General features: G+C 28.9%; 3 protein-coding genes across 6 annotated transcripts in view; 2 read left to right on the top strand and 1 right to left on the bottom strand.

The window, feature by feature from the left end:
- LOC129958814 (E3 ubiquitin-protein ligase MARCHF3-like) overlaps nucleotides 1-25,594 on the top strand; it is a 28,696-nt gene extending 3,102 nt beyond the window's left edge. For 3 of the 4 annotated variants that reach the window (XM_056071510.1, XM_056071509.1, XM_056071508.1), the window contains 5 exons: nucleotides 3,365-3,725; nucleotides 14,786-14,913; nucleotides 16,417-16,640; nucleotides 18,733-18,970; nucleotides 25,250-25,594. In XM_056071510.1, the coding sequence (XP_055927485.1) occupies nucleotides 3,368-3,725; nucleotides 14,786-14,913; nucleotides 16,417-16,640; nucleotides 18,733-18,916 (894 nt within the window). In that variant the 5' untranslated portion in view covers nucleotides 3,365-3,367 and the 3' untranslated portion in view covers nucleotides 18,917-18,970; nucleotides 25,250-25,594. Of the gene's footprint in view, nucleotides 1-1,142; nucleotides 1,273-3,364; nucleotides 3,726-14,785; nucleotides 14,914-16,416; nucleotides 16,641-18,732; nucleotides 18,971-25,249 lie in introns of those variants that run through there. The other variant, XM_056071511.1, reaches the window with a different exon arrangement.
- A 7,611-nt stretch (nucleotides 25,595-33,205) lies between these two features.
- Nucleotides 33,206-58,689, top strand: LOC129958382 (receptor expression-enhancing protein 1-like). The gene is made up of 9 exons (XM_056070842.1): nucleotides 33,206-33,360; nucleotides 36,982-37,054; nucleotides 40,622-40,701; nucleotides 44,060-44,180; nucleotides 45,603-45,716; nucleotides 48,200-48,314; nucleotides 51,060-51,174; nucleotides 52,156-52,258; nucleotides 55,013-58,689. Exons 1-9 carry the CDS (start codon nucleotides 33,329-33,331, stop codon nucleotides 55,073-55,075), a joined length of 816 nt encoding a protein of 271 aa, XP_055926817.1. The 5' UTR covers nucleotides 33,206-33,328; the 3' UTR covers nucleotides 55,076-58,689.
- Nucleotides 58,690-69,907: 11,218 nt separating this feature from the next.
- LOC129959058 (uncharacterized) overlaps nucleotides 69,908-72,089 on the bottom strand; it is a 5,941-nt gene continuing 3,759 nt past the window's right edge. Inside the window, exon 2 of the mRNA XM_056071853.1 lies at nucleotides 69,908-70,606. Within this exon, the coding sequence (XP_055927828.1) occupies nucleotides 70,049-70,606 (558 nt within the window). The 3' untranslated portion in view covers nucleotides 69,908-70,048. The remainder of the gene's footprint in view (nucleotides 70,607-72,089) is intronic.

Below are 72,089 nucleotides of genomic sequence, written 5' to 3'. Positions count from 1 at the left end.
TTCAATATTTGAAAGGGTGGGTGGGACATATCCTATTTCGAGAATCAAAATGTCCCTGTTCGAAGAAATCGAAAGTAGAGCCTTCTTGCAAAAGGAATATCTTAAATTTTTGTTTTGAGAAGATTTTTGTAGTAGTCTTCTTATGAACTTCGTAACGGGAAGAGTATAGGATGCAAATTATTGTGGATAGTAAAATCATAGTAGCAGTGCTAATTTTTTCAAGTATCTATTAAGCCAACTATGGGTCCCATCTGGCCATATCAGGTATATGAACTTGTATACTGAATATCAATAATAAATTTTGTAATCAATGTAATTTCCGCGTTTTTTAAATTTATTGCAATTAATAAAATTAAAACTATGCTTTAAAGCTATTTTTGTTGAATTTCAGAAACTTCATAATCAAGAAGCATTTAAACGAAGCGAATAATTCTGATCTGCAAAATTGAAGTTCTTGTTTCAAATTATTCTGAATTTACACTTCTAAGCACATTATGTTTATGTAAAAACCAGTTCCAATTTTCATTCATTTGGATTTTTATTACAGCGAAAAAATTTCCTTAAATCCAATTCTTTAAGAAAATGTGCAATCTAAGATTTGTATATAAATTGCAATATGAGAATACCAATAATTGCTTGAAATGCATTTATACTTATAAAAAGTAAGATAAGTTCCAACAAAGAATACTGAATATGAATGCATTTAAAAAAAAACAATGCATTTTAGGCCACTTTAACTTCTAAAAATATTTCTGTTTGTTCTTACTGAAAGAAATTCACATCATTTGGGTATTTTGTTTTAGTACTTAAAAATATACAGAAATTTATATTTTTTGTTTTGGTATTCCAGATATTTTTTTCATAAATATAGCGTGTTCTGGTAAAATCCAGTACAGTTCGATACTTTTCTCAGCAAACTAATGCAAATGAGACAAAATGAATGGAAACTGTTCTTGCATACTAGAACATGTCTTAACATTCAATACAGCTATTCAGCTGTTAATTTAGCCAAATACGCAAAGCAGCCCACTTCATTAGAGTTCTATTGAAATAAACATTATCAATGGCCAATGCGGTGATTGGCTATATCAACCAATCTTGTATCAGTTCAAGTACTCTTACAAGGGAAAGCCTTTTGATGTCTAAATTACAGGAGAGCAAGTCGAATACGTCAGTTAAGAACTTATGATCTTTGATATTTCGAATGAGGATATCTCCTATAGTTATCAAAGGACATAAAACGTTTCGCCTTTTAGCAAAAAGGTGCTGCTCGTAAGTAAAAATGAAAAACATCGTTTCATTTTTTTTTTTTAAATTTAAAAATATTATTTACAACATTAACATTTTTCGTAATATCTACTATATTTTTGCATATCGTATTTTAGTATATGCAGATACAATGCCCCTTTTTTGAAGCAAGATAATATCGCATTAGAAGCAGTTTCAGTTCAATACTGCTTGGTTTCTTACGGATAATCACAAGTGCTCAATTTGTTCTCATTATGAAAATAATTGCTTTTTCTCATGAATTCTTTTAATGTAAATTCTAAGCCAAATTACTGATGTCAGCTTAAAGAAATCCATTAAATTAAAAAGCATTAGATAAATTACAAGACAATTTCTCGAGAAATGCATGCTCATTGCTCATTTTGAAACCAAAGGCAGTCTTTTGTAGTATTTTTTTTATTTTTATAAATTATAATAATTTTAATATTTTTAATTTCTTTCTTCCTTTCTTTTTTGTAGAAAATATATTTATGGTTTTTGGACAGTATTAAAATTGTTTTGAGGAACAAACTTGTTTCTTTTATCTCAAGTTTAACCTCCCGGTTTAAAACAAGTATTTGAAAACTGCACGTCATTGTCTGTAGTTTTACCAAGGATACTTTAGACTATTCTTCGACATCCAGCAATGGCTCGAAAATAAGAGTTTCGACCCAGAATAATTCTAGAATAACTTTAAACCTGTCTACTCTCAATGAGTGACTATAAGATTTGGTTGATGTCTGCATTTCGAAATATAATTGAATTTTTAAGCACTTTTAAGAAAATAAAGCTATGGAAAATTTGCTCATGGCGAAAATCTTCGTAAAGAGTATTGTAACTTGCTCATTTTGGAGTTCCTTGTTCAACGCTATGCACGATGAATCTTCAATCCTTCCTTAATTGAAAGTACTGTCATTCATTATCTTCACATATTCCGCTCTGCTGTAATCTAATAGCCCTCGTGTAGTCTGAAATCGGGACGTTTATTCAGTTCCTTAGGCTTCAAATATTGCAAGCCCCATTTTTCTGATTTTGTTGTTTTTATACTTACATTATACCGATAGAATCTTTGAATGAACAAACTACCTTAGTTGTAGGCTGGAAAGAACAAAAGATTAACCATTATCAAAAAATAAATTCCTATATTGCAATATATTACTCAAAAACTACTCTTGATTCTTCTGAAAAAAAAACTTTAAATGGTTTTTAAGATAGTTTACCTCTGAAGTATAGAACATTGTGGATTGTATCGGATCAATCGGTTTCTTGCGTGCAATTTGTAACTTGAAGAATGTAGCAGTGAAACGCTTCTAGTCACGGCACAGATATGCAGCAATAAGTTTATATTTTGATTAATTTTTGGAAATATTTTCAATACTTCTTGAAAGGTATGTTTGAAAGCTAGAGAAAACCTACGAAACCATAATGACCATTGCATATGGATCTGTCTTGTACGAACTCCTCGTTTGATGCTCTTACATTGCCCTAGCCAACAATGAAAGGTCAAATATATTCCATTCCTCATTATTATATATGAACCGCCCCCCTTTTATAAATTTTAAATAACGTATCTATTAGAAGTTTAATGCAGTAAACTTAAGAAAAGTTGGGATAAATTTTGCAGCAAACAAATCAAAATTGGGAATAGGGTAAAGTCAGCACTTCCAAAAACTGACATTTAATTCTTGAATAAAACCATTTTCTTTTCGTGGGCATCAAAACCATTTCCATTAATGTTTGCATAAGCATGTCGGAACTTCTTAGCTTCTATCATTTTTTGCCATTTTGTATGATTGAAATTACTCAGTATAGACCTCCTAGTTTAAGTAAATCGCTTAAAACTGTCATAAAACTTACAAAGTAATCTCTATAGAAATTCTTATTAATTTAAAAATAGTTTATCATAAAAAATGTTTAAAAAATGTGCATCTCATTAAAGTAACTTCTATGCTGCATAGATTTTTTTTTATTCTTACTGAATAAAATTCATACGCGGAAATCCAAATTCAATACTTCTATTCTTAAAAAAACATTTAATATATAATTTGCATAAAATCAAACTTTTCTTGAAGAGATAAACAATCCTTTTCTTTTTCAGAAAATGAGTGATATCAGCAAAGATGCCCATATTAGTTGCCATCCTGTGGACAAGAGTGCTCCCTCTATAGACTGTAATCCAAATCTATTCGATAAGCATCTCAAAAGCAACTCTCCACAAACTGAATCTACTTCTGTGGAACCCACTGCTTGCCTAATCACGCCTCCTGCTAGCATCCACATTAGTCACATGTATGTGTATAACTTCTCACCAGATCAGTCGGGAAGAAATTCTTCAGCTTTTGATACTCCAATTAAAACTAGGAAGTACCAGTCCCCTGCTGCGAGTAGTGGGCCGATTTGTCGAATTTGCCATGAAGGAGACGGTAAAGAGGATCTCGTATCCCCCTGCAAATGTACAGGTAATCAGTTTTTCTTGTTTGTTGAATCACTAACAACAATAATTACATAAATTTGTATTATAATTCATCATATTTTGCAACAACCGAATTACCAACACTGACGGTTGCTTAATATTTCAAATACAACACATTCGGGCCTGGTGATAAGATATGAGGTGGTTATGACGATGAAAAGGTGGTTATTATATAAATGAATAACTTAAATGTATGGCCACTGCTAAGATGTGTAGCTGAAGAAGATAAGAATAGACCTGATTCATAATTAAGGAGAGACGTCTGTTCACAATTGATTCCTCCTCTGATTGAATTATTTTTTTTTTAAATTTCGTTCCAGGAAACGCTTTATATGCGCGTTACCTTTCAATATTAGATTCATGTAGGAAGTCTACCTATTGAATGGCTCTCATGACAAGACTGCGGAAAAATCTCTTCAAATCTTCACCCATCATAGTCCCTAGAACCCAAAACCACCCTTCTTTCAAAAGTTTATAATATGCATGTTATTAGCCATGTTTTCTTGTGAACAGGATAATTAGAGTAATTTTGTTTGGATTTTAACTGACTTGGAATATATTAGAAATGTAAAAATCTCGGATGCTTTGTAAATGGCCCATCTAGCTCAAAGGGAAGGGGGTTGAAATTTTCATTTCTCTAACTTTCTTAATATTGAAGATAGAAAATTAAATCCTATTAGCGAAATTAGCGCCTCATTAAGACGAACAACTTTTGTATTTATAAATTTTTGATAACTGCAATATCTTAGAAGTTTGAGGCTGAAAAGGGATTTTCATGCCCTAATTTTGACTGTTTCTAACGTCAATATATGTTGCCAGATAGTAACTCAGATGTAATGGAATCTACCTTTGCCTTCCAGTTTGCTAAGAGGAATTTTTAGTTAAGTTTACATTTGTTATAATATTAGATTAGAAATTAGGTGCATCTGTTACTTTAAGATAGTAACCAAATTGAGTATATCTGTTATTCAAACCTGTTATATGCAGCATAGCTGGGCACGGTGTTCAACGTACTTATATACATACCCTCGGTACCAGTCTTATTCCCAATTTGGTTATCTTGAAGTAACATAGATGTACCCATTTCTTCATATATTCTCATTTAGAGCTTGGTAAAATAAGTTTGCATTTCGGAGTAAATGTTAAAAGCAGTCTTTGCATAGTAGTGTAGAGACAGGAGGAGAAATGATAGATGCCCCTGGCACCAATCTTGGAGAACGCTTTGGAAATGAAATACTAATGTGTATGCGTCTTTGTTTATGCTAAATATAAGATGTCCAAGGGCCATTTACTCTTAGAATGGAATGGATGACTGATGAAGGGGAAGGAATTATACTGTGCCCCGTGGATATTTACCCTAGCTGCATCATTACTTTTGTATAATTAAAAGTACAGATTTCAATTCTTCTGTCAAGCATTCAATGGGTTCCTGAAAATCAAAAAATTTAAATGCATTCTTTGAAAAGAATTTCATAAATGGATTAAAGAATTTTTATTATCAAGTAATGAGAATGCTAATCAACTATTTAATTCGAGAGTTAAAAAGTAAATTGAGACATTAAATTATCGTAAAATGATTTCTGGAAAAAATTGTCAAGATAGGCGAATCTAACAATGCAAACAGAACAAATATGCTGATCATACAGAAATCTAGAGTTGTTTTCAAACGATCTATATGAATCTTGATGTTCCTTTTAAATCTGTATCGCAATTTCCTCATCTTGTTTTGGTCTGTGCTCGATATGGAAACATCTAAGTTCTTTATTACGCCACTGAATGCCTGCTTATAACTTTTTATAATATAAAAAGCCTTTCCTGATGTTGGTTAAATCCCTAGAGAATTTTGCAAGACCATTATAGAAATGCAACACTTTTTAAAACACATTGGACCAAATGAGATTTTATTAAATACATTGATTAGTTAAAAAAGTTAACTCATTTTTCAAAAGCAAAGCATTTAAATATTTTGAATTTTATACTTTTTATATTTATATTTAAATATTTTAAATTTTATACTTTTGATATTTAAATATTTTAAATTTATACAAATAATACGCCTAAGTTTATGGATTTGATTCAAGGTTAAAATCGATAGATTCTTATGATATCAGCAGTATATATGATTAAAGACTTACAAAAATTCTTCACCCTCATTATCTACTTCTGGATTAAAATTCGTTAAACAGTTTCAGCATTCTCTAATTCAGATGCACAAAATTAGCGGTTTTGATGGCTAATTTTATGCATCGGAATTAGTGAAATTCATCGATAGGAGAATCAACAAATGAATGTCGGTAACGAGGGAATGTCACGTATTAAGAATGAACTCCAGAAATCAGGTGCTGTTACACAAATACTCCTCGGAAATTTCGGATACTTTTTAAAATTATTTTCGAATAATCGAGGAGAATTAAAGAACCAAATATATTCTTTCTGCACTGAACAGAAACTTGAATTTAAAATAAAAAGGAACTTAAACTTGAATTTAAATCACTTAAATGTTAAGACGATTAATTTATCGATATTTTTTGTTTATATAATTTGAATTTTAATAGCAAAATTCGGTTGATTTTAAAGATAAATCAAATATTTTATTAAAATAAACTTAAGTACTCCGTTAATTTAAATATTAAAGAATACTTGATTTTAAACTAGCCATCTAAAGAAGTAATGAAAGAAACACTCAATTTTCAGATTTCTAAAATTTCTCCAACTCACACAATACTCTCTTGTGTGCGACTGATCATGACAATGTAAAATCAAGATAACATTCAGAGCGTGTTTCATTTATGGCAGTCTGATTCAAAATTATGTAAATGATAAATTTCATGAATCTCCTCCTATTCTTGAGCTGGTTTGGAAATCTTCAATTTTTTTTAAAACGAAGTGTCAGATAAAAATGATTCCATTTTAAAGAAATAGCAAAATTGCAAATTGAAATAGATAATGCTTCAATTAAGAAGAAAAAGTATTCTGTAGAAACATCTAAAACATTCAATATTTGAATTTCAGTCTCAAATAACGAAATATGCGCTGTTTATATATACATATATATAATATATATGCAGCAACTACAATGTCATTAAAAAACTCTATTTTTATCTATCTTCTGTGCAGTCTTTGGCCAATCGTTATCAGGAAACGAAGCGTTAATAATCACGGTCTTTTACAAGAGAGACGCTATTTCCAGTCCTTTAAGTTCTGGCTCTGGAGAAATTACGCGGAACTAGTTCATCGTCCGATCGCTAACCCCCTTTATCAAACCCACACTTTAGTAGGACTGGTTTTGAAATTACATCGACAGAAACAGCGAATTCAGAATTGCACGAATCCTGTCTGAAAGAATAATCTTCTCTCGCTTTAAATTTCAATTTTTGTAATGTCGATTAAATTCCAACATACTCGGGAATTGAATTAGGAAAGAAGCAATATTCGTCTTCGCAACTGTATAGCATTCAAGGTCGATGATGACTAATTTCTGCTGACGAACTCGAAATATTTTGATTTTATTTTCCTTTTGTTTATTAAACAGCAGCTGCTTCTTAACACGACAGACTAAATTAATCGTTTGGTGAATGCCAACGTTGGCATTTTTTTCTGTCACGATGTGGTTAACTTATAATACTGAAATAGAGAAATCTGAAGAATATTGGAATAAATGAGGCTTGATCTTTTTGTCTATATTCTTAATTTTTTCAGGGAAATTGATTTCGTTTCCCTTTTGAAAATTGATTTAATTTGATTATGTTTAATTCCTTCTTTATTTAATAAGATCAACATGTGGAATGAATATCAAATGCGCTGCTTTAAGTTTACAATCAATCCTGCATGAGAAAAAAAGGACAAATAGCCACTATACAGCATAAAACAATGCGCAGTTTAATATACGATTGATATTATTCCATGAAATTTCCTCTAAAAAAACTTATTTCTTTTCTAAATTTTTATGTAATGGATTTAATTTTTTTCACAAAAAATAAAATTTGATATTTACAATGTATCGGATTCCTTACAGAAATTAATTGCATGAAATTTATCTTATGCATTCTCTATAATCGATACTTGCAATTTAAACTCATTATAAATTCTAATTTCCTTTTTGCTTTTATTGTAAGAATTCCGATTCTCATTAAACTAATTCTTATTTTTAAATTATAAGTAACATTGAATTCTACTGGTAAAGTTTTGTGCAGTTTAAAAATCTAAAATTAGCTGGTTGCCTTAAGGAATAATTCAGTGTGTGTGTGTGGTGATTTTAAGTAATAGAATTTCGGGTTCAAAATTTCCATTTATAAAAAAAGTAAATTTTTTTTTCCTTCGACAAAAAAAATTAATGCCATCGAAGTAGCTGAATATAAGTACTGATCATTGTTACATTTTCCATTAGCATTTTGTTTTGAGTGAAATAAATATGCTACTTTTTAATTTTTATTCTTTTGCAAATATTCATTTGTAGGTTCTTTTTTCATATCTTGAATATTACTTCTATTCGACACTGGAACAATTGTATCGAATGGTTCAAGCCTATTTTAATTTACTCAATTATAGCACTACACTCCATTATTAAAAGTTAAATTCATTAATTTTGAAAATAATACTTGATCTTCAAATTTAGAAGTACTTTTGACTCTCCGATAGCTTACAAATAGTCGTCCATATACAGTAGATTTATAAAATGTGGAGGATATCTTTGATCTAATGAACAATCGCATTAAACTATATAGCAAATACATAATTAGACGAATTTTCTCACTCACCAAAATGTCTTCTTGCTCACATTGCCTGCACACATTTAACATTTAGCTTTATTTTTCATATAAACAAAACATTTGATCTCTTTGCACCAAAAATTCAAGCTATGAATATGCTTAATTTATATGCTATACAGGAATTTTTTTCATGCAGGTTGAGAGCTAGTCACAATTTTCCCCCTCGTTATACAAATTCAAGTTATTCGTTTTATAAAAGTTTACCATACTTTTATAAGGAAGCAGTTTGCTGTTTACTTAGACTTTATAATAGTAATAAGATATCCATAAGTTACGAGTTGTTACAAAAAAATTAAGTGATAAAAAAATGTTGCTGGATTTTATAGAACAACTTGATTTTTTAAGAAATGTTATACAACCCGAGAAATGTTGAATCAATTATAGCATAAACTCTTAGTTCTTCCGACTAATATATATATTTTATAAATACCATCATCTACAGTTGAACTCCATTTATCTAAATTAACTGAAAGCTGGTTTTATCCAGGTAACTAGATAATAAACGGAAAAAATTTATTAAAAATAGAATTTGCTTATAACGTATTAATTCAATGACTATAAAAACAATGTTGCTTACTTTTTAATACTTATATATATAAAATTAGACTTTTGTTTTGTCATCTTCACTTATTTTTCTAGGGACAAATTTAATTTCCCTACCCTCAAAGCTATTCAGGTAACTATAATTAGGATTGCTTAACTTATGGGCGCTCAGTAAATTATTCATTTAAATAAATATAATAATGAACTTTCGAAATTATATGGCATAAATGAAAAATGGTTTCTACTTTGAAAGAGAATTAAATTCCTACCAATAAAATAATTTATAAGAAATACAAATTTTCGTAAAATGATGGGTTATTTCATGTTTCATTTGATCATTTATTAATTTTACGGACCCTAAGAAATCTTGAAATCTGGCTTATAAAATATTATCTCAGTATTTGCACAAAAAACGAACAAAAGAAGCCAAAAAGATTCGAAAAATCTAATGAATCATCAGAAATGTTTTGATTTATTTCATAAATAAAAACGAAGTGTATACGAAATAAATTGTGAAAATTTCCTCAGTCAGTATTCGGATAATACAACTTTTAAAAAAATGTTTCACTTTTAAGTATAAATTAAGGAATCTGCTCCAATTTATTTGAAAATATCTGAGCATAATTATAGAATGCAAATGAGGTTAGCTTCTACACTGCGCAACCATACTCAACCGGGCATTAAAATTACGAACTATAATTACTGAAAAGCATTACACAAGCGAAATATCATTATCTACGCGCATTTATCACTCAACTTGCTACAAGGTTACACTTCCCGGAACTTAAATGAGAATTACTTTTGCTTTCTTCAAGCTTGGAAAGCTCTTTGAAAGTAGAAAACAATTCTGTGTCGACTTTCTGCCTAATCATTTTCTCTTTTGTTCTTTTCAATTCCTAAAGTTTTAAAAATAATTTAAATTTAATTTTTGAAGCTTAGTGCCTTAGTTTCGTTTCAACCGTGATTTGCAAAATTCGTATTTTTATGTTAATTGTTTTTATTTTTTAATGAAAATTTCTGATCGTTAACAATGAGATGTGGTGAGAATGTATAATACTGAGTTATGATTGTTATTTTATTCGATTAGTATTAAATATTATACTTTCAATTGCCTGAAAAGTATTCTGGCATCTTTTATTTATCAAAATAGGCATCCTGTTCATATTCTAAAATAGCCAACATTTTTATATTTTCATATGCAAAAGATACGAACAGAAAGTACAATGGTAAAAAATACCCTTTTAGATTTTGATAAATTTCTACATACCTCGCTGTGTCCAATAACAAATATTTTTGTAATTTTACCTGTGAACGCGATTCAAAAGCATTACGAACTAAGAAAAAAAATTGGTGTACGGGTTTTAACTCTATAATTACAGACTTCGATCAGTTATTGGACTAATATATATATAATCGAAAATTTGTATGTTTGCCCTTATGCATTTAAACACAATAACTCAAATAACAAAACTAAAAACAATGAGCAAGATGATCGAAATTTAGCATATCCCTTGATCTTCAAAATTGCTGATTTGTATCAAAGCAATAAGTTAAAGGGTTGACCTGTGTAAACGTATGCATAGGAATATGAGATTTTGAGAATATAATGACCTAGATAAGTGAAGCCTAGTATCTGGACTCGTCGCCAAATGTGTAGATCTAATATCAAATTTTGGACTTGCCGTCAAGAGAAAGATGTGTTCAGAATTCTTATTGGGTTTTCATTGTACTATAAAATATAATATCTTGTTAGTACAAGAAATTTAGCCAAAGCTATATCGTTGATTTGCATTTCCAAGTTGTTTGATACAAAATCTCGAATGAAGCGTGTTTTAAAATATACGATGTTCATTTTACATTTAACTCCAAATGAAATATTTTTTTTATATTCTTTCATCAAGAGAATTTTCAGCATCCCTTAATGAAGACTATTCTTTTAGGATGAAATAATTACTAACTAATAAATCCTTTAAATAAATCAACTAAACTAAAGCTCAGCTCAACTAAATAAATCCTTTTAATGTTTAAGAAAAATTCAAATAATTATGTGCTTAAAGAACTCTGCATGTTTGATATCGCAGAAATTATAACATGGTTAAGAACTAATGGCATTTTAAAAAAACAAAAATCAAGTTTCAATAATATACAAAATTCGTATAATATTTGAAGTGGTGCAGTATTTTCATAAATTTTGCTATAAATTATTCTGTGCTTCTGCAAGATTCTCAGTAAAATTCTCGAAGTAGTTGAAATTCTGGGAGAAAATTTCCAAGCTACTCGATTACAGAAAAAAAGTGTAAATTCAAATTTTTTTTTTCTATTCCTGATCATTAAAATATAGTGAGGATATTAAACTAAAATGGTTAGATTTCCTCAAACGCGGAAAAATAATCTTTCCACCAGCGTTCTTTTAGCAGACACGTCGGCAGCTGGGAGGTACTAACAACACAGCCGTGAAAACCCCCAAATCGATTTCCGTTTTTCCTTTCCAGTTCTTTGTGCTCGTGATATAAACAAGTGTCTAAAGATAATCAGCAGCTGGCTGGTGTCAGAGGTTGGCTGGCAACTGAAGAAATAACATGGTTTTTGGCAGTATAAACTCGACGAAAAAATCTATACAGAATCTTCTTTTTCATGAAAACTTGACCAAAAATATTTATAAAATTGCTTTATAAACTGTTTACATTCTGAATATACAAAATTAACTATCTCTGCACAATTATATGACATGCTGTTTCCATAATGGATTTAACTATATTCCTTATCAATTTAACTATTAAAAACTGACACTCTTGGAACATAGAAATTGATGTTCCTGCAACGATTTAAATATATATAGGTATATTGTGTGAACTCCATCTAGAAATTCACTTTTCTCAATCCCATCCATTTCTGAAATATTTTTACTTTTATACAAAGTATACTTAGAGAAAATAATGCAATCAAAGATTTTAGTCCGGGTATTTTGATTCCCCCCATGTTTTTAAATACCCCTGACTGAATTTTTTTTTTATTCTACTGTGCCTGTTTCTGCAAATATCTCCAGATTTGGTTGGTAGCTTTTATATCAATATGGTAGATTTCTGTCAAATTTTGGTCGAAATTGAACTACATGAACACCAAATTTGTATGTTTGTTGTACATGTGAACACACAAACTCAAAAGCGTAATAAACTAGTTACATCAAATTTTGAGTGATTTTGCCACCAAAGTTGTAGAAGTATATTAAACTTTATTTCAAATCCATCAATGGATTGATTCTCGGTTTGCTTGCTCATGTGTAAATAAACGTCTAACTCAAACACAGCAACCTAGATAAACATACATTTGTATTTGGAATTGCGTAAATCTATCACAGTTTGAACTCAGCTACCATATGCCCACCTCTCTTTTTTTAGGAATTTATTCCGCTACAATGAATAATTTACAAGAGTAAATATTCCCTCTGGTGTTTCAGTTCAGTAACTAGTAATTTTACAATACGCTTCAAATTATAACTATTTACTGCATAGTGATTTGTGACTTAATTTTTGCATTTTCATTATTTTTATTAAGCAATATACTGATTCTTCCAACTTCAGTAAAAAAAATTTTAAATAAAATATTTTAATAAAAATTCAGCTAAACTGATTTAATTTAAATCAAATGTAAATTGAAATTTAATTATTTTTTTCTTGACACTGATTCGTGTATATTTAAGCAACTACAGCTGAAAAATGAAAAGGGATAACAATGTAGGGTTAAAATTTTCCAGAGCACTCAAAATTTATTATGTTACAGATTTAAACCAAAAAACAATTTAATGTATGATGAAATAAAATTCTGTAGTAGTTAATCATAACTCCTATGCTTAACATCTTTTGAAATAATTTTGCCGGTCTCAAAATTCAAACAGGCATATTCGGAAATTTCCTGTCTTTGAAATCATATTAGTTATCGACTTCTGATCATAACAGGGCACCTTTGCGCAAATAAGATGTTAACAAAAATACTTAGACTCCTTTTAGAATAAATATGTCTGCGTCCTAGATATCTGTATAGGTGAGAGCCAACATACGATATATGCTATTGAATCAGTATTTTAACTGAAATTTGTTTTCTATTTTAATAAAATGCTGTAATTTTTATTTAACTATCATACCTATATTGTAACATGCATATCACTCAAACGTGTTTTCTCATCCGCTACAGAACTGTGTCAAGGTATAAGCATGTTTAAATTTCTTGTTAATTGTAAAGTTTGTTTTAATCTTAATTATGAGTGTTCATCTTTTATGATTTACTCATAGTCAGCAACTCGGATAAAGGAAAACCTGCAGATTCAATGCAGAATTATTTCTTCCCTGATGGGTACAAAACGCTGTCGTTGCTCTTCCACGCCCACCACCGATGGTGGGATTATATCTTTGTACGAGAGATTCTTTTCCCTTCGATCATAGAACCTAAAATTTATTTTTGGCGGCGGCTCAGTCATTCAGTCCCTCCCGCATAGTAATGTGGTTTGCGGTTAAAACCCTTGGATTTTGTCTTACCTTTGAAATGTCATGTTCACGACAATCTTCGATCCTTTGGCTGCACACTGTTTAAAAATCTGTCGCAATCTAAAGATAATTTATTCAGAAATCTGAATAAATTGTTTTATAAAGTATGCTTCATAATGAAGATACCAAATGCACAATAAAAAAAACTGTGTTACTTGAGGCACTTTGATTAGTCATGAACAATACAGCGTATCTGGAAACTCTTATTGCAAGAAACATGGCGAGAGTACATGGAAAGGCGGGCATTCTTGGTCATAAAGTCGGAGGTTACAGTTTATCAGAAACATAAAAAAAGCAAGTCGTATTCCAAACTAGAGTGACGATTATTTATCCGAAGCATCAATGCAGGGGCAAATATTCTTCCTTTCTGTATTCTACGTGTTTCTGTAACAACAGCTCATCTGCCTGTTAAGGTCATTCTGCTCATGGCATATCATGACAGCTTGTTTATTGCATGACGACATCTCTCGCACTTCTTAACTATCAAGGCATATTTAAAGAAGCCTTTTTTTTCATTACCAGATAAACGAAGTGGATCTGCAATTACATCTTCATTGATCCGGACCAAGAAGTCCAATGGCCCCGGGAACGCCTGAAACAGTTGTCATAAAAACTTGTTAATTTTATTAAAAATCGCTTCCTGAAAAATTCTCTATCCCTGCAGACAAGATCAAAACCATAATATACATTTTTCAAAGAGCAACAATTCTTTGTTCGTCCATGTGTGCTAAAAAACAAAGCCACAAATATCATTCTCGGCAACTTGATTCAAAAAATTTTGTGATATTAATATTAAAGTTGAATAACTGTACGATTCACCTTCCCTCTCTAATAAAGGATGAATATGGACGACATTTCCTTTTTATGCCACTATGAATGGATTGTGACAGTAGGTTCTTTGGGAAATTTTAATCATCATGCTCTACACTAATTGACGCTATGTCTTGCAAGATTCCAGAAATTCTTAGTTTTCCTTATTTCTCAAACGAATGTACTTCATCGTTGTAATAAATTGAACTATATTCAAAACTTTAATTCGCTCTCTGTCAAGGAAGCTCATATGCACGAAGCGTATTTCTCAAAAACAATTTTTCTTCGGACATTGGCTTCGAAAGTGATATTATAACTAATATAATTGGAAAATATTGGTAAAAATGGAACATATTAAGTAAAAAGTATTGTCTTTATTGCAGGAACCGTCGGAGTAGTCCACAAATCCTGCATGGAAAGATGGTTAAGTACGAGACCTAATACTAATGATAAATGTGAAATATGCAATTATACGTTTGTTACAGCACGTTATCCAAAGTCCATTATGGAGGTAAGTCTAAATGATTCATTAATTACCGAAAAAAGCACATTTTGTATCCATGAGGCGAAAAGATTTATAAAGTGAACTTATGAAAAATCATATTCAACCAAACGAACGAAAAATATGATTTCCGAGCAGACTTGAATGTCAAATGAGAATATTTGTCCAGCCTGTAAAGTCACTTAAAATGGTTCATTTTTTATAAAAATATTTTATAAATGACTTGAGTTTTTCTAGCTCAGTTTGTACGAGGGAGGACATTAAAATTATTTACGTCTTTATTTAACGTTCGTTCTTGGATGTCAAGATGAAATTCTTGAACCGATTTTTCATTCGGTTCTTTATTCATTATAGTTCTTAAATTTTGTATAATTGTGTGTGCTTGAAATCTTTACAACATCTATATATTTTTAGAACTTAATTATCAATAAATGTCTCAAATATCGCTTCTATATGCAACGCTTTCTAATGCGACGTAGTAAATGCAATAAAGTTTTACAAGGTCCCATATTATGATAATTATGAAATACATTGAAGAATTGTAGATATTTATTATAAATCAAGGACAGTGGCCTCCGCCAAAACTCTCGCATAGTCTTTAATTGAGATATTATCCCCTTTCTTCTCCTACATAAAAATTCTGGACTTGAGCAAGGCCGTGAGCGCCACGAGCTCTCACATTTTTATTTTCAGAGTTCCACACATGAGCGTTCTGTGCTTGGTAATATAATAAAGAAAATAGAAGACGCATTTTGGACATTTTTTTTTGTAGACAGATTTTAAAAAATCGGATTTTTTTTGTTGTTGTTGTAGACAGATTAAAAAAGAAATCGGACATTTTTTTTCATTTACCTATGTTTTTGTGTTTTTGAGTTCTCACATTTACTTGTACGCAGATGTGCAGACAGTAAGGTGGTTAAACCTTTTGACGGATAGGGATCAATACTTTATACTAAGAATGCGTACCTTTATTTATAGAGAACTATATATTTTGTAGTTAACAAATTCACTTGGATTCAAACATTCACGAATTAATAAAACCGTAGATTTTTCTTAATAAATATGTTAATTAACATTCTTTATTAATTTATTTTATTTCAAAATGCTTTCTTGAAAATCGTACTTAAAATAAAAATATCCCTATTTACTACACGTCTTCAATCATTCATTGCATATTCAACAATATCGAAATAGGAACTTATCTTAAAATATAAAAAATAATCAGCTATGGAGCGTGTTTGAGACAACCTCTGTGACTGTACCAAATTACTTTCAGGTGCATCTAAGCTGTTTCGTTACTCTATCAAATTATTCGCCAGTAATGATACATAAATGACTTTTACAAAGCATGTCATCTTTTTGTCACTTGCTATATTGATTTAAATATTTGAAAACGGTTTCCTGACGTAGTATATGCACATTTTTTCTTGCATTTGTTTCTTATTATTTTTTCTTTTACAAATTTTTTATGTATCAGTAAAATGTTTGTATATTAAGTTTACTTCTTTTCAGTGGATTCGAAGTGATGAAAATAATGGCCATCATCGGCGAAGTTTAATGGGTGATGTGACATGTTTTATGCTTCTGACTCCTTTGGCTATTGTTAGCAGTTTCTTATGTGTTGAAGGAGCCAAGAGACAAGTGGTATGGGGTAATAGCTTAGAAGCTGGATGCCTCATGGCCTTAGCCACATTTCTCATTACAATATATTTCGTTTGGAATATATTAACCTTAAGGTTTGGTAACAATTTCATTTTTATAATTTACAATTCATTCAAGAAAATTTATTGTTCAAAAAGTCTCATTCTATGTCCTAACAAAGATAGGTATCTCTAATATTTCTGACTCTAATAGCAAGTAATGCTCTATGCAAAAGAAAGATCGAATTTCAAATTGCCATTAAAGATTCAGATTTTTACACAGCTGTATGAAACAAAGTATATTTTAAATTTGTGAATTCTCAGAATTAAGATAAACGTATGTGTAACGGCACAAAATGCTTTGTACTTGAAAATGGAACTGTTGCAGAAAGAAAAGCCTTTTATCTTCTAGCGTGAACTTTTTTCAACATTATCTCTCACTAATTATCCTTTACATAAGTTTTACTGTCCATACATATCACTTTTTTTACTTTATATAGAGAGAAAATGTATGAATTGACAAATTTGAATATTTTCTTAAGAAGATAAACTCGAAATTCGATTAATAAAAAAAATTGCTCAAAGTGTTGCATAAAGTTTGATTATACAGACAATGAAAGAATTCCAAACACTTACTTCTGGAAAATTCATAACTTAACCACTTTACATAGTTTTTAAATAAATTTGCAGAAGTTGAAACTTCTCAAAACATTCGTAAAAAACGTTCAGGATATCAGAAAAACTAAGCCGACTAAACAAGAAAAACCTATGATGCGAATTGAACAAAGGAGTTTATACATTCTGCTATCCTATTGCTCATTCTTGGCATACAGTTGTTCCAAGGGCAATATTTAAATATGATGGATATTTCATTTTGAAATTTCTACTTCACTGAACTTTTGTTGCACAAGTTTTCTTCTAATTCTAATATTTCAATTTCATTAAGCTTTCTTTTGTGAAACTCGTCTTTACTCGAGATTCTCTCGAAACTCTTGCGAATGTTCCGGACAGTTCCATCTAATTCAAATTTTCTTATTGAAGCTTATGATAACTTATTGGTTTAAATATTATCATAAAATATTTCGATGACAAGCATTCTGTTTTAAAAGATTCCTAAATATAAAAAACTGCTTAACACCAATTAATATATCAAACTGGGAAATTGAAAAGAAATACATTAACAAATAGTAGAAAATGAAATAATATAACGTTTTAATTTTATATAAAATGGTCTATTGAAGCTATCTATTTTTGAAAATACGTCAACAAAAGGCAATTTAAACTTTAAGAAGCATTTTATATCACGTAACAATACGATGTTAACAGAAAGTTATTTAAATAAAAAAAAAAAACTAAGAGGTCGCGTTTTTAAAGAGGGTTAAAGTATAAAATAATTACTCCTAGCGTCATACAGATTCCTAACACCATATAAATTTTTTTGAAAATCAGCAATTTTGAATTTTCAGAATTCAAGGTCGCAAATTTTCTGCTTTATAGACTTGCTTATGTAAAATTGCAATGATTTTAAGCTAACTTCCCAATGAGATAAAGAATTGGTATGTTCTGCCATCTGTCAATAATGGAAGTTTTTAATCAATTACGATATTTGTATCAGCTCACTGGACAATAAAGCGAGTTATTACATTGCCATCCCGTTCTGAACTATATTTAAAGTTTCAACACTCCACCTCATCGGGAGGTTGGTTTAAAATCGATTGCAACGACATACAATCGACTCAACAAAGACACAACATAACGTCATCCTGTGCCCACTATGCCTATAACCCTGAGTTATCTAACTAATTGAATGAGCACAAGATGGAAGGGAGAAAAAGAGGTGTTTAATACACTTTTTTGTCATGACTCACACCTGTCATTCACACTTGATAGCCAATTAAATAATTTATTTTTCAACTATTGTAAAAAGGGTTCATCTAATTAGCTTTTAGGTATGAATCAAAGGACAACGGTAAACGAGTAAATTTCAAGCAAATTAGTTGAATCTATCTCCATATTTTGAAACGATGCTTTTCTAAATTTTTATTCTTCCAGAGAATTACTGAGATTTTTTTGCATTGTGTATATTTTTTTCGGGAGAATTTATTTTAATGGAAAAATAAGTAACTATTTGTAAACACTAATATTCTAAATACTGAATTATCTCATTCTTACATTTGCACCTGTTTAGATATCACTTGAAAGGTTACCTGAGATGGCGAGCAATGAACCACAATGTAAAACTTCTAAGAGTCCAGAGAGTCTCCACTGCTACCAATGGTAGCACAAGCAACTCTCAAGGCGAATCAACAGTTTCTCAGGTTTTGGAAAATGCTGGATCTCCAACAGTTTCCATTGCGATACCTGATCCCTAAAGAATGTGATCTAGACATGATTTTTGACTCGTTTCTAAATACATCGTGCATTTGGTAAGAATATTTTGCTATCGGAAAAAAATGTGATCTATGCTGAACTAGGTCCGCAGTGCTTCCATATATAATTGCATACAAAAGCCACTAATTTGAACGGACATCAAATGGTAAAGGAAAATATCTTTAAAGCGTTAAAAATTAACTGAGAAATGTTTAACATACCTGCTGATAAAATAAAATCAAAAGTTCTTAATTTACGATAAATAAAACTCAATTTAAAAATTCAACGGGTTCAAATGGAGTATTTTTTTCACTTCATTTCCTTAGCTACGTTTTTAAAAAATACTGAAGTCAAAAGACGTTTGCGTAACATTTTATGACAAAATATTGCACTACATGAGCCCGTATGGAGTCATTTAAAAGTACTGCAATATTTCAGATTTAGCGATCCATTACTTTGAGTATCTCCCAATGGCTTCAGGCTTTCCTCAAAAGCATCTCCTTCTCTTTTGACTCCGCATGTAAGGTTCTCACGGGGAGAAAAAAAAAATTCTATCTTTAGAATTATATCGCTGCTTTTCTAGTATTACTCACTCCTCTATTATTAGCCGAACCTCTTTCACCTTCTTATCAACCAGCTCGATTTACACCGCTATCTCTTTCTCCACGTGGAAATTATTCCACATAAAAATTATAACTACATAGTGAAGTACTCTATACTTTGTAAGAGTATGAAAGGTAGCTATAAGTCATCACCATCATTTAAGGACAATGTTCTCTGCTTAGCTCTTTTAAATGGATTTCCCTCTGTTTATTATTTCCATTAAAATTACCATCATTATTAAGGAAAATATATATTGCTTCTACAGCATATATTAATATTATGTAATAAATGGAGTTTATATTTTCAAAAAATATTTAAAACTATTACAATATTAAGACCATAGTAATAATATAAAATGAATTTTGTTTCAGATCACTTCTCATTTGAATATATAAGCTTACTACCGAAAAATAGAAGCTGCTTGTTTAAATAAGCTGCTTGTTGCGTATCTCTTAAATTCACCTTATTTTTATATTACACTAGCCGCCTTTGGCGACCAGCCGGTTCGCCAATCTTAATGTTCGTTAAAGTTTTCATAATTAAATATTTTATGCAATTCCTACTTTAATAGCTTCTTCATCAAAATATTTTTAAACTTCAAATTTTGATAGGCATATAATTCACTCATAATATTATAAACGCCTTCAGTCATAACGTAATATGTATCTCTCTCATTTTCTGTTGGCTCCCATAGAATTTATACTTTAAATTAAAGTGGAAAGGATTAATCTGCAATTAATATAATAATATTTTTTACTGAAACAAAGTATTTTTTTTTTTTTGTAATATGATTATTGAAAACAGTCACTGAGTGTTTAAACTTTATGGGCACTAAAGAATATCTTTCTTAATTTATGTAATATTTCAAAAATTTGTCAACAAAATTTTCTCAGATTCATCATGACCAGATTAATTAACAATGTTTAATTTTAAATGCATCAAACACTAAAAAAAAACAAAAACCAATCGTTTAAAATAATCGGTTGAAAACAGGTTAAAAAAAACTACTTAAAAGACGATGGTCTTAAAACTATAAGCATACACAAAAAATATATAACTAACATAAATACACTTTAATTACAAAAGCATGCAACTAATCTAAAAATAATTTAAATCGTCCGTTGATATTTGTTGTCATGTCAACAATCAGAACACAATGTGCATGCGTGAATTTACAAAGCTGGTTACGGTAACGCAAATGCGTGAGTTTTTCTAAGCCAGTTGGGGTAACGCTATGCAGATTAGACATTTTTATTTCCTTTATTCTGTTTTATTTTAATTCAAAAGTATTGCAGAATTAATCTGAAAGATCGATTAATTAACAATGTTTAATTTTAAATGCACCAAACATTACGAAAATAAACAGAATCCTTTGAAATAATCAGCCGAAAAATCTTAAGCTTAGCCTCATTACTGTCGGGGAAAAAAACTGAACTCTTACTCATTTCGTGGTAGGGAAAATGAATAATTTTTTGTCGAGAAAGTTAGCTTTTAATTAATAATTAAAATTCTAATTAAAAATTCAAAAAAAGGGACCCCAGGTGCACATTCCCGACCTCTAAGGTATACATGTACTAAATTTGGTAGCTGTAGGTCAAATGGTCTTTTCTGAGGAGCGCCAACACACACACATTGAACTTTATATATAAGTATAGATGTTTTTTTTTAAAGCAAGAGAAGAGGGGAAAATAACTATTCTAAAAAATTGGGTAAAGCAGGTGTTCTTATTAAATAAGTAATTAAAAAAATGAAACGAAAAAGGGGAAAAGTTATTCTATAAAATTGTGTAAAGCAGATGTTCTGTATTAGAAACTTCTTTTCCCTTTGCAGCTGTGTTGCCATAGAAACCGGCGCACAGCTGTTTACACGTTTATGTTTATCTATTCAGATTTTGTAACATCTAATCAGAGTAACGGTGAATATCAGTGTGTCCGTGTTCGTCAATAAATGTTAATTTTTTTAATAACATGATTAACGAAAACAGAGTCACTGAGCATTTAAACCTTATGGGAACTAAAAAATATCTTTCTTAATTTATGTAATATCTCAAGAATTTGTCGACCAGCGGGTTCGCCAATCTTAATGTTCATTAAAATTTTTATATTTAAATATTTTATGCAATTCCTACTTTAATAGCTTCTTCATCAAAATATTTTAAAACTTCAAATTTTGATAGTCATATAATTCACTCATAATATTATAAAGGCCTTCAGTCATAACGTAATATGTATCTCTCTAATTTTCTGTTAGCACCCGTAGAATTTATGCTTTAAATTAAAGTGGAAAGAATTCATCTGCAATTAATATAATAATATTTTTTACTGAAACAAAGAATTTTTTTATAATCTGATTAATGAAAATAGAGTCACTCAGCGTTTAAACTTTATGGGCACTAAAGAATATCTTTCTTAAGTTATGTAATATCTCAAGAATTTGTCAACAAAATTTTCTTAGATTCATCATGAGCAGATCGATTCATTAACAATGTTTACTTTTAAATGCATCAAACACTAAGAAAATGAAACGAATCGTTTAAAATAGACGGTTTAAAACAGGTTTTAAAAAAACTACTTAAAAAACGATGCACTTAAAACTATAAGCATATACAAAAAATATATAACTAACATAAATACATTTTAATTACAAAAGCATGCAACGAACCTAAAAAAAATTTAAATCCAGTCCGCATCAGTTGATAATAATTCGTCAACACAATGCGGAATTCAGAACACAAAGCGCATGCATGAATTTTCAACGCCAGTTACGTAACGCAAATACGTGATTTTTTTTTCTACGCCAGTTGGGGTAACGCTATGCGGATTAGAAATTTTTAATTTCATTTATTCTGTTTTATTTTAATTCAAAAGTACTTCAGAATGAATCTGAAGGATCGATTAATTAACAATGTTTAATTTTAAATGCATCAAACATTAATAAACAGAATCGTTTGAAATAATCCGCCGAAAAATACTAACCCTAGCCGCATTACTGTTGGGAGAAAAAAATTACGGAAGCCTTACTCGTTTGGCGGTGGCGAAAATGGAAGATTTTTTTGGCGGAAAAGTTGGCGGTGGGGAAAATGGAAGATTTTTTTGGCGGGAAAGTTAGTTTTTAATTAATAATTAAAATTCTAATTAAAATTTCAAAAAAAGGGACCCCAGGTGCACATTCCCGACCTCTAAGGTATACATGTACCAAATTTGATAGCTGTATGTCAAATGACCTGGCCTGTAGAGCGCCAACACACACACACACACACACACACACACACACATTGAGCTTTATTATAAGTATATATATTAATCGTCTGAGTTTTAAATCAGATGAGTTTTCGTCTCCAAATGTTGTGTAACCGCCTGTTGAAGCCACTTCAGTGATTATATAAATAATGATTTTAAAAAATGACTTCATTTTCTTTAAAAAATTTTCATTTCTTTTAAATTTCAAGACTGCCATTTTGCTGCTTATCATTCAACTACTTAAATACTTAATCAGATATTTTAAAGTAATGCATTCTCTGTTGAGCATAAATTAAATCAATAAACCCTTTAAAAATTAAGTATTAAAATTTCAGTGCCTATTTTTATTTTAAACTTTAGCATGTTAGAATCTGTTTTAATTTTGGAAGCATATAAACTGATTTTTTTAGAATGTCTCAAGAAATTCACTAAACCTGATAGATATATTGATCCTTTAGATACATTGTTGAAATGAATTTGAACTTTAAAATTTTTCAAATCTAGAAACATTATGTAACGAAAATCACCCAATTATAGCAGTAGAATCTGAGCTGTTTAGCGGAAGAAAAAACAACCTATAATGATTTAATTCTTACAAAATGTTTAATAATTTCTCATTGTAAAACTCATAGAAAAACTAATCACTTATGTGGCTGTGTGAAAGTTTGTTGCATCCTGTTTAACTAGCGATTTAGCATTTCTTTAAAAAAGATGCAACATTGAAGGAAACTTTGACAAAAAAAGCTTTTCAAAAACTCGTCGATATATCCATTATGATTATGACAACACAGCCGATTGCTCCGTTTTACTTTCAAACAGCAATGGAATAAGTCAAAATTTTCCCTTACCAAATAGTTGCTAGAATCTCTAATCAGGACTGGACTTAGTATAGACAACAGTATATGGGACTCACAACTTTGGGACTTCCGAGATTATGAGATTTTTTGTAACATTTAATTTTGTGCTTCCATTTTACATCACAAGAGTATCAAATATATCATTTTCTAATACATATCACTCTAGTATCTTTTCTATATACTAGAATTTATTCAAATTAAAATCAAGTGTTAACTAAATCTAAGAGCATTATGATTTTTTTTCTTTTGTTACATCCTTGCAGATCAACTTGTCGGCTTAACGATATTTTTTTCACAAACTATATATTATCGTGTTAAACTTTTATAATAATTACTGTTTTGCTCAAAACAACTTTAAACTTATTTTATTTTTTAATTTGTGACCAGAATAAAACCAACTCGCATGAAAGCGATCCGCAATCAAACGTCATATTATATCTGTTTATTACAGTAATAGTTACTTTAAACTTTATTTTAGAATATTTTAACATAAATCATTAAATAGCTAGCTTTGAAATTTGAAAAGGAAAAAGGGAAACTCCCAAACTTGCAATGTCTAATTATCCCTACAGAGTTTAATCTGGCTCTGTCCCTTATTATTACACCAGTATGAAAAATTAATTTGTTTTCAGAGTGAATGGCATTGGAAATATTTTTTCAAACTCGCAAATATATTCAAAGCTATTATAGAAACGAAGCTAAATACCCCTCTTTTCTTTATTTCTTCCGGTATCCAGAAAATTAATAATCATTATTAAAAAGTCATTGCTAAAAGTTTCGGCTGATGAACCACAATAAGAATATTTTTGGAGGACAACTTGCAAATTTTTCTTTTTTAAAAAGAAATTTGTTATCTATAAAAGAAAGCTGTTACAATTTTTTTATATATTTTCTATCGACTGTTAATTTTAATTTACAGGAAATAGATGGTAAATAGTGGGAATTTTTTCTGAATTCTAAATTTATTTCGGGCCATCTTTCGAGGCGTTATCTGTATTGTTTTCAATTATGTAAGGAACGCAGACAAAGTAGGTTGTACAGTTCCGAAAGACAGAGGAAAAATAATACTTAAGAGATTTATCTGTAATGCCTGGTTTGGTAAGTTGTTTACTGATTTACAAATAATCCTCTTTGAGGTTTAGTTATCGGGTTCGCAAACTTAAATGGTTAAAAAGAATATCAATTCTTTGAAATAAACGATTGTTCACAAATCGCTTAATACTACACCGTTTTTCATCAAAGTTTCCATCGACATTTTCTCTGGGATCTGTATTATAAGAACATTGTGTACATTGAGTAATTCGATAACAACTCTTTATAACAAATTTTTTCAAAAAGCTTAATTTTTTTCCTCGGATGTTAATCTTGGGACTAACAAAGAAATTGAAAATATTTGTTTCACGGATATTGATTGCAGAATTATATGCACTGACAGAAAAGCATAAGCTAAAGTATTCAGCTTGTATTCCCAAAGTTTTTTGGTGATACTTTAAAGTATTTTTAATGCATTTAAAAACTTTGTTTTTAAAAGTCCGTACTCTGGTTAGCGTTTTATTCTTGAAGCGCTTTTTAACATCAGCTTAACAAATTGCAAAATATTCATCTTGATGGTGATTATTGCATTTATTCTTTTCAGATACGAAACGGGATGATCGATTTTTAAGCAGCAGCAGCATTCAGTGAAATCTGTATGGTATTAAGAAAATAGAAATTATAGTTTAAGATTTCTTGGCTTTTATAAGAGTTTCTGTTATGTTTACTGGCATATTCTGTTCTTTTCATAAATTAGAAGTTTAAAAGTTTGTAAAGGAAACATTCAGATGTTCTTATTTTATTCTACTTTTATTTAATTTGATATTGAATATTGTGTTAAAATTTGTATGGAAGAAGTATTTTGATTTGCACTTCAAATTTCTAGCTCAAATTTACCTTCTGATTAATTTCCAATCTGATTGTTACATGATTAATGTATTTTTGTTTAATAAACCACTGAAGTTTTTAATACAGTTTCATTAATTTGTCTCAAACCAAAATTGCCGGTTCGTGTGTGATTGAATTACGGTAGCAAAAGATTTTTCAAAAACTGACTTGATTGGACAAAGCTGAAGTTCTTAACATGCATCAAATTGAGTCAACGCAACGCTACGACGCATAGAAAAATTTCACTATTCTTTGTAAAAGTTTTTTAGAAATCATGATATTTTTGTGAGCAAGATCAAATAATAAACGTTGATTTCGAAGGGCATGAAAGTGTCGAAGAAAACCCCCTAACGAAAGTCAGAATGAATTCAGCAGTGATATTTTGAAACCCGGTTTTCAACATTGTTAAAAAAATTTAAAATGCATATGAATATTAACAATATATAAATGTAAGGAATAATTGTCGCTAAATAACAATTGTAGAATATTTTGGTTATTGTTTAATTATAGATAGCGCGGAGGTAAGTTTTTTTTTTCTTTGATAGGGCAGAAGTGTAGTTTTATCCAATTCAATGTCATAAAAATTCTCACGTTCCGAAATAATCCCATTACATAGCCTCTACTGAGTGTACAGCAGCATAGTGAAAAGCCGTTGTCTAAAAGAACATTCTCTATGCTGTTAGCTTAAAAACTTCTGCATCTTTACAGTATCTACTTTCTATAACACAGGACTGGACACTTGAAAGACTTTTTGCGTATCGGATTTCGTTGGCGTTATAAGTTATATTCAGACCAAGTGGGCATTTTTTTCTACTTCAAAAGTTTGTGCAAGATGTAATATTGATAGGTATTGAAATAGATAGAAAAACATAGCTACATACAGTATGAAATTTAGGAACATGTTCAAATGATATAAGAGTGCATTTTTCATCAAATTGTGGCGTCATATGTATTGATTTTATTTCATCAATGATCTAACGTCCTTGCTTTCGTATGGTGTGGAAATACGATTTTTTTTCTTTATTTGTAATCTAATTCTAGTTTAAAACTGTAAATCATTCCTTTACAACTGAGATTTGAGGTGAGATTTTCACTTAAAAATATTAGAATTTTATACATGTCTGGTGTAAAAAAAAAAAAAAAAAAAAATTTTAAATCAGAAAATTTTGTTTAAAAATTTATATTTTTAATGATTTGGCCTTAATTTTTAAAACTTGATGCTTTTCAAGGCGTTAGAATAAAAAGCAATATGAATCAAACAATACTGTCGTTTTTGAATATCAACCTACTTCGGCTATTGTCTACTGAAGCATATCATAGGTGAAAATGACAGCCGTTTGTTAGTCACCATTATTACTTTTTTACCCGTACATTATCCCTTTGACATTTGATTATCCAGATAAGAGTATCAAATTATCTGATTTTTAAATCAATAAAATTTAAGTTATCTGTAGCTTTATTCTTGAAAATTGATATTGTTTGAAATACTTAAAACCCTAATTATTCTACTCTTAACCTAATCAAAATAACACATTCTGAAAATGAAATGTATTGTTAATCGGATAGTAAATTCTGCCGTCAAGTGGTTAAAAATGGCTTCCCGCAGGACCTTTTTAAAAGTAATTGCTACATGTTGGTGAACATACTGAAGAATTCAGACTTCTACTTTAACAGTACAAAAAAAAAAAATCAAAATGTTACAAGTTAAGTAAGCCAAACTTCAAGCATGACCTTCTCCAAAGCAATGACGTTCCTTCGATTACATCTTGCCTCATTAATCGTATGAGTCGGAAATGTCAAATTTCTTTTTCTGTCATTTTCATGTTACTGAAGAATGCAGATTTCCTCTGTGTATTTTCATCCTGAAAATGTTCTGCAAATTTGACAAATTTCATATCGCCCATCAACTGAAACGTTTATTTTAAAAAGGGCACAAATTACATTTTAGATAAATATGAAGCACTGAATATTTTACAGTAAATAAAAGTAACGAATAAATTAATTTTTGAAAATGCATTACAAAGTGTTTTTTCGTTTTCTCTCGAAAATGGAAACAGAAGGAGGGGGCAGTAAACTCTTGATGAAAAATAGAGAGGTCAAGAGCTGTATATGAAACAAATGTTAGCGAAATTGGACAAGTGGTTTGGATTGAACGAGTGGTTTCTCGTTAGTTTAAATGAATAGATATTTTATAATTCGATGTAGATTTATATATACAGATTATTTATATAGTCATTTTATTTGAAAGATCTAAAAAATCATTACTGATCTTTTCATCTAAGGGATGATTTTTTTTTCCTATGAACTCAAATGTGATATTTTTTGATAGAAAAATAAACAAAAATGAAAATTTTAAAAAAATGGTGTATTATCTCCAATAAAATATTTTCCATGCATTTACATTTTCAAAGATAAAAGCCATGGGAAAATATACTCTGCATTCTTTATAATTTTTTTAGCACCCACTTTATTACTATTTATTTAATATAAAATGCAGTTCTGTTTCTAATTTATTGCGAGTAGGTTGTAATTTAAATACAGCAATGAGTATGCAGTCGGCGTTTTTCCCCCTCCTATTTCGTACACAAATTGTACAAAGAAAAAGCATTTTAATTTCTAAAAAATTCGATTTCGAGATTTTTATGAATCGCCATATTTTAGACCTCCCCCCGATTTGTAAATAATACCATTTTCGGAATTATGTCTGTCTGCTCCCTCCCTGTGCAAAGAAACGCACTAAAAATGTAATGAATTAGATACATGAAAAAATGGAATATGGTTTTATCGTCAAACTTTTGATTAAATCCACCAAAATATCGACTGCCTGTCAGTAGGGATTGCAATACCGGATACCGGTATTTTGTGCCATTTGTACAATTTTGTAATACCGGTATTCACAAGTTTAAATACCGTTTTTTCGGTATTTACTAGAAATTTTTAAAATTGTCTCCGCTATATCGCCAACATAGCAAAATAGTATACGTTTTTGTTTTTATGTCTCCCTAACGGGTGAAATTAATTAGCTAATTAATGGCTTAATTGCTTAAATCTAAATTAGCGAAACATGGATTATCCCTGAAAGAAGATATTATATCCATAACGACTGATGGAGCAACAGTTATGAAAAAAGTTGGAAAATTGATTGATGCAAATCAGCAATTGTGCTATGCACATGGAATTCAATTAGGAGTAATAGATGTATTATACCAAAAAAAATAAAGAACACAAGAATCCAAATACTGTGGATATAGAAACTTCGGATTCCAACTTTGAAGAGTGAGAGTGATATTGACAATGAAGATAATGACGATGTAATTGTTGAAGAAGATATTGCTAATGAGGATGAAATATTAACCCATCAAGAATTGCATCCTATAATTTATAAAGTTCAAAAAATTGTTAAGATATTTAAACTCTCCCCTATAAAAAATGATATATTACTAAAATATATACTAACTGAAAATAAAACAGAATGCATGTTAATATTAGATTCTAAAACACGTTGGAACAGTTTACTCCAAATGATGGAACGATTTCTGAAATTGAGAAATCCAATCCAAAAAGCAATAATCGACTTAAACCTATAAATTAATTTTTCAGATAGTGAATTCGACTTAATATCCAGAACTGTATCAGTTCTACTTCCAGTAAAACTGAATATTGAGGTATTATATCACAGAGATTCTAATTTATTAACAGCTAATGCAACTATAAATTTCATGTTGCAGTCACTAAAAGAACAGCACACATCACTGAAGAATTATATATTTAAAAATCGCGCAGAAGAAAGGCATACCGAAATAGAAAATGTCTTATTAGTATTTACATAATAATAATGATTTTAAAAATGAATGTAATGAAAAAGAGGAAAAGAAAATAACCAATTCAATTCTGATTAAGTTTATAGTAAATTTTCTTAAGTTTTTTTACCCACAAATCTATCCACAATCAGAAGAATTCGGTTCAGTTATCGAAGATTATGATGCACTAATGTCGATAGTGAAAAGGAATTATCTCTTGAACAAAAATTAAAATTAGCGATAAATAAAAAAAAATTCAACGAACCAAAATACAATACAGAAGTCATCTATGTCCAAAACCATCCGACGAGAAATCGATTTATTTGAAGATGAGGGATTTAGAGGTAAATACTTGGAAAAAGTACATCGAGCATTGCTAACAGTACCACCAACTAGCGTAGATGCCGAAAGAGCGTTTTCGACAACTGGTAATTTTTACACAATTACTTTTCATACCTAATGACAGTACAATTGATGCATTATGTTTTTTAAGATCACATTTCAAAAATTTGTAATAGTACCACAGACTAAATAGTTATATTTACACTTTTTTTGTGATTTAAATAAATAAAATGTTCCTTTACTTTTTTTTGTGATTCTTTATATACTGTTATAATTTATGTTACAAATTATTTTTTTGTGATATTTACACTCTCTAACAAAACTGGCAAATAAAACAAAAAAACACCTGTGTTTTCTTTCTTTTACTAAAACTTCTAATACCGGTATTAAAACCGGCATCCCGGTACTAAGATCTAAAAAATACCGAATACCGGTATTGAACTTTTGGTCCGGTATTGCAATCCCTACCGATTAGTTTATCTGTTGGTACATACGAACGTGGTAACTCCAAAAAGCAATAAGTTGCAAAATAAAATTCGGTATGTGATTTTGACACCCAATATCTAGATATGTATCAAATTTCGGGTGCTCAAAATGTATGCAAAATGCATATTTCATTTTTTCTCCCTTTTTCATGACACTTAATGCAAAACGTGCCACATTCTGCTAGTATACGCGAAAGTGGGAGGGGGGGAGAGAATACTCCCATTAGTTGAAATTCATTGCTGTGAAAATTAATTACGCATTGGAACATTGCAATTTTTTTTAATCCGAAACTTGTATTAAATCTGTATACTTTAGAGCTTAAGCATGAAATAGTGTGAAAAAGGAAAGCTAGAAATCGTGAATAATTAACTTTATTTTTTATTACCCGCCTTTGGCAAACATCTGATTCATCGCAAATATTAGTTTTTAAACCATAATTTCAATTAACTGTCCTACGCGTAATTTGATATTCATGATTTCCTTAGCAATAATTTTCAAGCATCAAATTGTGACAAACATTAAAACCGTACTGCTTCAATAGTTTTACACTTCTGTTTATTGTGTGCACGAGTTCCTAAAGATGTCATGGAACTGGACATACCGATTCCATGGCATCATAGTTCCATTAGAAACTTGAATGTCTTAGTCTGTTTCAAATTGCACATTCAATATTCCGGCAATGTAATTTTACTTCCCGATTTCTCATGTAAGCTACGCGGATAAGGAACAAAAATATTCTTCCTTAGCTTTCAAAAATGAAAGAAAATCACGCGATTTAATACTTGGTTTGTACCGGCTTGTAACAACGTAAACGGTTTTTAACTTTATAGCTACAGTGGCATATAGAGTTGAATAGCGTGCAGAAAACATTTTTGAAACTGTCAAAATTCAAAGGGAAAAAATACACTCCAGTTGTTATTATTAAAAAAAAACTTTTTGAAGTTTTAAAATAATGTAAAATCAGTTTTGAAGGCAGTAATAATATTTTCGGGAGTTATCAAATATAAAGCCAAAATCTTGCTTACTTTTTAATTGATTAAAATTTCATAAACATTGTTCCAAATTGCACATTCCCATTCTCTGAAGTGTATTATGCTAAATTTGATATCTTTTTTATATTAAACGTCCTAAAACGTTAGGTCTGGCCTTGCATCGTACACACAAGTGCATTAATCCAAGTTTTAATTACCTGAAAGGAGAAACATTTCTTAATAAATTCCTCGAATGCTTGGCAAGTAAATTTATAATATCTAGACATTTACACTCTTCAAATCTTCGAGCAAATTTGTTTTAATTTTTCTTATCAGCATAAAAAAGTATACGATATTTTTATAGTGTAGCAAATGATTTACATGCTGTAATGTGAAACTAAAAATATGGGAAAGTATCTGATTTAAATGGGAAGATTAATTTTCTGAAATTTAAGTACCTTGGCGATTCTGTGAGCGAAATATAAATAAAATTAATTGTTTTAATTTTTATGAAAGTTTCCCGATATTTCCTCCTAAAGATAATTAATATCTTGACGTCAACACTCGCGCTTTCTTCAGATAATCATAAGTGGATGAGACTATTTCAGGGACTGTGTTCTTAATATTTTACGATACTGTGGCACTACTGAGGTCAAACAAACTTGTAATACACTGAATGAAAGTCTCTTGATCGTTTTGCATGTGAAAAATGATGACAAAACTGAAGAAAGAAAAGCTGTATTTTTTGGATTAAAAAGAATGTTTTCAATTATAAATTTACTCTTCTTTAATAACTAAAAATACGTCATCTTCATTCCGAAGTTTAGTATCAACTAGAAGCAAAGGAGAACATAGAACTACTTTTGGAGTAAAAATCACATTACAACACACCTGATTGTTCTTATTTGAAACCACATCAAGGAAAAAAGTATCATATCTATTATTATTGAAAGTTAGCTTCAATGACCTTCTGTCGTTGCTACTTATGCACTTGTCATAGACAAGCCGCTAACTATGTCAGCGATTTAAACCGAGTTTGTGTAGTAGTTTCTAGATAAAGGTCCCTGAGCACTCGAGGGCAGAAGTCTGACTTCTACCTCATATGAAGATGACACTCGCGCAATCGCTTGCACAATCCCTTTTTACAAGGGGGGGGGGCGACTCTTTCACACACCTCACAGATAGAACACAGGGAGAAGAACAACCATGTCCGAATTGGGACTCGAATCCGGGATGCCCAGATCATGAGGAAGACTCGCTATCGCTAGGCCAGGACGCCGACTGACCTTCTGTAACCAACATTAATGTGAAAAATGAAAATTTCAGTAAGTGTCAAAGAGATTTTGAAGTGCTCTTCAAATTTACTCAAGTGGATTAATAAACTGAAAGTGGGAAAGTCCTTTAAAATGCAAAATTTAATAACTTTTATCTAAAATATTAATCTAAGTGTGTATTTGCTATACGCACTTAGATGAATAATTACACACTTAGCTTAGGATCGTCGTAGATAAAGCATCTTAAAAATTCATGCTAGGATAAATAAAGATTTTTCTTATTTTCAAAATTAACTTTAATGATATTGAATCACAAACTGATATATATTAAATATAACTTGGAATTTAAAGAAAGATTCAAAGATATCGTGGTTATATGTGCTTGGATAGCCTTTCTTTAACAGCACAAAATGCTCTTTATTATTGTTATGATACTTTCAGAATATTGTGTAGCATCCAAAATATCAACATTATGAAAATATCATGTAATATCTTACTTTAATAGGATATATACAATTACAAAAGTTTAAAGCATATTTTAACGATTGTGCTCAGAGCAACGTCAAACAGCAGCAAGCATTTTATAAAATTTATATTATCACTACCAGAATATCTATAGCTTATAAACTATTATTATTATTTGATTATTTTACGAACAGTAAAGCAGGAATTATCGTATTTTGCTTTGTTCTAAAAATGTTGCACAAAAAAATTTCATCAGTAGAACGTAAAAAGAGCCCTCTGACGGCAGATCTTTGATTTAAAATTATTCAAAATAATAATACCCATGTAAAGACTGAAAGTGGATATGTATCATCGACTGAACTGAAAACACAACACAGGGCAAAACTGAAACATCGACTAATCGACTTACATGTTGTCCGAGAATCTGAATGTTTTCTATTAAAACAAAATTAAATAAATGGCATCTGCGATAGTTTCTAGGCTTGTCATGTAAGACAAAACTTTGTTTTATTTGTTTATATTTTATTGTATAGAGATTTTACTATCTATTGTTGACATTTCTTAAATTGTTTATATGTGCGGTTAGAATTTTCGATTGTTTATGTTTATTGCTCGTGCAGTGATGTAGTTTTCGAAGGTTCTAATTAGTCTTTCATGCGAAACGTTAGTGAGAAAATTAGTTAGATTATTTTCTTATATGTAAGAGTAGCTATATTGATTTGTGTAGGTAGTATAAATCCATACCAGGGAATGCGTATTGATTTTAAAAAAGTGTATAAATTTAGTTTTTTGAGGTAATATTATGAATACATTTTTAAAATAATTCTTTATACGTTTAATTTAAAATCTCATATTTAAAAATGCGCGATTGTCATTACTCGTGGTAAATTAAGTGAAATTGAGTATTGTTGAAACTAATTGTCGTAAATTTCTGCGCAGTAGCCATAATGGATGAAATTTTTATTAAATGTTTTATCAGTGCCATTAACTCATTATTGTGTAAATAATTTAGAAATACTGCATTTTTATCTAAGGTATTTGCATCAAAGCATTTGGAGGTTGAATCCTTCAAGGCTTCTGAAACATGACTATCATCAGATGTTACTATTAATAGCATTTTATATTTTGGCCAGATGTTTTATTAGATATATATATATATATATATATATATATATATATATATATATATATATATATATATATATATATATTGCTTATTTATTTGATGGTTTTTATAATTCAGTTATATTCTTTAACTTCCCAATGGCCTATAATTTTTTTAAAAAATATTTTTTTACAAATTTGAAATTTTACAGAATTTTTTTAATTTTTTTTCCCCTTGAAAGATTTGAATTCTGCCACACAGTATTAAATTTCTATGCAATTATAATGTATCCATTAGTCAATGATGATAAAGCTTTGTTGCTATGCTGTGTAATTTTGTTTTTATAAGATTTATGGATGAAATAATCTTCTCTGTCATTGTAACATATATTTTTATGCAATTATAATCTTTCATACTTATCTTCTTAGCACATACAATTAAAAAAAATATGCTAGAAGTAATAATGCTTATATAAATTAAAAAGTAAATATTATTTAAAAAATATATTCAAAATATAGAATTATGTCAAACTGATGACTTTTTAAAAAGAATATAATGAAGAAAAAGAATGAAAGAATTTTAAAAGAAAAGTTATTAATATTATAACATATAGCTATTGGAACTAATTTCTAAAATTATCTCCTAGTAATATATAGCTATTGGAATAGTTCCTAATAATTCTTCTAATATAAGTAGTAGTTTGGAGTTGTGAAATTCTTTTATTTCTTTTTATCTTTACTGATTAATGAAGTTTTAAGTATGTGGTCTGCTAAATAATATTTTAACTGATAAAAGATGATATAAATTCTGTAATTTGTTGAATGAAAAAATAAAATACGTACACATTTTGATAAATTGTTTCAAATTAAGTGAATATAAATAAGTATCTTGAAAAATTATTTGGAACTAAAATAGTTGGCTTAGTAATGTTTTATCGTTTCTTATTTTTGGGATCAGATCATATTTGTTTCCTGTCTATAAAGATACATTTTTATCTTAATTTGGGAACATTCTTTTCATGTTTTTGTTTGGATTTTTAAAAACCTTTTTGCATAGTTAAATATTCAACTAAATAATTTATTTATTTATTGAATATTAGCATATTTTTTATCTTGTATAAATAAATTTTTATTAAATGTGTGAAAATTTATTTAAGTAGAAAGTACGAACTTTATTTTGATGGATGATAATTATTTTTACATTATTTAAGAATTCTGCCTTTATTTATTAATATTGGTTAAGGTATTGGGTTTTTTTTAATTTTTTTTTTATTTTAGTTTGAATATAAATTTTTATGAATGGAAGGTATTGATTCTAAGATTGTTTTAAAGAATTATTTTCTTCTCCTTTATCCTGATAAATGTAAAATTAACATTTAATCCACTTATTTTACAATTTAATATTTCATCATACCAGATTAACAAATCTTTTATTATTAGAAGTATCAGGATTTTCAACCATTAGAGATCTTTCAAGTATACTAAAGATTCCGTATAGTAATGAATATTGTATAGAAATTTTGCATTATAAAATGATTAAACTATATATTATTCTTTACTTTTCTTGGTTACAAATATAGAAATCTGGGTTGTTTCAACTGTGGAGTAGAATTTACATTTAGCCAGCTACAATCCATTGAGTAAAACCAAACATGCACTGAAACTTTACAGCAGCAAGTGCTTGTGCCATCAAGACAAGCACTTGTTACTATCCATTCATTTAGTGCATGTGCGCTTTTACTGGAATCTTATAACTAGCTGGGTGTAAATCCACCTTGACACCAAGTTGGATTATGAAATCCTTATAATTTGTCAGTAAATATAATGCATCTGAATTATTTCATTTAAAATATTCAACATAAATTTGCTTAACTAAATTCTTATAAACTTATCATTGGTTAATGATTCACTATTTTGTTCTATGTCTTCTTTATTTACACTTTTAGGGTCACTGATTTCTTTTTTTAAAGCTGTGAAATGTGTGTAATAGCTGAAATATTGTTGCAAGTAGAAACAGCTTAATTACCTCTGTTTTAAAATGACTATGAATATAAAAATTGTATACCATGGAAATTGATGGATCTAAGAGAGCTAGGACCGTTTCTGCTATGTCATTTCTTTCATGTTTATTTGTATGGGAAGTCTAGTTCTTTTATTTATTTATTAATTATTATTATTTTGTTATGCATTGTTAATATCTCTTTCTAGATCTGCTTCTAGAAATTACTCTTGCTACTTTTATACAGCCAGAAAATTAAAAAAATGGAAGAAAGAAATTAGTAAAAGTCTTTAGAAAATTTGTTCCTTTAATATTATCAACAGCTGTTTCAAATTTTTAAAGGAAGACTAAAATTAAGCTATCATCATGCTCTAACTTCATGCAATTTTGATTTCCGTTTATTCCACCTACTTACTATATTTATAGTTGCTGTGTTTATTAACTTGTTTTATAAATATATAGTAGTAATCATTCTTTTATTTATGGAGTATTTGGTTGTTTTGAGTTGTTATTTTTAAATTCTCATCAAAATTTTTAAAACTATTTATCTCATATTAAAACTATTATATGTTTGTGTGTGAATGTGAAATAGGAATTAATATTTCATTTATCTTTTAATTTATATGGCAGCTAAGATGTCTTTGCATGGGTTAATGGCTTAATATGATTCTTTGCTTTTTAACTTATGAGTAATTATCACAGAAAATCATATTTGCACTTAAATTCCATTAATTATTTAAATTTTAGCTGGGAACTTAAGTTTGGGTTGCTTCTTCCATATATTAAAAAAGTTATTGCCTGCTAACTGCAGCATTTTAGTTTTATGATTGTAAGTAAATGCAAAGTCTGATGCAAGAGACATGACATTTAATATGATGAATATCATATGATGTTTTAATGATATGATATAAATATTTTATTTCAATCTGGCTTATGTACTAAAAATATAATTTTATTATTATTATTGAATTTTGTTTTTTTTATACTTTGAAAATTTTATTTTTCAGTTTGATATTTGGTACTCTTTATCCGGCATATGCATCTTATAAAGCTGTTAAAACAAAAAATGTGAAAGAATATGTAAGTACTACTATAAATATATTTTAACATGTATATTATGCCCTTGAAAGATTTTTTAATCCATTGATTTGGTTATTTTAGTATATACTTGTTTTTTTCTGTATATGTTTTGCTGAGTAAAAAATGTAATGATGAATAAAATCTCAAATAAAAATCAATATATATATATATATATACATTTGTATGTGACAAACAATAGACATACTTTGCTTCTCAAATGAAAGGTTCTGTGAAAGAATGTATTGAATTTCTAATGAATAGGAAATGAAATAAAGTGAATATATATTGCCTGTGTTATGTAAAATAAATAAATAAATTAGCACACATACAGACATATACACACACACACATATTGTGTTCCATTTCATTTATCTAAATTTGAATTAATTCATTTTAGCCTAGCCTGCATGATTTGTTTATTTTATTTTTGTATATGTATGAAATAATTATAAATATTTCTTATGTGCAAGGAAATAATTATGAACTTTCATTTTGAATTTCAGTTTTTAAATGAAAAACTGTAATTATTAAATAAATATTTAATTCAAAATCATAAGTAAATATATTTTATTAAAGTATTGAAAATTAATTAGAAAAGAGCAAAATATGTAAATGATGCAAATATGCATCATTGTGCAGTGCAGAGTTAGTTTGTAATAACTTAAAAATTATTGGTTTAAGACATTTCTACAAAAATCTATAAATATTTTTGTTAAATATACAGAATATTTGAATAAATTTTATTATCCTATAATCTTGATTTTAATATTAAACCAAAGCAGTGAAAGAATTTATTCATTTAAAGAGAAAGATAACATTTTGCTGTTAGTCTGACATATTCTAACTAAATGTGAGTGTTTTAAAAAAACCAGACACACCTGGTTTGATAAATTGCATTCTAATCTAGTTGAGTTACTAGGAATTTATCCTTTCTAATAGGATCTTATGTTTTAAACATTTGTTTCATTTAAGTAATTAGTCTTTGGAGAAATTCCTTCATTCAAATAACATTTATCTCCTGGATTGATATGAAACTGTACATGAATTCATGCAATGTAACAATTCTTTGTACTTATACCTTGTAAAAATTTCCCTCTTTTTCTTGCGCTTGAAAGGCTGAACTTTTTTAAATAATCATAATTTATATGTTGTTTAATAGTGAATCTTTAATGGAATGAATGAAGGAATAATTCATGAGTGGTTCTGCATTTTAAATATGTTTTAAATTTCAGGTCTGTTTTCCAAAAAATATCTTTGGTTATTTGACATGGATTCTTGTGAAGAACTTAGTTCAATAATTCTTTGTTAAATTCAATTTGATTGATCACAAGTGATCCTTCTTGAGGTCGAGATTCCCACTTTTGAAGCATGGAACCAACCATTTATGGTTGGGGCTTTGCTCTTTTTTGCTATACACAATGTAAATTTCATAAGTAGCTGAGGTTACTTAATATTGATTAAATACAAAAAATAGATTATATAGAGAATCTCAGTTTTCACCACTTGACAAAACTGTGATGATCTGTAAATCTATAAAATTCATTAAAATTTAAAAAAATCAAAATGCTTAGTATCTTGTAGAGTTTAGATTCCGTTTTCAATTTATGTAAAACATTCTGCCATTGCATCGTATTTTTGTGTGCATTTTTTAAATTTGAGAAAGAAGGAAAAAAGTATTCATGAATTATTTCTCAACTCAATAAATGTAATTTCAATTTATTCGTATGAAAATAAGAATATTTTCAAATAAGTTAAACATTTTGTAGTACTCTTGCATATTAAATATTTAAATAAACCAAAGTTTTAAACTGGTTGATTTTTACTTGTGAATTTTGAATTTCTGGTTATTGATAACATAGACGAAGGTATGTAAAAGTTATTTTTTTCTAGTTCTATGTTCTTTGGGTTATGATTTCATTTTTAGTTTAATCCAAAAATAATGCAAACTTTCAGTATAATAAAAAATATGTGTATGAAAGTTAATTAAAATTATTCTGTTATAACACATTTTAAATTATAATTGCTATTATCTTAAGTTTGTTCCCCTTTTTTTTTTTTCACTTTAATTTTTTAATTATTCCCTTTTGGAAATCAAATTATTTTACTCTACAATATCATGCTGTATGAATTTTGGCTTCTTGGAAATGTTGCAAAAACTAGTTTGAAGATTGATTCAGTATATCCATATAGTCAATGATAGCACAAAACATTTTAAGGGTATCTTGAGGCGAGTTTCTTTTTGGATGCTGAAACAACTTAAAAATGATGATAAATTTCAGAATAAAAGTAATGTGAAAGCTACATATCCTCAGTTATAAATAAATGGCAAACTTCATTATATACTTTAAGCAACAATGGAATATTTAAAACATGCAGGTAAACTGTCATATTTGTTTATAAGTACTTTCTGAGCTCTTATCTCAAACTCCTATATTGCTTATCATTTTTCATTTCACTGTTCGTATCAAATGAAGTAAAGCTTTTTTCATAGTCCTGTTAAAAAGGTGGTTATTTTATGCTAATTTTATGTGAAACAGGTAGATTGATTTCTAAAAAAAATCTAGTCCGGTACCTAATCTAAAATATCTTAAAGAAAGATTTGACTTTTGTTAGATTTTTTTGCCATTTTATTGGGTATTGCCAATTTTTAACATTTTTGAAAGAGCAGAATTTTAGTGCTATTACCACTTGGATAAACTGCAAAAATATAACTACCACATAATGTACACTAGTCAATAGGCAGTAGAGTATAATAATACTCAACTACATTCGGTACAATTGAGTTAATGGAAATGTAATAATTTGGTGCAGTTATTAATGATAATCGCCATTCAGCTTTAATGCCTGAATAGCAATAACTGATCATAGCTCCATGAATAGTAACATGGGTTCTGTGGTTTGTTACAAACAACTATCATTAGTTGAATAATCTACTTCAAAAGAGGTGTTTCATCACAAAGACATGACTAGCACAATTTTGTACCCTCCAAAGAAGCAAGAACCAGCCTTTTTCTTCCTCATATTTGAAATGGATATAATTTAGGTGGGAAAAATTGAATTATATCCACATATGAAATGAATAATGGATTTAGATAAGAAATTCTTCCTCACCCAATATGTATGCTAGGTATAGCACTCTTGAATTGTAACCTGCTTAGATAGTTGCAGTATTTTCTTGAAGTTCAACATATCCATAGAAAACAGAAACTAACAATGGTAATAAATTCATATTTTGAATCAAATCCAGAAAAATTGCTTACAAATTATATAAAAAGTAATAAAGATTAAATTTATTATTTTTATATCTGATTATTTTAAAATTATTCATGTGAAGTATTTTTTTCTTCTAAAATATATATAACTTAATAAGTTAGCTTAAGAATATTTTTAAGTTATTTGAAAGTATAGAGTACTTATTTCAAAGTATAGAGGGAGATTATATTCTGAGCATTTCTTACACATTAATAAGGTCTCAAAAGCAGAGCTTATATACCTGAAAAGTGTAAGATTCAAAATTATATTTCCAAAATATTCATTGCAAAGATATGTACTATGATTATTTTTTAGGTAAAATGGATGATGTATTGGATTATATTTGCCCTCTTCACATCTGTAGAAACTTTTGCAGACATCCTAGTATCATTTTGGTAAGTTAAAATATGAAGTTTTTTTTTTTTTTTTTTGTATGATTTCATAGTTATTTTATTTGTTTGGAAATGCTGACATTTCTGTGAGTAGTATGAAGGCCCTTTTCCTTGTGCAATTGCTTGCGACATTCACATGAACTTTTTGTCATTTGGTGCTGTATATTTATTATAAAATTTGTTTTGGTATTAATTCAATATTATTTTGTTGGATTTTTTTTTTTTTGTATTTAATGCATTAGGAAATAGTTAAATGCATTTAACTATTTTCTAATTGTTTAGTGTTGAAAATAGTTTAATGCATATAAAATTTTCAAATGTGTTCTTTATATTAAATGATATTATCTCAATACAGTGAAATCTGTGTATATTGGTGAACTTGCTTATAACAATATTTTTTCCCTTTGTTCCCAGCAAAATTCTTTTTTACCACATTTTGAATCTGTGTACTGCGATAATCAAATTTTAGCTGCAAGTATCCACAATGATAATTTTTCCTCTTTAAGAAGCTAATAGTACATATAAATTGGACTTTCTTGACTTTCCATTATCTTGAATGTGAGATAATAAAAGAATGGCTTTTGCTTTTATGATCAGTTGTTAATTTTTTCATTGTTTGGACTCTTGTAATAAGGAGGGATGGGATAAACATCAATCTATACACAGGTGTTTGTTGTCTATGGAATGTGCAACAAACAAACAAGAGACTACCAGTCCTTAAAATGCCAACTTGTAGTTTTCTCCTCTTTTGTTGTCAATTTATTTGCTTTTACAGGGCTTGGTCTATGGCAATCGTCTTTATAAAAGAAGTGTCTGTTTGCTGTGTGCACAGACCTAAATTTCTGCCGATAACTATTGACTGACTTATTTCAGAAGAGGTTGCCTCTTTCACCTTTGAACTTTTTCATTAGCTAGTTAGACAAAATCACTTCAGATTGAGCAAGTTTTTCTTGCAGTTCATATTTTTATGAGTTAAAGTGGTGTTGCCCCCCCCCAAAAAAATAATAAATTCAGAAATTGAGTATTGAGGCTGCTAAATATATGGGATTTCGCAATTGATGAAACTACTATTTTCAAAAAATGGAAAAGATATTTGAAGATACTATGAATAGAAGAAGAGTAAACAGGAAACAAAAATAATTCCAAGGTGCCATAATGATGATGATGACAACGCTACCTTAAGATGGTTCCATGAGATGAGAAAGCAAAGTAGGCCCATAAGTGGACCAATGATTTTTAAAAATTTGTCTTTACTAGGCATTAATGATTTCCAAGCCATCATCTTCTTTTAGTGAACGTTATAATATTTATTTTAAAACCATCACGGTTTAAGAAAATTTAGCTGCAATTAATGATACTGCATCATAAAACGGTGAGGAAAGAAGGAGATAGAAGGGGGGGGGGAATGTATTTTCCTAATAACTTGTACAATGCAGATAAAACTGGTTTGTTTATCAAAGACAAAGAATTGTCCTTTAAAGGAGAAAATTGTCAAGTTGAGAATAAAAGCAAAGACAATAGTCTTGCTGTATTAAAATTGCACTGCAACCAAGAATTTAGAGCCATTTGTTATTGGAAAATATGCAAAGCCAAAGCTCTGTAAAAATGTTTAAAAATTTACCAGTCGATGACAAAGCAATACAAAAACTTGTATGATGGAGGAAATCAACAATTAGCTCTTGATTTGATGAAGAGATGAAGAAAAAGTGGAATATTCCTCTCATAATCGTTATTTCAACACATAACTATCTCCCAGGTTTGAAAAATATAAGCATTTTTACCTTCCTCTAAATTGTACATTGATCCTGCTGCTGCTAGATGTAGGCATTTTCAAGTACAAAGCATGTTATTGAAAATTATTAGTTCAGAATATTGTTTAAAATGCAGATATCAAGCTCCTGAATCCATATACAGTTGGTGTAAAAATTGAAATTTTCTGATAGTATTCACAATCCAAAATTGTTGGAAGGAAGCTTCATTCTTTGGGGGGGGGATAAATTACATTATTGATCTTACTGAAATCACTGAAGAAGAATGTATAGACAGTTTATCCACATCTGTCAGTTCCTCTGAATGCTCATCATTTTTTAAACATAAACAATTATGTGCAAGAATTCAAGAGCATATGTGATGAAGACATTGTAGCAGAATTAATTCCAAGTGGTCAGAGTGACTATTCTCAAACCAAAATTCAAATTTCTCTTGAGGATTCATATCTTTAATTAATACTTACCAGGATTTGGTTGCAACTGTACCAAATGTTTCTTGCATGCATTTGAATTTGTTAGAAAGGCTGAAATATGTGTACATGCAGATTTCTTCTGCATAAAAAAGTAGACAAAATAATAATAATTTAAAAAAAATCTTAATTTTTTTTAATGAAATTTATGCATGAAATTTTCCTTTATGTATATTTTTATGCTTTCTTATCGTTAGTAAAATTTCCATTTTGAATATCTTGTAAGAAACTTAAATAATTTAAAATTTAAATATATATGTTTAAACTGTCTGTAACAATAACTTTTCCATAACAATATTTAATCTATGTCCCTACATTACCATTAGACATATTTCATTGTATTCTATGTTTATATAATGTAAAAGCAGGAAGGGAAATAAGTTTTCAGTACTAATAGTATTTAAATGATTTTTTAAAAATATTGGTGAACACTGCTTGAATGAATACATACACCTTGAAAATTTATATTGTTTAGACTTAAACGAAAACAGCAAGAGTGCTCCTTTAAATCTTTATCGTGTTTTTTTTTTTTTAATTTCAGTTTTATATTTATTTAAATATACCTTGGCAGTTAGAAAATGCAATTGTTGAGATAAAATGTTGAGATGAATGATTGTAATTTAGTTCTAAAAGTTGTTAAAAACTGTAAACTTTCATACTTTAGCATAACTTTGGCTCCAAATCTTTGCTGAACTTGGTTTTGGAAATTAAGTTATCCAATTACACTTGAAAATGAAAAATGAATATAAAGTAACACTCCCCCCCCCCCAAATATGGATAACACATTCTGTTCCATTAAATAATTTTGCTTCAAACCACTTTTAGATGTTTATGTAAAATTATAAAATAAATGAGATGCATAATTTGTTTTAATTAGGGTAGTTTTCATGTGTTTGTATCACACAGATGTATACATTTTTGTTGTAATATTTGAAACAGCCAAGATCTATGGATCTTTTAATCATGATTTTATTTTCCCTGGGCTTTGCTTTTTTGAATTATAATGAAATGAGAGATTTTCATTCGAAAACAATTTTTTTTCCACCTTTTTTTTTTTTCTTTGTTTAAACCAAAGGTTTTCCTTAATGGGATTTTTAATTATATTATCATGCAATTCTTTAGGCTTCCGTTTTATTATGAGATGAAAATACTATTTGTATTATGGCTATTATCACCTGCAACAAGAGGATCAAGTGTTATGTACAGACGTTTTGTGCATCCTCAATTGACTAAACATGAAAAAGTAAGCTAATTTACTTTTGTTGCATTTCCAGCTCTTTCGTTCCTTATTGAAAAATATTTTTAGAATTTTTCTCTTATTTCTAAATGTTTATTTTTAAACCTGACTTTAAAGTAATCATTTGTTTTTGTCATTTAATATGAAAAATGTTATACAGTTATTTATATAAACAAAAAATGTACTGAAAATATAAATATTTATTAGATTTGATGTATTTTTATATTTACTTTATAGTTGCATTTGCTATTTATAATTTAATATTATTTATAAATATTTTATAATTACAAAATTTTTCTGATGAATTTAAATTTTTAATAATTTTATACAGATAGATCAAGAGCATTTCATTAAAGGGCTTTTTTGTTATAGTAATTTTAACTTGATATATTTTTGTATAAATAAAGTCCACTGCTCACATTTGCAGATGCACATGAATTGTATTATAAAAAAAGAAATTGATTTTCTTTTTTATTGTGATGTCCTTTATTAATGTGATCAAATGAATGGGAAATCAAATGAACCGTCGCAAAACTTAATTTTGTAAACATATAAATTTCTTTTTATGAATTTTTCATTATCAATGTTGTGCATTTGTTACTTGTGTTCAGTCAGACATTTGTATGAAAAAAGGTTTTGTTTTCAAATCTATACTGTGATCTTGGATCTGATAAATTTTGCATTTTACTATATGATATAGCATTTTAGAAACTCTACCAGAAATTATTTTTATTAGTTTTTCAAAGTTAAATTTCAAGGTTCAGTGAGAGTCAAAAAAATGTAAATACCCATGATTGATATAGTAAATGTTTTATTTCAAATATATTACTGACTTATAATATAAAGTAGCATGCAGCAATTTGTATATGTTTAATTAAATCAAAATGCAACTAGAAATGATTGAACTGAAACTGAAAAACATCTTATTTCACTCGTCTAAAAAAAGTAAACACTGATATCGATAAAAGCAATATTAATATTTTATCTGCAATCCTTTAAATTTTATCATTTTCTTTAATCCTCTAATAAATTCCGGCAGAATATAAGATTTTTAACTTATATCAAGATCCTCTAAGATAAAAGTGGCGATATCTACAAAATTAAAATATTTGAAAGAAAAAAATTATGAGTGTTTGCTTTTTATTGACGCATAAAATTGGATGATCTTAAGTTCAAGTTGAGTTTTTTCTTTATGTATTTTATTTGAATTCAATGCTTATAAGTTGTTCGATTCTGCTTAAACTTAAATGCTTAATAATTGTATAAATCTACTTTATATTATAAGACAATAATGTATTTGAAATGAAATATTTTCTAAATCAATCGTGGGTGTTTACTTTCTTTTGACTGTCACTGTATATAAGTGCTTAAAGTATTGTACTAGTGCATTCTGCTTATTTTGTTGTAATTAAAAGCATGTCTTTGTAGGAAATCGATGATTACATTGCTAAAGCTCGAGATCAAGGTTATAACACTGTTCTTCAGTTAGGATCTAAAGGCTTGAGCTATGCAACTGCAGTTGTGATGCAAACAGCTTTAAAGGTAAAAATCTAAATATGTATATATAATAAGTTCAATTTGTTTCTAATTTTAATGTTCTACATGCAATTTTTTTCTGTGAGTAGGGAACAAATTTTTAATTTTGGAGATTAATTCACACACAAAAAAAAAACTTTTTTTAATTACATTACTTTTAATTTAATTCTGATATTATTTTTATATTTTTAGAGGAATAATTATGAACATTTTTGATTGTACAAAATACAATTTTTTTTTCCAAAACATATTGTTTAAAAAGGATTGTAAATACTGGGAATAACACATATGTAGGAAAATTATAAAATAGTTTTCTAAAATATTATAGTAAAAATTGCGATCTAGCAAATAAAAAATTGAACGAAAAGAAAGAGCGTCAATAAATGAGATTTTTAAAATCTAAAACAAAGAAATTATAATAAACAAGGTAAAGAGTGTAGTATAAATTAATTGGGTTAACTTTTTTACCATGGAAGTTTAGGATGCAGAAAAACAATACTTCATCAGTTTTTATAATTTTACTTAAAAAGTCGCTAATTTGTTGCATGTATTTTTCCTCTATAAATTTTGTTTTAGTTGGTATTTTTCGTTATCAGACTAAATTGCAATGATTACCTCATTCCATTCCTTTTTTTCCCCACCCAATAATTAAATTTTTTTTTTTTTTTGATTAAACACTCTTGTGCATTTAAATTTATGTATGTAACAGTATGTAAAACTGTATTGCTTTTTACATGCTATTTTAAGTCTAAATCTAATCATTTTTTATCTACTAACTTGTTTATATAGTAGAAAATTGAAGACTGGAAATAGAAAAAGCAGTAAGTATACCAATTGGCAAATTTCGTAAAACAAAAATTTCAGGCTTGTTTTGGCACTTATTACGTTTTCCAGAAAACTGATACTTTATTTTGTTCTCTCATGCTAGTCCAGATGGCACTTATTGTAATCTTCAGGTTACATTTTGTGGTATTTAAATGATGATAATATATACCAAAGCGTTTTTCAATTACTTGGAGTGTAATGAATGTTTCCATTGTTTTCCAAATTAAGAGCCTTTGTTAATACTTTTAAAAAGTCTTGATGTTCGTTCATTTATCTATTTTTGGCACTTACGGTTCTTCTCGTTTTTAGTCTTAATTTTTTATAAATCATTTTGAGTTGGAATTAAATACGAAATTCCTTTGGTATTTTTATTTGAAATTGATTCTGAAAAATTTAGCAAATTTTATTTCTGACATTCAAATTTTATCTTCTCAGTCTGAATAGAAATAAATCTCACTGTGATGAGCAGGATCGCTTCGAACGAAAGCGGGACATCTTGCGAAGTTTATTTCTGGAACCTTAAAATAAATTAGGTGCAGCAAAATAATAATTAACTGTATTTCATAATTTATTATATTGCTCAAAATGGTATAATAAAACCTTAAGAAATGCATAGAAATAATTTATTTCTTTTTTGTAAACCTAAAATTTTAATAATACAAATTTTAATAAATTTTAAAACAATAATTACTTTATAAATATATAAAATATGATTTGATATTCAAATTAGTAAAATGTGCGATTTTTGTTCCATTTTCTTGCATTTTTTTATGGCACATTTTAGAATAATGTTTTATTCACCCCAAAATGATAGGGTGGATAATACTTTATCCCCCCGATGTTTAAAGCGTGTAATCGTTCTTGATTAATGTTCGATCTTGAGTAAATTTTTGTTTTGCGGTTTGAAGTAGTCAACTTCTATCTATGCAGTTTTAAGTATTGGTTAACTGAGAGATTTTCAATGGGTGTATAAAATCAATTTTTTAAATTGATTGTAGACAAAAGTTTTGATCTGGTCATAAAACATTTAGTGGAAGACAAAATCAATATTTCGTCTATTCGTGTCTGAATTTTATTTATAAGCAAGAGATTTTATTATTTGCTCTCCATTTAGTCTTTTAATTTACATTTATTGCATTTCTGCTTTTATTAAATGTTTCTCTTAAAAATCTCATTTTTTAGAACCATGTATCTTATTTGTATATTAACATCTCTGATTTATATTAAATTTTTGTGGCATATTCTTAGTTATTTTATGTATTTATAACATTTGAATGTAACACCTTGAATTTCATTTTCCGTCAGTATTCTGATTTCTTTTAAGAGTTACTTCTTTTACTAGTTCTGACAGTGTATTTCTAAACAGTTTTCTTTCTTTCTTTCTTTTTAAAATCAAGTTCTGCCTTTTATGTAATGGCAGAATCTTTTTAAAATTGCTTAATTAAATCCAATTTTTATTTATGCCATTAACGTTCAACGAAAATAAAACTCGAGCTTTTGAGTTTGGGGGAAAATTGCTTTTTCGTAGTTACTGATAAATATTGCCTAAACTGCATCTGTAGAAATGCATTATTAATTTGCTTTGTGACTGCTTTCTTAATCATGCAATTGCTTTATTTTGCGTTTTTGTTTAATATAAAAGCGATGAATTGTTTCATGTACAGGGTCAAGAAACTTTGGTCCAGCATTTACGCAAGAGTTACAGCATGAGTGATTTAGTTGAAGATGACGGCACATCTCAGCATTTCGCAACTTCTGCTTCAGCTACTAATAGTTTAGGTACAACATATATTGTATGATTTTTGAAAACTGTTTTTTAAGTTAGGCATAATTTTTTAATGAAATGTACATGTTGGCAATTTTTTTAAAAAGCACATCTTATGAAGAAAAGTGGTATTGATGAAATGCATGATTTCAATGGAAGAATAACAATTACATTAATCAATAGAATTTTAATCACTGTTCTAAATTTGATTGTAGGTTTACTGTTGTTGAAATGCTATTTTCTTTGAATTTTTAGAATATTTATAGATATATTTGAAACTGTGTGGAGAAGTTCTCAACTGATATTGTATTAAATTAAGAATTTCTGAAAGGTTAAATTAAAATATAATTCAATTTTCAAAAATGTTTTTTTTTTAATTTATTTATCTTAGGGAAAAATTATTTGGTGTTAAAAATTTGTCAGCTAAATTCTACAATTTTTTTTGAAAATCCCATTTGTTTGTAAAGATTGGCTTATGTAACAAAATGAAACTATTATATTAGTAACATATTTGTAACTTCCCTTACTTATATGAAAATACATTAGTAAGGAAAGAAGGCATTTGTACTATTTTTAAGTTTTACCATTTACTGATTTTTGCTGAAAGGAGAGAATATAATCCTGCAATGAAAAATTATTTAATATTTAAAACAATATTATAATTTTAATTTTTTTTATGTTTTATTTACTTTTTTTTTCAGTAATTTAATGCAGCGCATTGATGAAACAACTAAACTGAATGAATGGCATAGACTACAAGCTTCATTTTTTGTGATTGTTAATGATTAAAATGAAATTGACATCTTTTTGCACATTTATATATATATAAATTATACCCTTTTAAAACTCGTTTTAGAAAATATTTCATTTCTAATTATTGTGCATTACACTGCTTCAAATTGAAATTTCTTAGTTGAAGATAGACTTCATCTGCAAAAATCAAAAGTAATTATCAATATTAAAGGTTAAAATTTCTCCATAATACCCCCAAAAAAATCTCCCATTGTATCTCTTTGCAAGAGGAACATTTTATTTTACTTGAACAATTGAAAATAGTGTATACGAGTCGGGAAATAGTTCGTTGTAATTTCTAAAAAGTTCAATCCTTGTTTTTATATAATATTGGCAAAGTGCATTTCTTTACTGCCAGGATGATGATATTAATTGTCTTAATATTTATGAGATGTGAAATCAGGAATCTTTATGTTGTATTGATTGATTTTCTGTGAGTGGCTGATTTTGCACGAAACTATGAAGGTTATCCGGAAAAAAAAGTTTCCCAAAGCTTCAAATTTGGCGCTGCAAAAGGAACAAAACGCGAAAGCGTTAGCGTGATAGATTGTGGATGTGGCTATCGTATGCGGCCGTTGTAATTTCCCGAGCGCTTACATTAACGTCGTTGTGCGCTAATTATGTTGGCTCTTATTTCATCTCCCGCAACTACGAAGTGAGATCCGTAGTAAAGTTTTTAAATGCACAGATGGTAGCGCCGATCGAAATCCTTAGTCAGTTGTGTTTAGTATATGGACCGGATGTGATAAGCAAGCAGATTGTTTGTCGTTGGTGTCGAGAATTTCCCGAAGGTAAGCAAAATGTCCATGACAAAGGCCATCTCTCATCGAAAAGATACGGCAGGGCACTGCAGGATCGTCGCTGTACGATTACGGAACTCGGCAGCCTTTTCCGGCAGGTATCGCGAACTGTAATAAATAAAATCGTCACGTAACTCTTGTTCTGGAACTTATGTGCTAGGCGGGTGCCGAAATATCTTACACACGAACAACAAATGAAACGCATGGGAGCAGCATTGACTTTTTGCACCCATACGACAATGAAGGCGATGATTTCCTCAACAGGATCGTTATGTATGAAGAGACCTGGATTGCTGACTTCGCCCAGGAAACCAAGCAACAGTCGAAGCATTTGCATCATAATATATATCCATGAAAAACCATATTCAAGCAGGCAGTATCGGCATGAAAATTGATGTGAACGATTTTCTGGAATAGGAAAGGCATTCTGCTCGTTGACTTCTTGACGAGGGGTAATACGGTGAACGTTACTGAGCAACACTAGAGAAGTTGCGACGAACCTTTCAGAAAACAAGAAGCGTGGGATATTTAATGCTGGTGTCGTGGTGCTGCACGACAATGCTCACCAGCATACAACGAATTCCACAAAACATTCGCTTCAGACGTTTCGCTGGGTTGGGGTGTGTTTGACCACCCATCCTATACACCCGATCTTGCTCCCTGCGACTTCCACCTGTTCTTGCTCCTGAAAGATACCTGTCTGGGCATCACTTTCCCTCAGACGAAGACTTGTAGTCAACTGTAACACGCTGGCTCCATTCCCAGGCGGCAGAATTCTATGACACTGGAATACAGAAGCTGATCCAACGGTATAACAATTATTACAATTTCCGTAGTGCCTGTGTTGAGAAGACGCTGATATATTGCTCTATCGTTTTCAATAAATCTTTGCAAGTTATTGTTTCGTTTCTTTTTATGGGCCATAGGAAACTTCTCTTTCGATTGACCCTCATATTACCAGTATTGTATTTCTTTATATCCTTAATGGAATCGGTTTATTATGTTGTTTTCAGCTCATTCTTTAAAACCTTTTACAAATCATACTGCTTTCAAAGCATTGTGTTTGTTAACTTTTCCCTTTTACAAGTTTCTCTCTTTGAATCTGAATTTTTATATCTCAAATGGTATTGAGATTGTATATTGATTACTAATATAATTTTGAAATAGATGAAACTGACAGTGGCTCTGATGAACGGCACAAACCTTTGCGCCACCGTTGGTTATCAGAAGGTATCTTGGCTGAGGATGAAAAATTGCCTAAAGTGCAACCTCAAGCATTAAGGTTTGTAAAATATTAAAATGCTGTTCATTCTTGGTTAGCATTAATAAAGATACACCAATATTATGCAGCATCTGTGTATTTTTAACTTACTGCTAAATTTAAATATGAAGGCTTTTAATTAATTTGAGAAAACTGTAAAACTTGCCAAATTATCTTATTGTCATAATTTTTCTGGGCCTATAAGGAAATTGAAACATTATTTATTACCAATGTATTTTTTTAGCTGCAAAACTGCAACCCATTTTTTGTTACAGATTTAGGGGAACAAAGTAATTTTCGTGTTTATAGCATATAATTTCAAGAATGGTTTCAATTTTTTTTTTTTTTAATTCTGCAAGAAGTTTTAAATTAATTTTTTTAAAATTCTTAATAAATAGAAATAATGAAATCATTTCAATTTTTCTAATCACAACTTAGTGTGAAAAACTTGAATATCATTCCATTTTTATTATATACAGTAAAAATTGCTAAAATTCTAATGGTATTTAAAGACTTTCCACTTCCAGTGAATAAACGAAAGATAAAACAACTAAGGATAATGGTATTTGTATCATACTCTTTTATATTTGGTTAGAAAAATGTATGCAAATTTTATTTCTTTAAAGATCTTAAGAAAACTTTTAAAAGTTAGTTAAGTAGTAAGTATTTTTTTAACATGGCCGGAAAATTTCTAAGCATGGAAATATCCTTTCATATTCAATTTTGATGGTAGAAATAACCTCTCCTGAAACTCTATATAACAGCTATTATTTCATAACAATAGAAATTCTTTCTTCAAAACAGAATGAAGTAGTAATTAAAAAATGCAAATTTATTTCAGTCAACTGCATAAATTCAAACTGGTTTCTTTTTCAGTGAATTTAAGAATACATTTGAACATTTTCTTGATTTTATTTAAGAACTGTGGCATATTTTAGTTCTTGTGGCATTTTCTAAGAATCAAAGTATACTGTACCTCATTTTTTGAATTATTTATTGCAGCTCTTCTCAAGTTGCAGTAACAAGCAGAAGAAGTCGTATTGTTAAAGGTATCAAAGGAGCTCAGACAAAGAAAGTTCTTTCCAAACAAGGTTCTTATGAAGAAGTATGAATATTAATTCATTTACGAAACAAATTTTTATAAATTCCCTTTAATATGCAGAACAGGCTCGGTTATTTGGTTTTCCTCTTTAATTGACATGGATCCTGAATCGAGATCTTTTAAACTAAAGATGCACGCAATAATTTCGTATTCATTTAAATGGACTTTAGTTTCATTGTGTGGAGGCTCAAGTTTTAGTACTCGAGTTACAATCTTTGAGTTTTATTGGTGATCCCATTTCAATTAAACTGCTTTTCTATTAATGTCACTGTTAATTTTTGTTTATGAATAGATGAGTTCTGGTGATCAGTGTGAAGTGAGTAATGATGAACTAATCTAGTTTGTATACAATGACTGAAGCCAGCTTACAAGCAACTAAGTTTGGTCAGCATCATTAAAATAACTATCTATATGATAAGGAAATAGCCATGAAATGTACTGAGTAGTTTGAGTAAAACTTGAGTACAAATGTGGTGCTTTTCTTGAGATAGCATGAAATAAGAACAAGAAAGCTGTTAAGAGCCTAAACTATTTTGCCTTTATAGATTTTATGAAAGATTGCTTTGCATTTTTTTAGCCTATGAGATAAGATCTTTTTATTGGTTAGTTGTGTTATTTTTTAACTTCGAAATATTATATATCGGTAAAGATATTATCTATTGCTAAGTACTTTACTTTAAAAGTAATGCTTTCTTTTCTTTTATTTATCTGATCTGACATTTGTCCTTATATAACATTTGCATCATCTACTTGTGTTGGATAACTCGCTTATCAATAAAAAACTTATATTTTTCCTCTAAAATATTTAGTACCATTGAGATAATTATTTGCTTCTTAAAGTTTTATTGTTTTTCCGTTTATATTGGTTTTCTGATTAATGTATATGTATGTCTAAATTTCTCTCGATAAAATCATTTCATAGTTAATTGTCTGTCTAATCTTAAATAATGGAATCATATTTTAAATATTGTGTTCATTAGGAACGTTTAGGTATGTTAGCTGAAATAGAAATAATGGTGTGGTGGGGCATTTTCAGTGATTTTTCGATTGAATAAAACTTTTTTTACTCTTTCATTGCATTTCTGTGGGTTATCGTTGAATATTTTGTACATATATATGAGCAAGATTTGTTATGCTGCATTTTCTGCTTTTCTTCAAAAAATGCCTTTATTTAGTTTTTGTTGGCTTTACTCTTCGAGATTCTTAAAATTTTGATTTTGAAATGACGTTGTAGAAGTGAGAGCAGGAGTAAAAACATTCCGATTATAATATTCTATACAATATTTATTCCACTGTTTCTATTATATATGAGTTTGAATTCTATATCATTGTGTGAAAGAGAGGGATCAGTTTTTATCCAAAATATCTTAATAGCATATCTTTCAAATCTTAAAAAGAGAGAGAGAGAACTTTAAAAAACATATGTTGAATGAGAATATTAATAGCTGCACTACAATGAACTATTGAATTATTTCATGATAACTTGTTCATAAAGAAAAATGTGTATATTTTTGTAGTACTTTTCAGAATTGTAAAATTTAATTGCACTGTACTTTCTGAAAACATCATTGTTACCTTATCAAGAGTGTGTGAGATCTATTTGTTTGCACAGTTAAAAAAATGCTATAGAAATCTGTCATCATAGCTATTTTTGGAAGTTCATTTTCATGCCATATTGAAAGAAAAATGATGCTTACTTATAAAAAAATATTTGTGATTGTGATTTCCAAAATTTATAAAATCAAAGAGGCAGTCATGAAGTAGAATAATTGTTATCAAAAGTACACATTTGCTGAACAGGCTTTTCAGTTGTTTCAATTTCTAGACATGATGCTGCAAGTACAATATACATATTTTGTGTTATCCTTGTGCATACAAATCGATAATTTAGTCTTATTCAAGTGAATGACCATGAAAATTCAGCGACAGGTGTAAATGTTTGTATAACTATGAAAAGAAATGAATATTTCTGTTTCAATGTTACTTGAAGATATTACTGTATCCTCAAGTTAACTTGTTAATATTAATAGTTAAGGAGCGTAATTGTAAGCTGTATATAGATTTAATACAGTATTTTATAGTATTTTATATAGATTTAAAATACTATTAATTGCTTAAGATTCAATGCTTTTTCTTTTCTTTTCTTTCTTTTTTTTTTTTTTTGAAGTATTATCAAAAAGTGGAAGGTTTAATTTCAAGAATATTCACACAAGATATTTTAGTGAAAAAGATAAGTGTTGATGGAACCAAATAAATAAATAATATAACTTAAGCATGTCTAAAGCTTTGATCGATCAGCAACAAGACGAAGCACAGAATTTAAATTTTGTATTTCTTTATATTTAAATATTTACAACTATTTACTTGGGAAAATAGAAAGCATATTTGACTCAGAATGATAAATACTATGGTATCCTTTTATTAATTAGTTTGATTTTAAAATTATATTTGAATTTTTTGGTATTTTGGCCTGTGCATTCGGATTTCTGCCGATATATTTTTCTTTTGAATTAACATTTTCTGATGGAGCAGTGCTTCAATAAAGACATATAGAGATGAATTTTGGTCTGCTAATGTGACAACTAAGTTTCAATGTTACAGACGCTTTATTTTTGATGTAAATGCTGTAAAATACGTATATATAATGAAATTTCCTTTCTGAAAGATGTAAATATTGATTTTCACTCTCGTTGTTTATTTAAACTGAAATGTTGGATCATATATTGATTAATTATATCGAACTTGTTTTTCTTGTAGGTTTCTGGTTATGCTACACTTCCACGAACTAGCAAATCAAAAACTCGAAGAAAGCCTTTATGATGTGTTCCTATCCTATTTTCATATATTATTTCATGACACCATTATGCCTTATTGTTTTCAGGTTATTATGACAATTCTGCTTCACTCCTGCTTGTGTAGAGATTTGTTTTTTGTAGGCTTTCTTTAGTTTTGTAAATTGGCAGGGATGAACCCTGATTTTTGGTGTGTGATATTAATGTTATAATTTGACCAACTTCTTGTTTTCGAAGCTGCAAAGTTTTTAATGAAGCTCCCTTTGTAGTTTTAAGTTAAGCGAGCCTTTGTAAAATTGCATAAGGTGAAAGAAAATGATCTTTCAAGAGCTTTTTTAGCCCTTTGCAACTAATAGAAATAACCATTGTCTTCCTTTGTTTTATGATTTATTAATAGGCTCATTTTTTCGCTAGGTATGTTGTTTGAAAAATAACTTAAATTAATTGATCTCATTAAATGGCAATTTACTTAGAAAAAGTTATAATTCAAATTTTTTATCGGTTCTTCAACTTTTTTCGTTGTAAATTGATAGCTGTAATTTTAAAATTTCTGATTATTTAGATAGGTGTCTTTTTGAATTCTTTTAATTTCAAAAGTGGACGAAATTAATTTAAACATTTATATAGAACTCTTCGTTAAATCGTGTAGTATTTTTAAGAAAAGAATTCTATAATGTAATTAGAAGCAAAAGTAGTTAATTATTTCTTTATTCGTATAAGACGTTTTCTTAAACATACATGTACGTAAATTAATGTAATTAGTTATTTAAGAAATAATTATTTCCTGTGGAATATTTCATGTTCTAGTCTAAGTTTCCTCATCTTATGAGGTTTCATATATTTTAACTATGAGCTATTGATTAAAATTTTTGGTTGTTGGAAAAGGCAAACTGTGTTTGGTATGTGTATGTATATTGGATAAAATTTTGATTTTAATGACTAATATCCTCTGAAAAGAAGTGCACATTTTTTTTCTAAATTTCTATTCGATGATTATAGTTTTTAACTTTCATATCAAAATTTTTCTTTTATCTGTTACATTTACTTCTGTATTGTTTTTCATGAATTTTTTTCATGTAAGCGATACTCAGGGACTTTTTTTTATATATATAAATAAATAATTTTAAGTGCAGGAAATTTTTGTATTCGGAACTTATGAAACCAGTAATAAATTTATTCTGTGCATAAATTAAATATATGCTGAAGAGTGTTCTTCCTTTAAACCAAATTAATTTAAAGTGTAATTTGAATTTGTAGAGTATTAATGTTTCATGCTGCAAAAGTAATAGTATTTCTTGTTATCCAGATAATCAAAACTTGCACAATATTTAAGTTGACTATTAACAAAGAATTCTTTACGTTTTGAGTTTTCTGAGGATATCGTTGAGTGTTGTGCCATGCCTTTAATATACAGTAATTACCTCTTATTGTGATCACTTTGAGACCTAGAAAGGAGTTTTGGTAATATTAACCATTTGATTACAGTAACCCAATGGGGTATAATCAGCTACGGAAAGAAAAAAAAAAGAAAAAAACGCTTACCAAAGAACTATCTATAATTGATTTCAAATATAGCAATTAAAAGTCTTCAATAATTATTGATTATTCCTTCGCATTTCACTTATGTTGTTCTTAGCGTATTGTTTGTTTAAATTTCCTGAGTGATTCTACGCATTTCAAAATAGCAATTTTTTTACTCACTTCAGCATATTCGTTCCCTGTCAATATCATCAACGTTTATTGCTTGGTCATAAAATTCTCGCGAATTTTCAGAACTTTAAAAAGGACAGTCATTGACGTTTTTAACTGCTTCACACCGTTATATTAACTCATTTTAAATTAGCCTTCATATCTATTAAGAATTCCAATTTTGTCTAACATTCAAATCAGTTTTCTTATACATACATTGCATTATCTTAATTCAGTTGCTGGAAATAGTGTATAGTTGTTCAACGGATTTCTACCAGTCGTGGTATCTTAGTTACCACTAGTACTCCTTCAAACCAGTTCAGATCGTTCTGCTCCAGACAAAAGAATTTGAAACTCATCCTTAAGAAAAATGACGGAGATGTTTCCTTGTAAATGGAGCAAGAATTTCCACTAATGTCTGTTGCAGGTTGAAAATAAAGAATCTGTCATTCTGTAATCAGAAATTGGTAATATTAAACATACTAAACGATTATATTTAACTACATTTGAATACGTCGTTTTAGAGCGACAGGAATATTATAACATAAAGTGAATGATAACATTTAATCAAGATCACACTAAGCGGCTTTCACTGTACTGTATTATTATCCATTTATGTGATAATACCTATGTAATGTTTGCTTCAGCAAAGATTACTAAATTTCCTTTATCTCGCCTTTTATTAATGTAATTATTTTCAAAATTTACCTCTAGCCTATGTAAAACTTAAAATGGTCGCTTTTGTCTCGAATTGAAAATACATTATATTATTTAAATTTGTTTGTCTGTGTCACATAGCTCATACTCTCAATAGAAACTTCCCAGTTTTTATTTGCTTTTAAAACATTAATATTCATGTATATATATAGTTAAATTATAAGTAAATGTTTCAATGAGACTTGTCAACTTTCGTGAAAAAATAAATAAATAAATTTTGTCGTTTAAATGAAACTTGTTTTTATTTAATTTCCGAGCTGTAAAGACATTACGGTTTCAAAAAATGCTGTTGATTTATAGCTAAATTGAAACTAAATTTTAACAAAATCAGATTTGCAAAAGCATTTTATATCTTTTCTCTTGATAAGTAAGTTTGTCTTTTTATGTATGAAATATCATTCCCGATTTTGAAAAATATTAGTACCATACGTTTTGTTAGCTGTGAAAACCCTGACTACACTTTTTTGATGAAATTGTGTAAGAAGATTACTCTTCCTTTTTTTCTATCAGAAGAATAAAAACTTCAAGAAATTTAAACAATTGGTGTAAAAGTTGATGACAGGAAAATAACATTTCATAATGGTAAACTAACAATGAATGATTGAAGTGTTCATTCAGTTTAAGACTAATCAAGTTTTATGACTAATGGTAATTTATTTTACTTTATTCCTTTATAAGCATTGCATTTATGAGCTATGAAATGCATATTGCATTCCCTTCATTTCTTTTTATTTCGACTTATTAAAAATATGTAATATAGAAAATTAATTTAATTTTTGACTTTATTTAAAAATTATTTTTCCAAAAGTGATATATTTATTCTCGTGTACATTAAATAATTTGGTCTCGAGTATGAGCTATGTTAGATCTGCTTTTTCGTCAAGGATTTTTTTATGAATCTGGTTTAAAAAACTTTATTTTATATATGTTTTTTAGAAAATAACTTCACAGGAAACTTATCCTCCTCCTCTGTTCCATTGTATTGTATGTATTCTTTTATCTGAATGTGTCGTATGTTGTCCTCTTATGTTACCTGGGGACTTTTTTAAAATGTTTTGTCTTTGTTTGATTTTAAAATCGTGTGGATTCTGAGGGATTTTTCCGTTATTTTGTATTTAATTAATTTTCTTTGTTTGATAGAATGCGAATAAATCAGTGTATGTTCTACTGGAATTAATAAAGGGACTAAAAGAGGGAAAATTTCATTATAAATATTACCTTTATTATGATTTTTTTTTTTTTTTTTAAATCTTTTTATCTTAAAAGGTAATATAATAGTTTTTCCTTTGTATTTGATTTCAAGAGTATGTTTCGAATGTATTTCAACTGATAAATTAGTGCCAAACTATTGTAAATTTGTAAAATATTGTTCTCTGCTTCATAAAATATATGATGCTGAGTACTATTACTATTCAAACAATGTGCACTCATCTTTTCAGTTAATATTGAAAAGATGTGTAGTGTTAAGTTTGTGAATGGATGATATATCATTGTTGGTGGTTTTCCTTGTTATACATTTTTTTCGAAAGATTGCTACATGTAAATATTTTTATATATTAGTATTCAAATAAAATTTTAGTTAAATACTGTAATAAATGGAAAACTAGCTTTGTCTCAGAAGCTAAAGGTTCAAAAGTATAGGAATCATAATTTTATCAAATATTTTTGACATTTATGAACACAATCGTGACAGAAATGTAGGCTTCTAATGTTACTGATTTTTAGGAGACTAAATACAATGTACTTTAAATAAGCTGTATTGCTTTGAAAGACAATTTTCTATAATAATACTATATTACGAATTGCTAAATATTATTTTCTTTGAAAAGAGTACGATTTTTTTTTTTAATTGATTAAGTATATTTTTTTCTCTTTTTCCGGAAATATGTTACAATATAATTTTTAGAATTAAAATATAAAATAAAATATGCAAAGTGAAGGTTTAATCATTTGCCAGATTATATCAGCCGTCCCTGCAGCCTTATGACTAAACTAAATGATTTTTTTAAAAGAACCTTTTTTTTTTATTATTACCTCCTGCTTTACAAAGTTTGTTTTGAAACTTTCATAATTCTTTGGGTATTATGCTATGCTAGTTTTTTCATATTATTTATGAAACTAACAGGAGCTTGAATTTATATCAGCCAGCTTTAAATTTTAAATATAATGAAGAATAAAAATTAATATTATTTATAAGTTGATTTCTTTCCTTAGATGTAATGTGCTCAATTTTCTTTTTTTGGTTAAGTCTCATATTTTATCTAGTTTTTATTTCTTATTTGACATATTTTTATTTAGAGTATTGTTTTGTATGTATGTATGTATGTGTGTGTGCAATTGTGTATATTTCTTTCAAAAGATTTCATTACTGAATTCTGCGCCGTTTTTCTTTCCCTTTTCAATTCTAGTCCTAACATTGCATTGCATGCATTTTGTTTCTTTAACTAGATCTTGTTTCAAGTATTGTTGTATTTGCTGCTTAATTTTATATTCATGCAATGTAAAACTTGATACTATTTAACAATTGAGCATTACCTTAGAATTAATTAAATTTATCCTTTTAAAGCTTTCACTTGATTTTGAAGTTTTTACTGCATAAATGAATACTGGCATAAAAAAAAATTCTATAAATCTTATGTCCTTCTCTTCTTCATATAAATAATGTTTTTCATCAAGTACATGAAATTTGAAAAGCTCTATATTGTTTAAACATAAAATCATTTTTAATATTAAGATTGATTTTTCAGATAAGTATATATATTAAAGCACATAAATGGTTGCACATTCCTACATTTAAAATTTACTCTAGATTAGAAATTTCCTCTGTAGTCTTTTTTGCTTTCTATAATGTGGAAATTACACCCATAACAAAAGTAATTGGTACATTTATTATGACCTTTAGTATGGTGCTATTTAGAATATGCACTTGTTCTTTTTAGTAAAATTAGTGGTCATTTAAAAAAAGGCAGCAGTATTATTTTTGATTTTTATTGTGATATATGTTGTAAGTGGGTTGTGTATTTCACTTCTTAGCGTTTTTAATTTCATCGAATTTACTATTTATGATGTGTTGAAATTCCTTGTCAGTCATATTGTTTATTTCGATAAACTTTTTAATGCTTTGTCTGGTGACTTTTGTTTTAGAAGCATTTGGAATTAAAAATATTACATTTTCTTCATTTCAGTTTTATTTTTGCTTTACAATTTGTCATACAAGCAGTGGTGAATTTTGCATGTATATGTCTTGACTTATATTTTAACTAAGCATTTCATTTTTACTTTTTTAAATTATAGAGGGCAATTTTGTCAAAACTCCAGCATAATTAATTGGTCTATCAATTTTAACATGTTGCATTGTAGATAGTAGAATTTGTTTTGAAAATATTCAGTATCATGTTACACTATTAGCTCTTTAATATTCTTTTAATATATTTGTTAATAATAACTATCTTGACGTAATTTGCTTTATTGTCAGTTTTATCTAGTGTGTTTTATTGTTTTGAGTGTGAGCCTTTTGTCAAACAATTATTATTCTGAATCTCTATTTTAAATAAATAGGAAATCAGAATAATGAACAGAAAAAAAAATCAAGTTGCTGAGTAAAGTTAATATCTTGTGTGCCAATAAATTATTTTAAAATTCAGAAAAGTATATTTAATTCCATTATAATGTATAAATTCATATAGAATTCAAATTGCTATTTGCTCACTCACTCAGGCATTTTTTTAATTATTATTTTGCTATGTGATTGTTTAAATTCTAATACTTGCCTGGCTAATTTTTAACCTTCTTCATTTTTTTTGTGTGTGCTTAATTAGTCTTATTTCGAAGTTTATGCATTTTATTATTTTGGGTTGCTAATCAATGTTATTGTAGATATTAGTCAAATCAAGATATTCATTTGGTTTCAGTGGTATTATGCAAGATGTTATGGTATGTTTATAAATGTATTGCATTTATTAAGTGTAGCTGTAAGTTATTTGAGTATTGCATAGATGATGGACTGTGATCTTTAAATATTCCAATATTGCTGTATATTGATAATGTATTAGAATAGAAATATATGCCACCAAAGTTAGTTTTTAGTCATTTGTTTTTGATGGATTTATTATGTGATCATCAGTGTGTGATTTTGTTCAGTCCCATTTATATTTTAATTTGTGGTTCTTGTTCTGTTTGTATTTTTAGATGCGTTTTTTGGTTTGCGGATTTTTAGATTTCATTGATTTTACTAGAATTTTCAGTTTGAATTATCATTTAATTGATATATTCTCTGCATGTTAATAAATCTATTATAATAAAAATGTATTTAAAATAAATTAAAGTGTATATATTTTTTTATTTCTTCCTTTATTAATACATAATCTATTTTTAATAAACATATGCCGCAGAAGGTGGCATCTATTACCAACGGGGTGGGAGGCAAATATAGTTTCTCTAGTTTGGCTTCAAAATAACTTAATAATTAATTTTACATATAACTGAAATAAGGAATTAGCTCAGTAAAATCTTTCATCCTCTAAATTTTCTTTTTTATTCAGATATTGATCTAATTTTTCTTTCATTGTTGAAAGTTTGCTGGGATATTTGTAAAATAATGTTCTCAGTTTCTTTTACTGGCTATCAAAAGATTGTTTGTATTACAGTCATAGTATTAAGTAAATATTAATTTATTTTTATGACGCGAAAAAGAGTTCGTCCTGAAAATGAAAAATATATCCTCAGATTACTCCCCCCCCCCAAGTGCTATTGTCAGATTTTTTATTATTATTATTGTTGTTGTTATTATTATTTTCGTTTATGTCACTGAAAGTTCATAACTTTGATCGCAAATATCTTCGTCAATTTTAAAGATAACTTCATGAAACTTTTTTCTGTATTTTTATTATGGTATAAGGTATATTTTTCTAACTGAACTTTTTGGCCGATTTACTTTATTTTTTTTGTAGCTTCCTTATTTTGTCATCAGAGGCGTTGTACCATATTTCAATAGATTTAACATAATCAATTTGCTGTAAGAATATGTTACTTTCCTATATACTTTTAACACATAGGCTAGGATAGGTTGATATGTTTTCAATTTAAAGGGCTTCTTAAAAAGACCATAAATGAATCGTTATCCAAACGTCTTTTTAAAAGAAACTTTTCAGAAATCCAGAATAAGTAATAAAAAAATATTAAACATTTCCGCAAAATTCGGTTTAAAAAATTGTAAGCGTAGTTATTTACTTAAAGAATCTTTAAATAAATATAGCAACAACGAGAAGGAATTCAAATGTGTTACGAGTTTGAGACGAATGAGCTCGTGGGCAGGAACAAAAATTTACTATTGTTTAAACAAGAAAATTTAGAACGTATAAAAAATATTGTGATTTTTAAGAAGGCTGGAAAAAATATTTTGTAAATATATATACAAGTCTATTCTATTGTGCCTTCCTTAGTAAGATATGAAAATGAACTACTTAAACTTTAGTTTCTCTTTGTATTTATTTACGCGTGCATAGGGTAAAAAAGGATCATGCATTTTATTCAAAAACAACTAGGATTTGAGTTTCTACTCCCCTATCTTTATTTTTAGTCACATCGTAAAGTAATTGTTCCCTTCAGAACTACTATAAGCTAATATTCCCTCAAAAATAAGTTTTTCCCCCTCTATTGCATGCATTGGTTTTTCTTAATGTGTTTTATGTGAACATTCTATTTTTAATCATTGGATAAAAATATCTTAACAAAGCGTCTATTCAAAATTTTGGAACTATAGGAATCGTATGTTAGGAAGAATAATGGAATGAAAAATTAAAAATTTTACTTCTCTTTTGCGTAGTTATAATAAATACTGCATGTATAATCTGAAAATTTTAGGTCTTAATTTATATAACAAGCTTAACGAATGTTTAGATAAATTATTTTAGTGTAGCTAAAACGCTACAATATCGCATGTCTTTATTTTTTGTCATCAGTTGCAGTCGGTAATATTTCATTAGTGAAATAATTGTAACCTAATCAGATTTACAAAAAACGGATTTTTTTTACTGTTAAATAAACCTAATTAACAATTGCACAATTTATTTAATCCGATGATTTATAGTAAATTCCCACAGTTTAGCTACTATAAAGCAACTCATCTTAGCATGCATATTGCAGAAGTTGACGTCAATAGTTTCCAATGTTTTAATAAATTTACTTGAAGCATTAATTATAATAAAATAAGCACAATAGATTTGAAATGTTTGCAAATTCATTTCCGACATTCAATGTTTTCCTGATTCAGTGAATTCTGAACCGGTGGCTTAGTAGTAAAGTCTCGGTAGCGAAACCGGAAGTTTTCAGGTTCGAGACCCGGTTCCAACGTCGTGTAAGTGGGTTTGGTGCACGTTAAATCCGTCGGAGCCAAACGTCCTCCCGCTGGTGTGGTGTGGAAGTTTGGATATGGGGTGTCAGCTTAGGTATAGCCCTCGCTGTCTGATTGCGGTTCAAAATTACGAGGTCCTTCGCAAAATAGCCAAAGCGTTACTTTAAAACGGGATGCTAATATAACTAAACTAAACTGAATCAAAAAACAATCTACCCTATCCATGCATAATATAAATGGTTCAATATCCGTAGCTGTAAAATTTAATTTTCAATTAGCAGAAATAAGTCATCTTATTCGCCTGGCACCTTATAGGTTACTCTGCCACAGATAATGCAGATTACAAGCTAAATGAACGGCAATTGGATCAGATGTGAAATCTGCGGATTTCATCATCGTCGTCCATCGAATTAAGTTGTTAGTCAGCCGACCAAAAATTATCATAAATACATCTTATTGACTTGTCATCCTGTCGACTAGTCGATGCCGATTTAAATCGTTACCTGAATATTTTAAATGATTACGATATATTGATTTTAAGGTAATTTTTAAACTATCATATTCGTTTATATCCAGTTCTACGCAACAGTTTCGAAGCGGTGAAGGCTTTTATCGACTAAACTCTCAATTTCATGTCGACAGGGGCAAGCGGTTACATATAAGGGGTAGTCTCCCCTTTCTCCTCTACTATCTGACTCGGGCACAATGGGTTTTCGCATATTCTTTAAAATGCAAGATGAAAGATAGGTTAATTTCTGTTCATTTGCAATGAGTTTGAATACTTATTTTTATTAATCCCAGAGATAAGGGGGATTATTGAATGTATTCGACCATTAAAAAGATTTTATTCAATTGCATAGAAAATCTGTGTGCCCACATTTCCCAAATGAAATGTTTTTAAGTATTTATTGTAAAAAATATCGGAGATAATGTATTAAATGTTTATTTATTCTTGAGGAAGATATGCTGTATAGCACCGTCTATAATGGGGCCTGTGGTGCTAGTGGCACAAATTAGCCTTTGCAATGTAAAATGGTTAATCATTCAGAGTTTTTTTGTTGAGAGGTTGTTTATGGCAGGCCTATATTGTTTTGTTGGTGACTCCTTAAAAGCGTTTAAACTTATCGGGAGTAATTCGCAACATTGCAAATGAGTAATCATCGATAAAAGTAAAAAATCGCACACCCCTATTTGCAGAAAATGCCTAAAAACATTATTACGATATCTGCACGATGTTGGCCGGCATTCAGAATGTCGCACAAAACCATGGAGATATCGTATATCTTGTGCTAATAAGGCACGCCTGGAGTGTTAAGGATTTAGCACATGGAAGAATTTCTTCGAGGCAGCAGAAGAGAGGAATTCTTCGCAAACTATGACGCTGGATGTAAGAGACAGAGACAGAAACTTTACAATTTGATAACTCGGAAATGAATAACTCATTAAAAATTTAACTTATAAAAAAAAGTATGTTTATGAAGCTTTTCCCTCTTTTCTACTGTTGCCAGTGGACTGGTTACTAAATACAAAACAAAATTGTAAAATTTAGTTGAAATGAATATTTTTAGAATGTTATATATATATATAATGAACGTTAGTGAATGAAATGAGAATATGATGATTACATTACAAAAATGTATATTCTATTCCGAAAATATTTTTTTAAATATCAAATAAAATCTATCGTTTATTTAAATATTGTAAAATTTCCCACTTCATTTCAACAGGCTGAGCTAAATCTGAAACACTGGAATGCCTATTGAAAAAAATGCACCTATTTCATTTCTTTAAATGTCTATATTAAAACCAAATAGAGCATCGCAATTATAATACTCGATTTTGCTTTTTAAAAAAGTAGTTAAAAAATTGTGCTTTGAGTCTTGTAATTTAAAATCTTTTCTTATATTTTTGTTTAAATCAAAGCATTTATTGCTTAGATTCTTCGATGAATCTATGTTTTGAGATTGGAAGATCAAGTGCTCGAAACCCGATTTCACTAGAGAATCCACTTATGTGGAAACTAAAAGCAAGTGAAATCTATCGCCTGATCTTACTTTAGTGTGACATGGAAATTAAAGAGAGTAGTCAATTCCCGTGTCATCTATGTTTTATCCAAAATTTGGAATTATGAGGTTTGACCTTGTTTTGATTTTACTAAGTGTCACAGAGCACTTGAAATTTTTATGGATTTGCAATTATATTTGTATTGGATTATAACATCTGTAAAGAACTTAATTTTAGATTGTAAGTTCAAAATTGCTATAATTCGATGCACGAACCACACTCGGGCACCACAGTTAAGGAATTAAATCTCTTATACTATCAAAAAGAGTTGTTAACAAATTGTTCAATAAATTTACTTGGTTGAATTCAGGTGTGACCTAGCTTTATAGAGTTAGACAATAGCACAGAAATTTTAACTTTGAGGTTTTGTAATATTATCCACCTGCAAGTGTATTAAATTGGAGTTATTTGTTATTTTTAATTACATTTATTGAACATTTCCTTTGAACTTGACTTGTTTCATATTTGCAAAGATAGGATTTTGCAATTGATTTTCATTAATTTCCTGTTATGCTATAGTTTTTAAATTGTATTCTATCATGCGTGTTCGGTGACCGTGCACTATTTAATAATTTCAGAGCTTAATTATCAGTTTATCATTAATTTAATTTTAATTCCGTACTAGTGACGCCACTTACTATTGAGTTTAAGAAACAATCACAAGATAAAAAAAATGTTTAAGATAAAACAATTTCTGTTGTTGTACATTTATAAAATTATTAATTAAATTTATTTATTTACTTTAAGCTTATAATAATATTTTTAATAACTTTTAGTAGGTGTTGTTATAGGACGCATCTATTTATGTTTTTTTTTTCTATATTTACTGGTACATATTAATACTATATTACTGTTCTTCTATTAATTTTGTATTTATATGAAAAAAATGAGTGAAAGAAGTACAACTGCAGTATAAAAACAATCATAGTCATAGGCTTATACATAAATACCGATTAAAAAATACTTAAAATGCTTTTTTTTTCTTAATATTTTGATAACTGTTTTTGAAGCATCTTTTGCGCAGTGAAAGAAATCGATCAAAATATTTGAATATTTAAGCTAACCAATATTAATGTTTGCTTTTTCTTGTAAAATTAATAATAAATTTTCAAGGGAAAAAAAACCTTAATTGAATTATGTGGAATATATCAACAGTAGCAGATCTCTCGGGTGAAAGAACTTCAACAATAATAGAACTTGTTTTTAGTGTCGCCATCTATCGATTATGAAAACTACTATAATCGATAGATGAAATTCATAATTATCCTGGTATACTCCCAATTACTCTAAATTATATAGGGGTAGTTGGGAATACTTGGGTTTTTTTTTTTTCCCATCTGGTCATAGTAATCAACTGATTTTAAAAGAACATATTTGAAAAGATATTAAGCTAAAGCTTATTGCTTCAAAATTTATCTTACTGCCCATTCCCAAATATACGAAAGCATTGCTTTTTTATTGTTTTTCGACAAAAAATATATTTTATTTCATGGAATATTGAATATATACAACTCATCAAATAAAATTGTTATAATTATTCATTACTTTTTTTTTATTTTGAGGGATTTTATTTATTTATTTATTTTATGTATCTTTATGATTATTCTATCGCCAATTTTACTTGGAAATAAGCCTTTGTCAAAACAGAAACGACTGAGTTTTTTGAGACAAGAGAAATAAATATCTAAGACTTAGAAAAGTAATTTGAAATGAGTAAGAACTAGTTATTTAATTTAGCAACGGAATGTGCAACTCACACTTCATGTAAAATATTCAATATACTACTCATCTCATTTTTCTCCGACATGTACGCTATCTGAAAAAATCTACTGAAGCAATAAGATCTAGTAGAATAATTATCATCTGGTTTTTGAAAATCTCAGTCTATCACTAACCACCAAAACGAATTTTGTTTTATTCAAAATGGGGCTCCTGTCAAACATGCACATGCAGTTGACTAACGTCAATTCTATCAATCTTTCGGACTTGGTTTTCATGTTGGTACCTTCAAATAATTATTTCAAACTATACATACTTGTTGAAAAATCAACCATGGATGATTTGAGATAGGTTACTTCCTCCGTCCCCACAACGTCCAATTATATCCTATTTCTCAGGAGAAAATCCAAAAAGGAAAATTATATCTTGTTCGTAACCGTTCTATGTTGCAAATCCATAAAATACATAACTTTGCAACTTTTCTTTTCCGATCACAATTGACTTTCCTAGAATTTTTTTATATTCGCCAATATGTGAAGAACTTATAATTTTACTCATTTCTTTTAAATGTACTTATTTCAAATTACCACACAAATTCCGTTGAAGAATTCTGCATTTTTAATTGAGCAATGGGCTCTAAATATCATTTTTGAGTTCATGAAATTTTGTTGTAATTCAGTCAAATACTTTTGCTTTTATTTGAAGATAACAATTATCTCAATTTGGGAAATCACATACTTATCATTATGTGAATGAGAAAAAGGTGATTTTGAAACTTATTAATATGTCTGTAGCACTATTGTAAATTATTCCAAAAGTGCATACATAGTTTAACAATCAATAATTAACTTAATTTTTTGTTAGAACTAAATTTCAAACTTAACTGCAAATATTTGGAAATGCCTTTGACGTTTAAAGATAGTGAATACGAGGTGCAAACCTGCCTGCCCACAAAACTTTATCATCAGAGACAAGATTAAAATAAATAGTTCTTTTTGGTAGGATGCTAACTGTTAAGCTTAGAAATATGCACTGTTAAAAATAAAATACAATGAGTTATTTACTTTCGTATATGCAGTAAACTACGTAGATGGAGACTAAGTCCCAAGTGGAGACTTCATTCAGAAAAATAGTAAATAATGCATAAAAATTCAGAGAATTTCGCTAATTACCCTCAGTTTGGTAGAATAGCAAGAGAAAAATCTTGTCGGTTCTCTCTAGTTCATAGCTTTCTCCTTGGGAAAGATAATTGAACAAATTCTCTCACACATCTTGCTCACAACTATTTTCCTAACACTCTTTGGATGCCCTATTATCAGGAAATAATAATAGAACCTCCGAATTTCTTCTGGCCAACTAATAAATTACTCCAATCTATAATGGTCAACGGGGTGATGATATGATTATGGTTGATATAAGTTGGATCTTACAAGGGGCAAAAATTTCTTAGAAACATATTTCATTAATTTACGAAAATTTGCGAAAAACATATCGCAGAATACGAATTTTAAAATCATGACTTGTAAACATTTAGTTATTATTGGGAAAGTCACATCCCAAGAAGAATCATCTTTTCATTTAACTAGAACAAAACTGAATGTTGCGAAGACGCAGATTCTCTTGATTTTTTTTAAAATTAGCTTTTAATTTTCTACAATGGGAACATGCTGAAGAACATCATAAGAACTAGCTGAAAAAAATAGTTTTATATATTTTAAACTAACTCTTATCGAAATTATAACAGAGTCAAATACGTTTACGTCTTAAAATTTTTTCATTAGTTGTCTTTTCACTTAAAACTGCACTTTTGGACTTTTGGCAACTCTAGACAAATATTCTTTATTCAAAATTTAAATAAGCTACATCATTGTTTCATAAATATTGAACTTTAAAAGAATGATAACCAAGTAAAATTTTAATAATGAAAATGCTTATGCATCTGTGAGATACCCAAGATAGTTTACTTACTAAATATAGTATAACGTTGGCAATCATGAGCACACAAAAAAATTACAATGTATGAAGAAGAAAAAACAAAATTCTGCCATAGGTATGCATACTTTTATTTACGTATTCTTAAATGTTTATGAACAAAGTTTCAATCGAAATATCTATACTATCAACACTTTATACTTAGATACAGATTACCTCCATCCAATCTTTCATCAAATACATACATTTACTAACAAGATCTTAATTAAATAGTTTGTGCAACTGTGTATTTGCAAGGTGAAAAGACTGTAAATCTGTTCTACTAAAATCTGTGCACGGTTGCAACTACAGTTTTTCTAAACTTCTAGTAATGTTAACAGAAGTGCAAAAATTATGGTATACATGTAATTCGATACAAACTGGTGGCCTTCTAGTTAATCCACGCACCTCTTGGTAAATTTGCAAATCTATTAGTCAACAATGCACTTATTTCTTCTAAAATAACACATCATTACTATGAGACAATGACTAACCTAAAAAACGTCTTCCGTAACCTGATTGCCCATAACCACCAAAATCTCCTCCACCGTATCTTCCCCTTGGATATCCATATCCTCCTCCTCTTTGTCTGTACCCATATTCTGGTTCTCTTGGCATGTAATAATCATCAAAATAATAATCTTGGCTTTGGTAAGGACCTCTCCGTCGGCCTTCATTCAATGGTGGCTGAGGGTAAGGAACAACTCTGTTGCCTCTTGGTTGCCATCGTGGGTAATTTCCATCGTATCCTCCTCGACAGCTGTACGAATAACATGGTTGACTAACAGCCTCATAAACAGGCTTTCTGTGGGTCTGAACGTTCTCCAAATGGTCTTTTGGTTTGTTATGATGGTGAGATTTCGGTTTTGTTGGTTTTGGCATACCTATTGGTTCAGGATTATCGTTAGAGATTGGTGAGCTAAATATAATTTCTTCATTTTCGCTTTGTTCCGGATCATTATCATTTGTCGTATTTGAAGTCGGCATCACATTGTCGTCGTCAGCTGAAACGATGCTTGTTAGCAGAAGCAAGAAGAAGTTCCAAACCTATAAAAAAATATTAGTATGTGTAAAGTATTCCACAAATTTCATGGCAATCTGATTGTGAAGTATACCCAGTTTAGTTCATAATTGTTTTCTGTTTAAAGGAACTGGGACGTTTCCGATAATAAAAATTGTCAAAATTTCAGCTTTAAATAAAATGTATTTTATCGCCAGTTAATTTTATATGTGATAGAAAATTTATGACATATTCAACGAAAAATTTATTTTAATTATAAAAAAACTAGAAAAATATTTGTTTTTTAAAGACAAATCGAATATGTGCTGTGATGCAATAATTTTGTTTATAACCACAAATCGGTACGCTCAGAAAAAATAACTCTGAATTGTATCACTCAAAAATAAGCTTAATATATTAACATATGTCTTTCAATTACAGTGAAATTGTTTTTATTTCAATATACTTCTAATAAAGATTTCCAAAAAAATTAAGAATGTTATGTGACTTGAAATTCTAAAAATTATATATTTTTCTTGATAAATAGCTTCTAAAGATTAATAAAATTGCGTAGAAAAAATATAAATATATTTAACATATGCATTATGTTGGCAAATATTTGCTTGTTGTATTAAGTTTCATATAACTGTAATGAACAGAATAGAATTTGTTCTCCGCGTACTGTAATTTATAGAAACTATGTTTCCAGAAAGAGGCAAAAAACTATCTTTCTATCATAGAAATTTATTATTAAAGCATAATTTATAAATTTTCGACTTTTAAAACATATCCAAATCATACATTTATGTGATTGGTGAAATGCCTCCTATTTTATTAGCCTAAAATAGAAAATTCAATTTTTTTGAAGGTGTAAATGTTCCCATTCCCTTAAAAAATCCTTCTTTGTTAGAAATTTTCCGATTTCTTGGGGTAAAATAATTCCTTTCCTTTTATTTATAATCAATATCAATCATTAATAAAATGTTAAATGAAATTAAAGACACTTAGAATAAATTTTAGTCTTATTTCTTAGGTACGAAGAAAATTTTGTTAAATATACAGGGTGCATCGATTTCACATTTTTGATTCTTTTACGAGGGGTGATCCAAAAAAAAAATGTTTACAAGCAGCAGCATTTGGAAAGTAGAAATTGTGGATGGGAATATTGGTACCTAGAGTGGAGACAGATGGCCCTAGTTGTCTTAGACGGGTCGTTCGAGCAGATACTGTTGGTACTGAGACATGAAAGAGCGACAGTAATGGCAAGACGTTTAGAGAAGTGATCTCGCACAGAGGTACGAGCCTGATACGATTTCTATGGGCCAAGAATGGGTCCCCATCGGGCATTCACCGCTGAAGTGTACGGGGGAGAAGCAATGAGTAGACAACATATGGCGAAATGGTGTCATTCTTTTGAAGCGGGCAGAGAGATTGCTGGAAACGTTTAGGTGGGAGGTCTGGAGCCATCCCTCCCATATAGCCCCGATTTGGCTCCCGGTGACTATTTCCTTTTCCCGGCATTGAAGAAAC

Source organism: Argiope bruennichi, chromosome X1, assembly GCF_947563725.1.
Source record: "Argiope bruennichi chromosome X1, qqArgBrue1.1, whole genome shotgun sequence".
Lineage (NCBI taxonomy): Eukaryota > Metazoa > Arthropoda > Arachnida > Araneae > Araneidae > Argiope > Argiope bruennichi.
The sequence above is the reverse complement of the archived record's forward strand: the minus strand, read 5'-3'. Positions and strand labels throughout refer to the sequence as shown.

What these genes read in the sequence shown, in the direction of transcription:
- LOC129958382 (XM_056070842.1), top strand. Translation starts at nt 33,329, where the DNA reads ATGGCATCTGCGATAGTTTCTAGGCTTGTCAT. An exon ending in GACATCCTAGTATCATTTTG is followed by an intron (nt 40,702 to 44,059) that starts GTAAGTTAAAAT and finishes GCAATTCTTTAG; the next exon opens with GCTTCCGTTTTATTATGAGA. An exon ending in AATTGACTAAACATGAAAAA is followed by an intron (nt 44,181 to 45,602) that starts GTAAGCTAATTT and finishes ATGTCTTTGTAG; the next exon opens with GAAATCGATGATTACATTGC.